Source organism: Conger conger, chromosome 8 (genome assembly GCF_963514075.1).
Source record: "Conger conger chromosome 8, fConCon1.1, whole genome shotgun sequence".
NCBI lineage: Eukaryota > Metazoa > Chordata > Actinopteri > Anguilliformes > Congridae > Conger > Conger conger.
In genome coordinates this window covers 47,375,805-47,445,751 of record NC_083767.1, presented here as the reverse complement: position 1 = coordinate 47,445,751, position 69,947 = coordinate 47,375,805, and the positions used below count along the sequence as shown (strand labels likewise).

The 69,947-nt window shown below is 41.6% G+C and overlaps 6 protein-coding genes across 9 annotated transcripts in view; 2 read left to right on the top strand and 4 right to left on the bottom strand.

The window, feature by feature from the left end:
* The window catches only part of gpr37b (G protein-coupled receptor 37b), a 10,402-nt gene extending 7,888 nt beyond the window's left edge, over window positions 1-2,514 (top strand). Inside the window, exon 3 of the mRNA XM_061252635.1 lies at window positions 908-2,514. Coding sequence (XP_061108619.1) covers window positions 908-1,729 — 822 coding nt within the window. The 3' untranslated portion in view covers window positions 1,730-2,514. The remainder of the gene's footprint in view (window positions 1-907) is intronic.
* A 31,678-nt stretch (window positions 2,515-34,192) lies between these two features.
* On the top strand, window positions 34,193-38,164 carry tmem229a (transmembrane protein 229A). Its single transcript, XM_061252376.1, has one exon. The coding sequence runs from the start codon at window positions 34,332-34,334 to the stop codon at window positions 35,391-35,393; it is 1,062 nt and encodes a 353-aa protein (XP_061108360.1). The 5' UTR covers window positions 34,193-34,331; the 3' UTR covers window positions 35,394-38,164.
* A 1,516-nt stretch (window positions 38,165-39,680) lies between these two features.
* LOC133134481 (hyaluronidase-5-like) lies at window positions 39,681-41,724 on the bottom strand. The gene is made up of 3 exons (XM_061250680.1): window positions 40,795-41,724; window positions 40,237-40,326; window positions 39,681-40,004 (listed from the first exon to the last, which is right to left on the bottom strand). Exons 1-3 carry the CDS (start codon window positions 41,722-41,724, stop codon window positions 39,681-39,683), a joined length of 1,344 nt encoding a protein of 447 aa, XP_061106664.1.
* Window positions 41,725-43,731: 2,007 nt separating this feature from the next.
* On the bottom strand, window positions 43,732-47,983 carry LOC133135221 (hyaluronidase-5-like). Of its 2 annotated transcripts, none has more exons than XM_061252067.1 (4): window positions 47,856-47,983; window positions 46,215-47,190; window positions 45,810-45,899; window positions 43,732-45,487 (listed from the first exon to the last, which is right to left on the bottom strand). In XM_061252067.1, the coding sequence occupies exons 2-4, from the start codon at window positions 47,148-47,150 to the stop codon at window positions 45,080-45,082; spliced, it is 1,434 nt and encodes a 477-aa protein (XP_061108051.1). In that variant the 5' UTR covers window positions 47,151-47,190; window positions 47,856-47,983; the 3' UTR covers window positions 43,732-45,079. The 2 variants fall into 2 exon arrangements, with proteins under 2 accessions (XP_061108051.1, XP_061108052.1); XM_061252068.1 differs by lacking the exon at window positions 47,856-47,983 and adding an exon at window positions 47,439-47,559.
* A 562-nt stretch (window positions 47,984-48,545) lies between these two features.
* On the bottom strand, window positions 48,546-51,909 carry spam1 (sperm adhesion molecule 1). Its single transcript, XM_061250679.1, has 3 exons — window positions 50,968-51,909; window positions 49,626-49,715; window positions 48,546-49,159 (listed from the first exon to the last, which is right to left on the bottom strand). The coding sequence occupies exons 1-3, from the start codon at window positions 51,907-51,909 to the stop codon at window positions 48,824-48,826; spliced, it is 1,368 nt and encodes a 455-aa protein (XP_061106663.1). The 3' UTR covers window positions 48,546-48,823.
* A 3,648-nt stretch (window positions 51,910-55,557) lies between these two features.
* Window positions 55,558-64,293, bottom strand: hyal4 (hyaluronidase 4). 3 transcript variants are annotated; one of them, XM_061250609.1, is made up of 4 exons: window positions 64,175-64,293; window positions 59,596-60,587; window positions 58,198-58,287; window positions 55,558-57,469 (listed from the first exon to the last, which is right to left on the bottom strand). In XM_061250609.1, the coding sequence occupies exons 2-4, from the start codon at window positions 60,547-60,549 to the stop codon at window positions 57,074-57,076; spliced, it is 1,440 nt and encodes a 479-aa protein (XP_061106593.1). In that variant the 5' UTR covers window positions 60,550-60,587; window positions 64,175-64,293; the 3' UTR covers window positions 55,558-57,073. The 3 variants fall into 3 exon arrangements, with proteins under 3 accessions (XP_061106593.1, XP_061106594.1, XP_061106595.1); XM_061250610.1 differs by having other exon boundaries at window positions 64,155-64,267; XM_061250611.1 differs by lacking the exon at window positions 64,175-64,293 and adding an exon at window positions 63,183-64,140.
* Between the last annotated feature and the right edge of the window lie 5,654 nt (window positions 64,294-69,947).

Below are 69,947 nucleotides of genomic sequence, written 5' to 3'. Positions count from 1 at the left end.
AAATCTTGTTTGAGCTGTTGAGATCTTCCATACTGTTCATAAGAGATGTGCTTTCACCTGTAGCTATGGGTCTTTCAGGTACATTGTATAGACATAATAGACACCACATCCTTAAACTTGTTCTTGAATTCAAAATATGATCTCAAACGTGACTCAGTGTCTGCTTTTAGAATGAGTGTCTTTCATCATGCAGACCTTATGGTATTTAAACAGTGCAAAAGATAGATTCCCTATTCCCTATCACAAGGACTGTGTATGTGATGCCAACAGTCCTTGTGATGACATATATTGCTCTATTTTACCACAAGAAATAGAAAAGTTGACCACACACTGCAAAAATATCAGTCTTTGTTGAACACCCGTGCTGACAAACAAGCATCAACATTTCAGTCAATCAGACCTTCATCTGTGCTGGAGGGTACAAGTCACATAAAACAGTGTTGATTCAGTGTGGATTGATATTTTCAGTTCATTCATGGCTCTGCACACCCGCAGCATGTTTTCAATAGCCTAGTTCTTTGACTGAGTGTAACAATGTTTTTCTAAAATCTGTTCTGTTTGGTGACATCCTGTTTTATTAAGTTTCATGTTGCTCAATTTTGTTTGTCTAAACTCTCAGAAATAAAGTGTCTAAAAAGGTACAAATGCTTGTCACTGGTGCGGTACCCTATAGATATAAAATTGTACCACTAGTCTGCAATATATTAATAATTTGTACCATTTTTGCATGGAAAACCTGCTCATTTGTACCCAGTGAGAACATCACTGTGTACGTTCAGGGTACATTTAGGAAATGTGATCCTTGAAGGACAAAAATGTACCTCCACTGCCACTTTATTTCTGAGAGTGTAGCTCTGTAGTTTGTAGTGGTTAGTGTCACATTAACTTCCCGGTTGTGCCCCCTCAGGTGGCCTCGCTGGGAGTAACCACGTTCACGCTGTGTGCGCTGTGCATCGACCGTTTCCGGGCGGCGACCAACGTGCAGATGTACTACGAGATGATCGAGAACTGCGCCTCCACCTCGGCCAAGCTGGCGGTGATCTGGATCGGCGCTCTGCTGCTGGCCCTGCCCGAGCTCATCATCCGGCAGCTGGCCACGGAGGAGGGCGAGCCGGCCGACTCGGGCCCCTGCGAGCGCTGCGTGGTGCGCATCTCCACCCAGCTCCCAGACACCGTCTACGTCCTGGGGCTCACCTACGACGGCGCCCGGCTCTGGTGGTACTTCGGCTGCTACTTCTGCCTGCCCACCCTCTTCACCATCGGCAGCTCCCTGGTGACGGCCCGCAAGATCCGCCAGGCCGAGAAGGCCGCCGTCCGTGGCAACAAGAAGCAGATCCAGCTGGAGAGCCAGATGAACTGCACGGTGGTGGCGCTGGCCATCCTGTACGGCTTCTGCGTCATCCCCGAGAACGTGTGCAACATCGTGTCGGCCTACATGGCGGCCGGCGTGCCCCGCCGCACCATGGACGTGCTGCAGCTGGTCAGCCAGATGCTGCTGTTCTGCAAGTCCGCCGGCACGCCCGTGCTGCTCTTCTGCCTGTGCCGGCCGTTCAGCCGCGCCTTCCTGGACTGCTGCTGCTGCTGCTGCGAGGAGTGCGGCACCGCCAAGTCCTCGGCCGCCACCAGCGACGACAACGACCACGAGTGCACCACCGAGCTGGAGCTGTCGCCCTTCAGCACCATCCGCCGCGAGATGTCCGCCTACACGTCTGTGGGGACCCACTGCTGAGCGTCCGGAACGAGGCCGCCCCCTGCCCCCTCAAACCCCCTGTCCCTCAAAACCCGTCCGTCCTCCCCAACACCACAATCCCCTGTCATGATGAAGCATGTATGTGGTGTCAATCATTGCCACGATGTGAACTGATCGATATGCTGTTAGCACCTTGATTGGCTCCGTCCGCCATGTGGTGGGAAGTGCATGGTATAGCTCTGCCTACTGCTGTGGTTCATGAAATCGCTGTGCCATCATGCACTGTACACTGTACAGTACCTGCACACTGTTTACTGTAGAGTAGATGTCTGTACAAGTCATACACTTAATCGCATATATTTGTTGCCATTATTTGTACACAGTATAGTGCATATGCATATAGAGCAGTAGTTTTTTTTTATTTCATAGTCATTAACATATCAGTGATTACATTTTTTTTTATGACACTTTTTTGCACTCTACTCCACCCCCCCCCCATTCTTTTTTTGGATATTACTTTGTTTTATCGCAAGTGTCTTATGTCTCTGCATTGTATTGAAAGTAATATATTGAAAATGGCTGGTTGTAGTATATTGTGGGATTTTGTTCTCTTTCTGATAACAGTGATTCTTGTGAATCAGTTGAAAAGTATGTTTAGCTCCCTTGCTATGTGAGTATATTCTACACTCTGAACAAATTGATGTCTGTATTTGATAGCAGAAAATTGTACCAGTATGCTTTGGGCAGTCTGTACACTCACTTGAGTGTTTTGTATTATTATTATAGTGAAGAAATGTCACTTTAATAAAAAAGGAAACAATGAATTTGGTTTAAAAATGTGGTCATTCATTTGACTCAACGTACAATGGAACATTAAATCTAAGGAGTTTATTTTTCCTGTACATTTACAAGACCATTTTCGCATTCTAGACCTCAGTGTGGAATTATTGCATATTCAATATTTTCCCATTTATAACCACTGACACCTGCCTCTAAGATATGGTGTATTGCCATCAGATGTGGTTCCAGTGATTAAAGATATGTCAGTCAGTCAAGACCTTAGAATTACGAGATTCAAACTGACATTTTTTTAGTTAGTGTCATAAATATGTTGTTCATCAGGCAATTTGATAGGATTTTGAAATTGTACAGATTCAGATTACGTTTAGGATATCTGTCATATTGATCTACAAAGAATTTCCCTGCATTTCAGTTTTTCTGTGTTAGGATGTGAAATCTTTGATGCTCAATATCTCAAAACTACTCAGAACACAGATAGAACCTTAAAATTCCAAGATCACGCAATGGTGAATGCAGAACGAAAACTAGAATAGAATAGAATCAAAAATAAATAGAAATAGAGATCTGTATTTGTTTACTTCCTAACTTGTCAACAAGTCAAATGCATTATACAGGTCTGATGACTCCATTACATTACATCCTCATGGAATATTGTGTTTTTTCCCTGTTCATGCAGCTGCAAGCCGCGGAGCGATATTAACTCTACTGTGTACCATGTTTCCATGGTTACACCATGACTCATCTAATGATTTTTCTCTGGTGAGCTCTTCTATCAGACTGTCAGACATGGATGTGATTTCACATTGATGTGCTTTTTGACCCTGGCACATTCTATTAAACAGCCATACCTGCCCTCATCTGCATACTGAGCTAATTAACCACCTCTGTTTTTGCCTTGCCACTCTGCTTCTGTAAAGAGATGTTAAAGTCAAAGATACTGCTCAACTCTCAATCCCACATCCTGGAACAATGGGAATGATATTACATGTTCACCTTATCAATTTATGCGTCAACTCTAAGGTGTATATTTATATGGCTTTAGATGAAGCGCAGCTGAAGCATCTGTGTGCATGTGTGTGTGTTTCTAAGTGAATATTTAGAGCCCTCAGTTCAGTTCTGCAGCATGGGGTTTTTAGACATTGGGGCTGAGGTGCACTAAGACAGCTTGTTATCTGCCCTGCATGACATCATCGTGACAGGACTCTCACAGCACACAGAGGCCATTGTCTTAGGCCAATTACCATGGCAACCCTGAAGAACCAGCCAAGGAGATGGTTGTACGATGTCATGTTCCGCTGTCATGTTCCACTGTGAAGAGGCAGAGTTAAGCATTAAGAGCCCAGGAGAACCACAGAGCTCCTCAGCAGGGATGAGCTAGCTCCACATCTCACCTTCCGTTTCTACACGCAAAACCTAGTCTGTTCTGGCTGACCTGGATTTCTCTGGCGGACCATGGTTTTATGGCTTTCTTATACACCCTAACCTGAATTCAGTGTTCAGGTAAACAGTGTTTGTCTAAAAGTGCCAACATTACTGCTTCTTGCAGTTTGTGTTCATCAGTGCAATAGCAGTGCAAGTTTTAAGGATGATGCAGCCATACTTACTGTGACAAATGTAGACTCGGTACAGTTATTAATAGCTCATGTCACTCTGTGGTGACAAACAAACAGCCATTTGATCAGACATGGTACAGAGGAAGTGAAAGATATCTGCAGATAAATTCTCGATAATAAATCCAGCCATTTCCTAGAACATCGGCTGTATCCTCCAACAGTTCCTTCCGCCTGACAGCCTTGCCTGAAGCAGCGGCATTACGTAGCTTCCCTGATTCCACCCCGAAATAGCTGAAGATTTCAGGGGGTTTTTACGCAGCTGAACAAGAGGGTGGACTTCTGGGCAGACAATTCTGCCTTTGGCACGAACGTGGTAAAGAGGGTGTTTGAGAGCTCTGCAGTATGTAATCTCCGTGGGTAATTTCCTCTCCATGTAACTGCTTTCTCTGGATACGTCCTGTTCGATCTGAAGACGCTGCCTTCCCTCCCCCTCAGGGCCTGTACTGCTTCTGGGGGCTGGTGAGGCATTGTGACCGTAATTTCACAAAGATGTCGCTCTGACATATGTGTGCTTTTATTTTCAGCTCACACAGTGCTCCACACGGAGAATTGGCAATCTGTGATGTGTATTTGATGCGATAAGCTGTACAGATGACTGTACAGACACACGGCAGAATTAGCCTTCAGATGCACAGGGACCACGCATTAAAGGATATTCCATCTTCTCCCATTGCTTGCATCTGGTCCTTCTCTTGGAAAGACATCTCTGGTTTTACATGATATGTCCCAGGATGGCGAATAGCTATTTTTGGCAGTTTGCAGGCACGATCCTTCATGAGGCAGGTTGCCCGGCTCAGCTCTTCCATATCACAGAAAATGCTGCCAGACATGTTTATTGTTTATTGGAGAACAAGATATTTCATGGGGTGGCATCCTCCAATTGTTCAATGTTTCATTCCAGAAAATTGAGAGGTGTAATTGAAACAAAAACAAAAGATTTTTTATTGCTTGTGTGCTGATGCTACACTGGACAGTGACCCTCTGTGTTTTTTATTCAGGAATTACCCTGGAACAGCAGGACTTCAGCATCTGGCCCAGTGTAATCAGTTTAAATAAAAACCACAAACACTCCCACCCAGAAGCCCAGGGCCAGACCTCCCATCCATTAACTTATACCTATACACGACTCAGTTCTCAAATTTTCTTGGAAAGTATTATTATTACTATTATTATTATTATTATTATTATTATTATTATTATTATTATTATTATTAATTTTATTCGTAGTAGTAGTAGTAGTAGTAGTAGTAGTAGTCGTAGTGGTAGTGGTAGTAGGAGCATTATTCTTGTACTTTTTTTAGTTATTTTGTTTATATCCATCCTGAGTCTTGGTCCCTGTTTCTCTACACTTCTACAAGCCAGCCATTCATCCTTTTATCAGTGTGAACTTACTGCCTCTGTTTTGTGCTTTCTCATTAAGGACCATTAGACTGAAGAGTCCATTCTGTGATGCCCACGGGTCACTCACTTCATTCATGTAACGGTTACAAGCACAAAGGCAAATTTCCCTTTTGTTTTAAAACTGCAGCACAAGCAAGTTCTAGGGTCGCTCTCCACTGAATGTGTATCCAAGCCTTATACTGAATTCTTTTTACAAAAGGCAATATGTGGGGCTTTTTTCTTCTGCAGTCCATGGGCTTTCCACAGCCAAGCCCTGTGTATAAATGTTTTAACAGCCGTACATGTCCTTTGGGCCATATGTTTCAGCTGTTCAGTTGAAGACATTGAATTCAGACTAAACCATTCAGGTATAGTTTATTACTATTAAAGGTCTGCTTGATAAAAATGAGTAAGGGAAATCCTTTATCAAAGCTCTGTCCTTTTCCCGGAAATGCTACCTACAAATTTAGTTGAGTTTGATTTTGGAATCTGAGAGACTTTTGTGTGAAGTAAGAACATTATCATCATGTTATACAATCAGAGCTTATGGGTTATGCCAAATGGGTTGTCTATAATCAATTGGAAGAGAAAATGCTTTGAATTTGAAGATAAATCACACCAAACTGATGTATTGCATGTGTATGTACAATCCAGCATGAATACAGTTGGAGTCAGAGACCATGCTGATGCATTTTTTCAAATTGAATGGGTTTTATCCAGAGCAAATTATGCTGTTTATATTTTACATAACAGGTTATTTACTGAAAGAAGGTCACTTTATGAGGTACACCTATTTAGCTTGAATTGTTTGTGGCATGGATTCAACAATGAGCTAGAAATATTCCTTAAGGATTTTGCCCATGCTGACCTCGTTATAAGACAAATCCCTAAATCATAGTTTGACACTGCTATGATTTACTATCCTTCTATAACAGGTGCATGTGGTATCTCCTGTGGCCGTGCACTCCTGTAGTTGTACAGGAGTTCCTTCAAGCATCCATTTTGTATGCATTGATCTGATCATCCTCAAAAATTGCCAGACAGTACTATTACCATTCCCAAAGAGATTGATGTCCAAAGGACCTGTATGTAATACTGCTGGCTGAAAGTCAGGTCATGCTGCTATGGCAACCCTCCACTCTAGAATGTGTCTGTAGTAAAGGAACAGGACACAGTAATAGTTGAACAGCGGGGATTTGCCTGAGCATTTGTTTTGTTTGTTTTTGTTTTGGGTGGGAACATTTGATTAATTTGATTTAACAGTTCAATATAACTGGCGGTCTGAAGATTATTGTCACTGCAGAGAAAGGATGGCTTTCCCAGGTAAATATTAGCAGACGCTCTTATCCAGAGCGACGTACAACAAAGTGCAAATCAAACACAAGAACAAGTGCAAAAGTGGACCTGAGAGGACAGTACTGTTCCGAGTCCTAGTGTAAACATAGAGAAATTCAGAACCCTTGAAGAGTACAATCAACTTTCAAACTAGCATACCACCGTTGGCAGCAAGAATACAACAATACAACAGCCAATAAAAACAACAATACCTATACAAGTAACGATATCTATACATAAGTGCCATTACGGTCTAAGGCTAATCACGGTGATTGTGAATTGGAGAGGGAAAGGTGTAGCCTGAAAAGATGGGTCTTCAGTCTGCGCTTGAAGGAGGATTAATATTATTATTAATATCTCTACCGTCAAGATAGCTTGCCTTCATTTTTTATTAATGAGACAAAAGCTTCAAATGTTTGTAATCCTCTGCCATTAGATCCATCACCACTGTGTATAGAGATGGATATACTGCAGAAATGTATTCATGAGACCAGACCTAGCAGAAACTAAATGCCAGCAATTAAATGGACACTTGCCATGTTATCAAGGGAATAAGAGGCTGTGGATGTGGTCATTCTGACACCTGCTCACATTCAATCTATTTCTTAACCAACACCTGATTACATTTAATTTAGTATTTGACAAACAACACCTGATCCCATTTAATCTCATGTTTTGCAAATGTATAACATTTATTCTGATCTCTTTAAAATGCCCCACTCCTTTTTAAATGCTTTCAAAGTAAGCAGTGTAAGCAGACTTTCAGAAAATTGAGCCAGAACTGCTTTGAATGAAAATGTATGCGGATCCTTGCATGACAGAAGTCATTTGTATGGTTACTTTTTTATTGGAAACACCAGATCTGCCAAGATAAACACAAATCCTGGTTTATGCTTGCCAAATTGTATGCGACTAGCTCAGACAAGGTGTTAAATGTGCCTCACATGAGATACTGTACATGAGAGTGTTATCCTCATCAGCTTTTCCAAATATATCACTCTTGTTCTCTGTACTGGATATAATGCAGATGTTTAACATTCGTCAATATTCTTTTCAAAAAAGACCTTGCAGGTTCTGATTTTCACCGTCCCTGGCAATTTTACTGTGACTGACTGCCCTGCCGGTTCCCCACTGTCTCATTAAAGATGGCAGGAGAGGCACAGTTAATGTGTGATTGGACTACACGCTGCTACTATTTACAATCACACCCACTGTAAATGGGAATACTGTATGAATGACTGAAAATGTAATATGTTGTATTGTATGTCCCAGGGATTTACCTAAATGATGTACAGATCATAGCCCGTTGGTGCCAAAAGAGTGCTTGGCATTTAATTTGTTCTGTTTCTTCGACCCATAACCATAAACATACTGCTTGGGTTCGCCTTGAAAGGACAACATTGACGCTGGCCGAACAAAAATGCTTGCATGAAGAATTTTGCCTTGCTTTGAGAGTATACAGTTGTACAAAAAACCTCACACATTATTAGGCTTAAGTCACATTCTGCATCGCTCTGTAAACTGAAGACTCGTTTTTGAAAGACATTGTTTGCTCTGCTTGAGGAATCTCTCATACATTTTAATGAGCGAGTTTGGTTCTCACTGACTCGAAAAAAAAATAAAAACATTCAAATGTGGCCAGTCCCACAGTCTGAACGATAAATAATTCAACGGTGCAAATGAAGGAGCGTTCTGTTGTACGGCACGTGCGGTATGAATATTTCATTGGTGAAGTCGGGGCATGGTTTTGATGTGCGCCACATCTGTGCAGAGGAAAGATGCTCTGGCACATCTGCAGCGGGGCAGGAGATGTATATGTATCAGGTCTGAAATAAGATCTGATTCAATGAGCTGAGACTTCTGTGTCGTTAGGGAATGGGCTCCACTCCTTCTGTCGGCTTGGCGGGAGTGTTAACGCACAGGAGTCAACTGGCTATTAACGGCACGAGATTGATGGGCCTGCTATCCCAGGAGCACCAGATACATGCGGGAGGTGACCCTGCCATCAGAAACATGGCAACTGGCAAACGAGCATTTCCTATCCCTTATAGCAGTGGTGCTGACCAATGAGGTGGAACTGTCCATATGAAATTGAAATGTTAATGAATCATTACAGGCATGGCTGTTCTGTTATTCTGATCCCTGTGTGTCTGTAATAAGTGGGTTTTCCACTGCTGGTTTTCCACCCTCCCTTTACCCAGTGAAGACTGCCCAATCAGAAGCACTAATTGTTCAGTTCATTCCCTAGGTGAAAAGAAAACCAAGGCTGGATTTGGATTTGCAGGCCAGATAAGTAAATACAGTCATAGCATAGTGCTGCTGTAATGGTCTGGTCATTGGGATATTGTAACAGTTGAGCCCTGTACAACTCCTTGCAAAAGCAGCCTTACTGCCATGTCAGGTTTATAAATGCTGAAGTGAGGTGGGCTACTGTAATGGTGATCTCGGTGGTTAGGGTCTGTCAACTGGCCTTCTGCGATGTTGTATAATCTGATACATCGCATTGCGCTGAATACCGCCCTGGGAGGAGAAGGGCTTTATTGTTTTGCCCCGGCCTTTTGTTTGGTTGTTATTCATTTCTAGGTCACCGCCTGTGATGAATGCTCGAATGCATAAATGAGTTTTGCACGCTGAGAATTTCCCCCATTCTCTCTTTCGCCACCATTAGAGACACAAAGAGCGGACGCTTTCTCCTTGCCCCTGAAACGAAGTGCCCCGCTAACTGCATCTTTCAGCTGCCAAATGACGGTTATCGTTATTTTATTTCTTTTGTTTGAGCCTTGTGATAAAACACATTGTTGTTTTTGGATTAAACTTTCATCATTAAAGGCCATTTTCAAAGCCATAATTGACTAGACCCACCCCAGTGATTTGGCAGCCCTCCATAATATGATTATGCGTGACCTTTCGCAGTGCTGGGTCTGGCACTAGCACAATATGGCACCGGCGCTTATCTCAAAGGCCAAACGGCTGCTTCTGTCCAGGCATGGGAGAAGTGGGAGAAAATGGCTGAAGCTGTATGTATTTGAATGCTGAACTAGATTGACTATCTTATGTGTATGTATGATATTTACATGTATGTTCGTCTGGGTTACTCCTTTCATTTGTCTATGCAGAGAGGAAGAGCATTACTGTTACCCGAGTGAGTGCCTGGAGGTGTCTGCAAGAATTAGTCGATTTCTCACCCAGATCTTTATCATGAATATGTACCATGTGGAAGCCTTTTGACCTGAAAGTGGTAGGCTCATTTAAAACTATTCTGAAACTTTCACAACAGACAAAAAAAAGTGCTAACCGCTAAACACAAATCACTGTTAGTCAACCTTACTGTAGCAAATAGCTGAGAATGATTGTTTGTTGGTATAAGGGAGCATGTGAAAAATGTGTCTGACCATTAAGTTTAAGTACAAGGGGTAGTATTTTATCATGATTATATTTAATCACTTGCTCAATTGGACCCACATGGCTTGTGTTTCAACTTTAATCACATACTAGTTTACACTTTAATAGTACATTACATTAATAGTACATACTGTAGTACATTAAGGCACTTAGCAGATGTCCCGAGCTACTTAAACAGATTGTTTTTATTCACAGTTGAGGTTTACATCTGGATAGTTTTACTGAAGCAATTCAGTTAAACTATCTTACTTAAGGATACAACTGTGGCCTCAATAGACATCCTCTGCTATTACAGTACACCACCACCAAACTACACATGGAATTGTGACGACAAGGTTTTTGTAGAATAATATTGCATTGGCTTCCCATTCGATGATGGGATCCAGGTTATACTAGCAGAAACAAACCAGTAAGTATACATTTCTCCCAGGGAAAACAATGGTCTGTTTGATTAATGAGGAGACATTATTTCATTATGAACCACAGTCACTGTGCTCACATGCAACATGGAGGTGCCACTGATGCCATTAATATAATCAGAGAGGACTATCTTCCCTTCCCAGTCACCAAAATTATAATTTTTCAGCATTTTTTAATCAGATTGAGAACCATGCTGAGTTTGAAACAACTGAGCCCACAGAAAAGCACCCCACCCCTAAAAACGCAGGTTGTCATTTATGTCGTCTTTGGGCCCTGCTTCCAGCCCCTGCCGCGAGTCTGTGGAATGAAGTCTCCTGTGATGCTACCTCCCGCAGGTCGGACGTCGCTCTTCCTCCTTGGTTTCCCCCCACGCACCCCCTTCCCCGATCCTTTGTAGTGTCTGGTAATGGGAAGCCCAAAATCATTTTCAGGAAAGGAAAACACCTGCCACTCGCTTTTAATTGAGTGTCCCTAACGAGACGGTGACGGCCATGCGGTAATGAAGAGAGGGACAGCTCTGCAGGAGCACTGAGGATCTCCCTGCTGCTCCTAGTTTTCTTGTGCTTGGATTGGGATTCTCTATTTTTGCCATATTAGACTAGATTTACCATGTAGCTGTTCTGCATTTTGTTTTTAAGAACATTTCTTTGGTCATTAAATGTGAAATGCTGTCACAATGCTTTTCTAATTCCAAGTCTAATTACACCCATCTCTGAAGTAGCTGGGAACAGCAATTACACACCAGGAACTGTAGCAATCGTGGCTATGTCACTTAAGGTTTTTTTAAATTTAATTTTAAATAGCAGTTACCATAGCAATCGCACAGAACCATCTCAGGATTGGCTTGTGTATTCACACACACGCAAGCCGCCCCCCCCCCCCCCCCCATCCCCATCCTCTCCTCCCACAGAAGGCTGTAATTCCTGTTTTCTAACCACACAACCTGTTCCATATAAGCTGCTGCCTATCCTGCTCTGCAAGGCCTCATTGACATACAAATGCACATAATTAGACCGTATCATGCCTTTCAAACCGTACCTGACAAAGCTGTAATTAGCAGCTGTAATCCCAACATTCCTCTGCAGATTGCAAGGCTGCTGTATCTTGGTTCCCAGATCTAGGACATTTCCTGCTCCTGCCTGTAGGTACAGTACTACCTTTCATACTGCTTTTCAGACACCACTGGGTAAGGGGGTGGCAAATTAATGCATGCATGCTAATACATACAAGTTATGATGCAGGTGGTATTTTTGATAATAAACATAATATTATATTGTCATATAATATTTGATAATCTTATATGACAATATCACAAAGCATGCAATGTCTTAAGTCTTTACAGTACCCATCTCAGCTTCATTTAAGATATTTTGTGATGTTTGTGATGAAACAGTCAACATGTTTGATCATGTGTTGCGAATAGCTGGAGCCCCCTCTCCCCCCACCCTCACTTTCCTCAAACCTGGTAAAATACAGAATGCATTTTATCTTTGGAGCACCTTTGGAGTACCGTGTCCAGTTCTGATCACTGCACGCCACAGAGGTTAATGAAACTTGGTACCAAGGTCTTTCAAAATTTTGAAATGATACAGTTCAAATGGCATTAGATGTTAGTATAGTAGTAATTTCATGCAAGTTTGTGTGTTTGTGGGGGAGTCAGTTCCTGGTTTAGTAACCCTGACAACGTCCTGAGGCTTGGCTACTGACCTTGTGTGTGTCAGTGGGGTAGTTATTGTCATGGCGGTCGCTTGTTTGTCATATGAGGAGGATGCAATGTGAAAAGGTTGAGAAAAGAGAACTTTCCCCTGGGAACAAATAGCAGTCGGGTACCTTCACAGATGTCAGGTCACCTAAGTGACGTGATGATGACTGCAGTCTATTAAAAACTCTGGCCCCAGGGAGAGTTGGGCAAAAGCTTTCTGGTGAGTCACACCATGTCCAGAAAATGCAACCCACAAGTCAACAAAAATTTTCATTATGCAATGCTGCTACTATCTGCGAGTAACTCAGACAGAAGATAATAATGTCTCATTCTCATAAATGTTATATTATCTGAGAATGGATTTTCCAATCCATGAAGCTACTGTACATTTATTAGTCATTTTCCTTTTGGATTACTCCCACAAAGGAACACTCCCTAATGATTTTTTTTTCTGCAAGTCTCCATTTTGTAAATAGCTTGTGCATAGCACACCCATTTCTGAGAGCTGCAATAATCTCTTGGGACAAGATTCCTATGAATTTCTTCACAGACACATTTTAGGAGAGCTGCGTGAACATAAAAAAAATCTCTGAGGCATTTCCTGGAACAGAAATGTCACTGAATATGTTTCAGGCTTTCAAAATGTCAGTGTCCTGAATGGAACGGGCCATTGGCTGGGGAAACTAAAAAAAAGTCTAAAATAAAAAAAGGCAAAAAGTATTGCTGAATAACTAACGTATTTAACCAATTTGCTTAATTATGCTGGTGTTTTAGAGAAGGTGTGAGAAAATGGAATAGGTGACTTACAGCCTCCTTCACAATCATTTTTTGAGAATGTCTGTATAAATGGGTAAGAAAAAAAAAAAGAAAAAAAAATCTGGCAAAGTTTTATCATTGCTTTCCAAGCACAATGATTGACGATGTCAGTGTCCACCGTGTATGCCCTGGCTTTGGACCAGTCCACTGAAATAACCTGTGACCTCACCAGAAATTGGCCGTAAGAGACCTTTTCTTTTTTTTGTTTTTAGAGACCTTTTCCAGGTGCTTTTTCAAAATTTGTTTTTTGAAGGGTTTACTCTGGACTAAAGTATGCTTATATAATTTGGCAAACACTTACTGATGATGTGAATAAGTATTATGCTAACATACCACTATTCTGTTCTTGACCAGTGAGTACAGAAGAAAAGGTTTGTGAAGTATCATCGAAAGGAATAGTGTGCAGTGTATAATTTTTCATATGCGAGTCTTGAGAAAGTCTCTCATGTGTTCAGAAATATCAGTGCTCACATTTCTATTTTTAAAGAGCTACGATACCCTTTATATGTGCCAAGACTAAACCAGACTGTTTTTGATCATGCTGTATATTTTTTTATTTATTTAATTAAACAATGGCTTCATATTTCACAAATCAAAGAGTAAAGTCCAAAGAAAAGCATCTCTAATTTTAGCAAACTGTGAGATGCATATTTCTCTGATGACCCTGACAGCACTCCCCCCCCCCCCCCTTCCCTCCCCGGCCTTAACACACTACGAGCAGGATCCAGCCTTTTTTTCTTTACAGGTAATCTTCTCTTTAGCCTACTTTCTGTAAACACTGTTATATGAATGTGTCTGCCTTTTTCAGAGCATTGGGCTTTTATGGACCTTTATCATTTCCCATTTGTTTACATCTTCACTCATCATGACTACTTAAAGCAGATGCCCGCTGAACGAAATTTCTATCCGTTTTTAAAGGTGGATGTAATGCCTCACCGTGCTGTAATTACAGGAAACGAGTCTTGGAACTGTTCCTGAGTGTGTTTCTGTCGGTTTCTGGGGACATGCTGTAAGGGCTGTTTTATGTTCAGACTGCTTCTATTTTATTAGTTTTGACAGAGAGCTGTTCATTACTCGGGCTGTGACATCACTTATCTGTTTCCCAGTCTTTGATGATGGAGGGAGAGAAATATGTTAGTGCTATGTTTTCTTGACCTACAGTAAACTGTATTTTAACATCCAATTTCCCCATGTCCACTCAGCCATCTAAATTAAGCTTTATTAGCTCTTTAGCTGTTTCAACACCTTGAAACACTTACAGGTAATGGAAAATCTAAACTAAAATAAATAAACATTACATTTTATTTAACAGGAAAATTACCCTGTACATTGAATTTTAATTTATAAAATGAATTGTATCTCTTGTGAAAACACAAATGACAGCACATTCCTCTCCCAGAGGACACACACCTGCATTGGTATCCATTTTGATGAACAGACCACTCATGCACTACATAATTAAGAACACAGATTGTGTGTACAGGGTACCTCTGATTCTCCGCATGGGAGCTACAGCACCTCCCACCCATCACACATGGGCAGCTGTGTCCTTCAGGAAACCTGTTGGAGGTGACCCCTCTCTGCGGCACTCCACACGCCTCAGTAAACACTGTTTACTGCACACTGTTTGGAGCTGTGGCAGTCCAACGGCCCTGCGTTCACCATGGTAAGTGTGGAAGAATGGTCCGGCAGCAGTGCCACACATACTGATTGCCTTTAGCACCACCCAGGCATGATAATACATGGGCATATGCAGGAATCTGGAATTTTCCATGTGGGTACAATTCCTTTACTCTTTGGATTTGTTCATGTTCATGCTGCCTTCTCTATTTTTGTTCTATGAATCATTGGCTTGATATTTAGATTTTTTTATAGAATAAGAGGGAAAAAAACCCTGCATTTTTGCCACTGTACAGAGCTCCAACTCAGCACAGTAAATTAACATGTTGCAACTGGAGTGGATCACTTGTCATTGAATAGTGGCTGGACTGACAGGATGACGTGATGCTGTCACAGATGTATCATTGTGGAAATGAATGACCGGTAAGATGCAATCGATAAATAAAATGCTGAGATTGGAGGGGGGTGCTGCTGCTTTGTCTTCCAATTTGGACATGAACCAGACAAGAGCTGAACGTGAAGAAAACCCATCTCCGTCACATAGCAGGGCCTGAATGACTGATCAAGGGCAGCACACCAGCACAATGCAAGCCCCAACCATAAACAAACTGTGCATTGTGTCCGTCTGTGTAAGCGTTTGTGCTGGTCAAACAAAACCAGAGACAGAAGACATGTCACTCTGCAAAGGCGGATATAAATTCTGCCCCAGCTGTCTAAGGAACATGTCTCTGGGTGTGCTGAGCTGCTCTCAAAAAGGTTACTTTCTTATTCATATTATTAATACTGCAAACATTTTCACTGCCACATACTAGTGATATATTCCATATAAAAATCACCACAAGAAAATCTGACATTAGATCAATCACAATATTGTAACTGCTGGAGCAATGAATATATGTGGACAAAGTTTATATTTGTGCATATTTAGAAATGTGTAAGCCCATGTGTTTGACCAGAATAGAGATTGATTTCAGTCAATGTGAATTCCAAGTGAAATTTATTTAATGTTTTGTGTAATGTTTAATGCATATGCACATATTCCAATGAATACCATGCAATAAAGTAAAGCAACTTTCTGGGCACTAATTAAGCAATAGATTTTCTCACGGCTGATTAAAAAAAAATTGTAATGGCTAAAAGGGAAATGACGGTTTATGGGAGGTTTATGCTTTGAAATGCTGAGGACTCAGCAGAAAAGATGGGGTGCATTTTGCGTCACTATGAGGTCGAAGATCACTGTAGAACAATGGGCACCCTGTGAGGTTTTCACAGCGCGTGGGTGACGGCCAAACGGGCAATGCTGGCCTGTAGCTCAACGGTAACAAAGCAAGGCAGCACCGGAGGGAGAACCGGACACAGTCCCTGGACTTTGTGGAAGGTTCTGACGTTAGCAACAATAAAGAACAAAACAAGCTGCTGGACCATATCAATGGAATTGTGCTTTGCTTTCATTCTCTCAGAAAATAGTCTGAGGGCCATCGCACAAGGTTTACCTTATTTCAAAATAGTCCTCACTCTACTCGCTCACTGAAGAACTTGAATATCTTGTTGAAATAAATAAATAAATAGATAAATGGATTTTTCTCCCCAACTAGATATCCTACAATGCCGCAGTGTCCTTTAAAGGAACACTTAAGGTATTGGAGTTGTTCCCCCTCTGCTAATTGCTGGTTTATACAGCACACGCTTGATCTGCAAAGGCCACATGAAGGCCATCCATGTTCTGCTTCACTCTCTCTACTCAGGCTAATCCAATTTCTACTCCACATATAAAATATTTCATTTTTATGTTCTGTATCTGTGTGTGTGTGTGTGTGTGTGTGTGTGTGTGTTTGCATGTGTGTGTGTGTGTACATCTGCCTCCTTTGAGATATAATTTTACATAATCTAAATGCATTTGCAAAGGGTATGTTTAAAGCATCAGAACCAGCCACTGTCAGCTGAAAGATGTTTGAAGGTCATGGCCATCCCAGTTGGAGCATTCTGTGATGATAAAAAGTCTTTCAGCTGGAGTGACAGGCAGGTCACTGCAAGTCCCTGAGTCCCATCACAGGAATGTGTGTGTATGTGTGTGTGTGTGTGTGTGTGTGTGTGTGTGTGTGTGTATACATGTGTGCGCATTGAAAATGTTAGGCCACTGAAAAGTGTCCATAGGTCATAAAATATAATGAAATGTAAAGGTGAGGGTGAGGATGATGATGATGATGATGATGATGATGATGATGATGATGATAATGAGAAAGATGAGGTAGGAACATTCTAGCTGTGCTTTCCAGCTTGAGGTTGAGATGACTGGAAAATATTTAATGTATAAAATTGGTTGCCTGGTGGCATGATCATTGAAAAGGCACTAAACTGTTAAACCCAACTGATTATCAGAATTTTGAAAGAATTTTCTGATATTTCAAGGCTATGTGTTGAATCTGCAGCATCCCTATTTCCCCGTGGGAAAGAGCTGTCTTCCAGCCGGAGTGTGAACCTCCAGCAGTCCCTCTGAAGTGAGCCAATCCCTGACATTTAATATCGCCGTGTCTGCCCACACCGAGCTCTGTGGCACGCCAGTCCTTTCATCACGCACAAAATGCTCGATGTACCGTCTCAAACCGGCCGTCCCCGAACACCCCCAACCCCTCCGCGCAAATCAGGGAGGACGGAGCGAGCTTGCCGGGGCCACAATGGCCCGGTGAAATGGTGCAGAGGGAGAGAGGACACCCTGGCCGCCGCTCAGCTTCCAGAAGACACCAGGATTACTTCTGCTCCCCTGGCTGGCCCGCGCGGTGGATAATTAAAAGGCTGATCAGTTGTATCCCAGGGAAACAAGATGTCCTCCGTCAGGGCCACAGCCAGCTCCTTCCTCATGCCTCACGACCTCTAATTATTCGAATGTTTAGCCCCGTCGTTCTCGCGCTGAATGGAAGCCAAGAAAGAGAAAAGAAGCATTGTTACCATGACTATCACGCCCGCCCAAACACATTTATCAATTCACATAGTGCTCATTGGATTGTCTGTGATGTTAACCCTTTAACTGGCAGCTCGGTTTGAGTGACAGAGCTCCTTGTCACATCAAAATATAATTTATTTGTCCAAAAGCAAATATCTACAAAAGGGAATTCAAATAAGCTAAGAAGAAAATTGTATGCACCAAATTATTTTAAAAAACCCACATTTGGATGCAAAAGGAAGGTCAACGGTCTTGTTTGAGCTGTCAGTTAAGCGTCTGTATTATGTTAATATTGTTTGTCTATAATTTTTACATATGATTATAAAAAATATATGCTAAAAAAAAATTGTGTTTTGTTTTACAAGAAATGCCTTGATTATAAAGGTTGTTTTTCAGGGTGTGGGTTTAAAATTAGGCTAATTTAAATGTGACTGAATTGGGTGGGTGTCTGTTGGAGGGTCCATTTGAACAAACACTTGCTAGAGAGGGTGCAGAAGTTATCTACTAATCTTCTATTCCTTCTTCCCCTTAAACACACACAGTGTTCCCTCTCTTTCCTACCTGTGAGAAGATCTTTGTGATCTATGTTTGCTCTGCTGCCTACTGTTGAAGTTCTGCCGATCGGCTATGGAAGGAGAAAACCCTTCTTAACATCTTAATAATGCTCCTAGTTTTTTATTCCACTGGCAGTGTGTAGGTAACCTACCACAGCATGCTGAGACACCACAACTCTGCCATTGTTCTCAGCTTTAATTGTAATTACAGGCACACCTTTGCCAATGACAACCGCAGAAAAAGTTGCCACAGAGCAATTTCAGAGATTAGCTGCCAGCTCAAGGTAATCCAGCATCTGCTGACCTTTACATTGCAGTATTTCTCACTATTTGTAAAGTATTTTATTTTTATTTGTGGCTTTCACAGCTTAGAGATACATTTATCTGGACTCTACAATGGATGTATACACAAATACTCCCAAGATTACATCTGCAGTGTCCCATTCCAGGATGCAGACCATCTGGCTACAAATATGTTTTTTTGTTTACTGTGTCACATTTCTGTCCTTGCACAGGCTCAGCACTGCGGCATAATCATGTGTCACATTGCAGACTTGATAAACATTCATCTCCTACTATGGAGAGAAGCTTCACTTTGTCTTCAGGAGTGTTCCACATGACAAGAGATGACAACAATGTCTACGGTATGACAGGACAAGAGTTTCAAGGTGACCATGCTGTTAGTGAAAAACAAGATTTTAAAGAAACACAAAAGTGAGCCCTATTTCTAACTCAGCAGGGGGTCTCTGGGATTTTGTTTGGTTTTGTGAGGTTTCTGAACAATGTCTCCAACTGTTGGAAAGGAAGGTTTTGTTTGCGTGTGTGCATGTGTGTGTGTGTATGTGTGTGTGTGTGTTTGTGTGTGTGTGCGTGCATGCTACTAGTCTGTACTGGTGAGAGGGAAGTTAGTCTACTGTATCACAAATTCAAAGGATCAGTTTTTTGGTGGAGGTTGATTTGCCTGTCAGGCTGTGTTAGTTGGTTTCAATCTTTAAACTTCAGATGTTCCGCTGGCAGGAAACACAAGGTTTATAGCTGCACATACTGCCATGAATTACTTTTCACAAACTGGCAGAACGAGAGCGTGACGAAAAGTAAAACTCACTATCCCACATCTGTTAACTATCAGAGAGATGTGTACAGCACTGTGGTGTAGCCTGCAAACTCACAGTTTTGTGAGATTTATTCAGTAGGAATCCAAGCATGAGGGCATCTAACCACATCAGAAATGTCCTCAGCCTTTCTGCGCACTAAGTCTAAAATGGATTTCCTGGAAACACAGAGCGTGCTCTATTCCTATTCATGCCATTGCCATAGTAACCAATATGTTCTTTCTGAATTTCAATCAACGGAACTCACACTCCGCAATAAAATAAAGAATCCATCCTCATGTCCTGAAATATAGACTATTCATGGTCTTTGTCAGTTATTGCTCTCTGCACTTGGAAAATCTGCAGCAGTTTAATTTTAGCTTGATTGTATCCCAAATATGTCTATATCTGAATACACATTACAACAACCATAACAACAATTGTGTGATTATTCATCGGATTGCAGTTGCATATTGGCCTTATTATACAACAATAACCAGCTATACAAGATACCTTGCATGCGTAACAATGTATTTATGATGAGAGTTTTGAATATTGACATTCTGTACTGCCACAAATAATGGGAAAAAGATGTCTTTGAACACTGACAGGACTTTATGGCTGTTTGGCTGAAGTCTATTAGTTCTCTTTTAGAAGTTAATATGAAACATTCTAGGACTTTTCAAAGACTCTAAATGACCTTTTGTGAACTTCCAGCCAAACCTCACAGTAAATACCCCAAACAGAACAAATGGGTAGGTTAATTCAATGTACAGGCACAGAGCTTTGGCCACAGTTGTTATTTTTTGGTTTTTAATGGACCCCTTTTGGGCAGAAAAGGCAAAGTGTGTGTTTCTTTCTCCTAGGAGATTTTTGGAGAAGAGAGCTGCCATCTCGTCTATCTCTGAGGATACCTGACCCTTTTCACACCCGTGGGTAGAGGGTGTTGAAGGAGGAGGCTATCGGAGACCTGTACACTGAAAGGGCAGGGACTCCAGAAGTGCAGGACGTATTTCCAGCACACCCTCGGGAGCCCGAGGGCACTCAGCACCACGGTCTTGTGGCCCGTAGGATGTCATTGGTGGAGAATGACAATCCAATCCTGGGGACCAAGGACAAGCAGGGTAGGACCCTGCTGGTGCTCTTGCCTTTCCTTTAATCTCTTGGGAATGTGGAGTGGAAGAGACGCCATTTGGCTGAAAAACACTCCTGTGAAATGAATGGTTCAGAAAGGAATGAGAACTTGTCACTTCGCAACAGTCTACCATTCATCCCAAGCTCATTCTGAGAGTACAAAGACTCCGGGGGTGGGTTAGAAAGCACAAGGAGCTCCATCGAGTGCAATCCTTTTACTTAAACAGGAGGAATACTACAAACTGTAAAGATGAAGGAAATTGGAAGCCCACTAAAATCGTTATTTTTCTCTTCACATTGCAGAGTGGATGAACAAAAGTGTATTGTTTTCTGGTTTCTTCATTTACGGAGATGGCAGGGTCCTGTCCCCAGGCAGCATCTGATTAGAGTGGCAGAAGACGTAACTGAGATAACTGACAACAGTTAGAATGACACATTAGTTTCCCTTTGGTTTCCCATCACTCCCTCTGATGTGTAGTCCTCACTGGAGCGCTGTTGTCTGTTGCTGTTGAGTTTTGCTGTTTATAAAGCCTGGCAGTGAGTAATCCGGCCATGGGAAGGGCTGAGACAGTGGACAGTAGACGCTGGCGGTAAGTACAGCAGAGATCATCACACTGCACAGGCCTACAGCTCTAAAGCAGGCCAGGGTCTGCAGCAGAGATCATCACACTGCACAGCCATGCGGCTCTAAAGCAGGCCAGGGTCTGCAGCAGAGATCATCACACTGCACAGGCCTACAGCGTCAGTGTCTGCAGCTGCCTGGCGGATCGGTGACGCATCAGGGCAAATACAGCCAAATAAGGTGATGAAATATGAATGCAAATACATAAACCACAAGTATACCATAAATATAAACAAACCAAAAATAAAAGTTCAACAATAATGCATTTGCTTGTGATACATATACAAATAAACACAAATATTATGCATAACATAGTATATGAATCATATGGTACAATAAATATTCTGCAGGTAAAGCAAGATCATTATCATTACAGGGCAGAAGTGGAGAACATCAGGTTTCTCATTTACCACGTAATCACCCCCGGCCCCCAATCCGGTCCCACCCACATTCAGCCGAGGATGCCCACCCCGGAAGAACCCCCTCTCGTAGAAGAGAAAGGAAAACCATGACAAGCTTGTAGGGCATGGTGCCCACCCCTATGCCAGCACACTGGTGTCATCAGTCACGCTGCCAGGGAACATAAGTGAAGATGTGATCATTGTGGGAAGCAGAGGAGAAGCATGGACTGAGGCCGAGACAGCCTGTTGAGTGGTACAATCAGTACAAACAACTGTGGGTTGGAGGACTGTGGGCTGCATATGGCTGTTTCTATTTTGGGTTTATGCTTTTGAGAAATATTTTCCATTCAGCCATTCAACTGTGCGTTAATTGGACAGTTTTGTATTTGATTTTTTACTTTCCATAAACGCAACAAGCCCTTTGGCTTCCTGTAAATGGCACAGAGCTATAATTAATTAAAACAAAATCACCTTAACTTCACATTATCAGAGATTTACATATACTATGCCTTTTTTCTTTCTCTGCATCAAACACGGATTCTCTCTGAGCCACACAGAAAGAACAATGCCACTGTCCTTGGGGTAGCTCAGTCTCCAGCCATAATCCCCTGTGCATTGTGGGGTTTATTGCCTTGCAATGGGACTTTATACGGCATGATCTCTCCTCTGTCTTTTGCCCACTCTGTTTACCTCCTGTCTGAATAAAGCGGAGACGAATCTGAAAGGAATACGCCACAGGACCTTGAGAAAATGAGATTACGCGTTTCTGTGCGCTGCAGTGATTCATATGAAATTACCTCAGCAGGGAGCATATGGTCTGGTTACAGCAGTTAAATACATTCACGTGTTCCATCATTTGATTAGCCTTGTTTCAGCACAGTCTCTGGGTGGGGGCAGAGAGCAGAAGGGGGTTATGGATTAGCATTGAGGCGGGGGGGGGGGGGGGGGGTCTTGTTGTAGTAGGAGCACAAGCATGCTCATTGTTTTCCCCTCAGCGCGTCACTTTAAAGCCTAATTGTTGGCTGAGTTTGTTCATGCTAATGTGAATCTGTATGTTCCTTTTCCACTTTAAGGGTTAAATAAATTTGTCATGAATCACATTTGAAACCACCGAGCTTACACAGTGGAGGAGAGACCCTGAAGCCTCCCTATCATAACAAATTTTCCGTTTGGAAGGGAATTCTCTTAAAGCCATTTCAGTGGAAAGCTTAGAAACCTTGCAAAGTCCTTTTAGCAGTTACCTCCGACTCTAAATCATGGCTCCATCTATGTAGACAGCACAGTGCCATATATACAAGCGCCCATCAATTATTTAGACTAAGTGCTTGTGTTGTGGTGCTCCTCGTGTTATTGTGAAAGGTTTATTCCAGTCGACCAAGTATCTGTTGTGTTTGGAGTTAAATTAAACTACATGGTCCACCCTAGGTCTAAAGAGAGGTGCACAAAACTTCCCAGAAGACTCCGTGGCAAACTGACACATCACATGGAAGCCAGAGAGCAAACAGAAATGTGAAAAATGATGTCATCATCAGAAGAGAAATGAGAGGTGTAGAAGTGGGTCAGTGGCTAATTAGGCCACGCAGACCGTCTCTGTTCGCTCCCGTCTGGCCGGCGGAAGCAGGGTTACTCGTGCGGCGGAGGGGAATGCTGGAGCCAGGGATAACAGCGTTACGGATTAGCACAGATTAATTCATTATCACTAATTAATGAGCACTAAACAGACAAATACTTAGGGCTTGCAAATACTAGACGTTGTCTTGGGGATATGACTGGGTCACGAAGGGAGAGTACATATAGATATGAGAAGGAGATTTGGCAGAATCATTGCTGAGTGTTTGACAGGGCCAGAACGATGGTATAGGACACTATGGAGTCCTAGTATCAGTTAGGGGTGTGAATAATGTATCATTTCATCGTAACTGTTAAACATAGATTTAATCATAAACCTTTAATATCTAATCAGTAAGGATTTGAAAAATGTAGTATCATTTGATTGTATTTTCTGTGAAAGGGTAAACACTCTTTCAGTCATTTTAATCATAGGTATAACAACAACCCCAGTTTAAGTGGCTTTCCTGTCTGCAGTGTCCTTTTTTTAAGTGCTGTTCACTCTATAACAGGCACTTGCACGCCTCCTAAATTTGTACCCTCCAGACTCCCAGAATATTCCGTCAGTCCCTGCACTTTCTATCATGCTCTGTGTTTCAAATACATCAAGGCCGTATGGTGAACAGCTTCTGTAATAAGCCTGTAATAAGATAAGTATCGGTTATGCTTTGCACTGCATCACCATGAAGTCTTTATTTTAAGTGCAATCTTCTTTTACTGCATGGGGTGAAGCAGGGACCTTCTCAGCATGTGTATTTTAGATAATGTTTGTCACTGAAACTGACTCGATGATTGCAAAAAGCAAAACAATTACTTCTGAATGCATACCCAGTATAATGTATTATACTAAAGTTCTTGGAGCTGACTATCTCACGGCAAAATTTTTTAAAGTGATACTTTTTTAAAGCAGGAATATATGAGCCATTTCAAATTATATGTGCTCAATTTAGATTGGCTAGTGTCTCTATGAGCGCTCAACAGGCAATGGGTAATAAACTGAGAGAATTGTCAGATATCAGGGGAAAATCAATTGCATTATTTTATCTTAAATGATCTTGAAACGCCATAAAATGGTCACTAAGAGAGTCTGGAAATGTGTTAAATACACAGAGGCAGCAAAGTTATAAAAATGATGGCAGCGAGTTTGCTACCGGTCGGTTTTTAAACTCCTGCTTTGGTGCTAATGGACCCAGTAATGTTGGACCATATTTTAGACACAGTAAATATGCTGTATTCTACACTATTACACTCAATTATATACTTTCATTTACTCTCAGTTAAAACTCATCTATGATGTATCCAAAGAGTACCATATAGTCCACAATTCTGTTACAGTGGTGCTTTTTCTCATGCATATGTAAATTGATAGAAGTGAGAAGATGAGATGGGGCAATATTAGCTCTCTCTTAGCTGCTCATGGCTAATGTGAAGTACCAACTGGGGCTGTGCTGCCTGCTCATTGATGGATTGTTTGAGAACCTCCATATAATACAGGGGCAGGTTACAGCAAGAGGAAACACAGTTGATTCAGTCTTAGGTTCAGTTACACTCTCATACTGTACGTGCACATGTGGCTCATAATGCCATTCTGCGAACCGTTCTGCCCTAGATTTGATGGTTTCCACACCCCTAATCTACATCTCCCAGACCAACTCACTGACAGATGGAGGGAAGAAGATGTGGGGGTAGAAGTGTGTCACTGGGTCACTTCTTTCCTGTCTGCTTGAGGGGAAGCAGTGGACACTGAGGCTGGGTCTGTAAGGAGATGTGTTCACTGCACGGGCCCGATTTTCACAGGCCCAATTTCAACTGCGCTCAGCTGCAGTGCCAAAAGGCACAGAGGAGAACTGCGAGTTGTCAAACCTTGCAGCTGTGCCAAATACGAGAGTAAAACCCTCACAACTGTGCCAAATACTACAGTAAAACTAACAAGCTGTGGCTCACACGGGACCACTGTTGTCAATTCCACTTCAGTTACGGGTTACGGGCCACACATACATACATTTTCTCCACGTGCTGTGCAGTATCTTCTGCAATGTTTTGCACAAGGAGATCACCGTAGACTCGGAGAACAGAAGAACCGCAAGAATTTTCAGAAATGGTTGATTCTTCACCTTTATGTGCTTGAGGAGGTGCCAAAGGCATCAGGAGGTGATGGAAGACTCCAGAACATTTGGCTCAGAGCCTTGGGTTTCTACTCTGTAGGCTTGGGGCACACTGGTTTCTCCCGTTTTGAAAGAACCCGAAGATTTATGAGAGCAAGAGATGGGGTCATTGGCCTGGAACAGCGCACTGAGACAGAAACACAGAATTTATGATTTATGCTAGCATTGACTCGAGGAGGAGAATGGTAGAGGTCCTTGATCCTGGATTTTAGATCTTAATCTCCATTAAATAAACAGGAAAATGCTCAATATTTATACAGGAGCCTTTTTAATCCACAAACTTGCGACAATCAGTCATCAATAATCAAATAGTAACAGTTAAACAGTAGTGAGAAGAAATTGTTCAGATGAAGGCCATACAACAAGATAAATAAAGATAAAGAATGTTATCTTATCTATAGCATGTGACCATTTATTGCTGCTGTATGTTCTTAGTTTCTGTTATCTGTGTTTTACAGAAAAATAATGTCAGGCTGAAACATGTAACTTAATTTAACTTAAATTTTATACATTGGTAGGAGGTTCATTTAAGCTGTCTATTTTTATAAATTTCCCATTTCTATGTCCGGAATATTTTATTTCCATCTGAAGGACTGACCTTTCACCTGGCTGGGTGGCCTGAGCATGTGGCTGTTAAATCTGGATTATGCAAATCCTGTGTGGTTTGTATATCAGTCCCCTGTAAACACATATTACCCATCAGCCCACTCTCCTCACAGCAACCGGCACTCTTTTTACATTGACTGTGTGTGAGCTGCATAGCAATACTGTCATTAAAACCAGGATGTTCAATCTAGATATGAGTAGATAGGAGATTGCTAAACATCTAGCCTTGTTAGAGTTGTGCAGATGCATTATTTACATATACATGGAATCCGATAATGTAGAAATTCTGGATCTCATTTGTTGACTAATATTTCATGTAAATGCAGAGAGCATCAGCTGTAATATTGAAAAAATGCTCATAAACTATTTTCCTAGCACTTACTGTATATAATATCCTGTCAGGGGAAAATGCCCTTTTTAACATTTCACAGGTGAGCATCGTCTGATAAAACAGATCCAGTAAAAAACAACGATAGCTATTCTTCAGTTTCACTTCCGCATTTATTTGCAAAGAAATGACAGAAAGTGAGAAAGCTTACCAGCTTTCTGATTTGAATCAGACACAGTAAGACTCTTATACACACTTTTCCTGAAGGGGGGGCTTTACCAAAACAAAAAGACATGAAGCTGGCCACGAACATTTATCAGTATTCTGTCTTCTGAATACCCCTTGTTGACCTTGCTGTAAGACCAGAATGTGCTAGCTGAGAAGCAGAGACATTAAGGTCAAAGGCTGTCTGTCTGCTGGAGAGAGACAGAGAAAGACTCATAGTAAGTAATAAGGATTATCACTGAAAGGTTATTTGTAATCTTGTGATTGTCTTTATGTTAACACACATTGTCAATTAAGAATCAATTAAGAAAATTACCCTTACAATCCCTATTCACAACTTTTTGCAACCTTCTAGTCCCTCCATTGCTGATTCCCAATTGGGGATTCATGTTAATCCTCACTTCCATTTGCACAGGGCTTCTCCTAGTGTCTATTATTAAATATCCCATTTAACATAGTATCTTATGTCATAGACATTATTCTGTTTCTGCCTTCTTTTATCCATATCTCTCCCTCAGTCTCTCTCTCTCTTATACACGCACATGCACTGATGAACACACAGGCAAGCAAGCACAGATGCACACACACATACGCACACACTGTGCGTTATGACAGCAGACTCCCTCCAGCCAGAAAAGAGTAAATGATTTCTTCTCATTAGAGCTGTCCTCCTGGGCAGAGAAACTCACACAGTGATCTCTCTAATGAGGGATTTCTTCAAGGTTTTTACTCCTGAAAAGGTTGAATTTATAAAACTCTAATAGGAAGAGTGGAGCCAAGTGTCACATTTAACCCTGGGAGATTTACCCCAGATTGAATTCAACTGAATGCCGCCTCAGAAATCTCCAGCCAAAATGATTGCTTGATTGATTAATCACTGGAATTATTTAGCTTTTAATATTTACTGAATTTAGCTATTCAATATGTCCACTTTGTACTGTAGCAGTGCCTTTAGACATGCCTTGATCTGGCAAGACTCATGGTTCATATATTTGCATTTTTATATTCTGTTCACTGCCCTCATCTGTATACACTTTTATTGCTTTGATAGGCATAAGGTGGTTGAATGCGTTAATGCACTTAGTGCAGTGTGTCTATTCTAATCTCTGACATTCCACTCACATTTAACAAGAAGCCTCAGCAATAAATACAAAAATATGCAAATTATAACGAATGCTATTCCATTCATAATGAACAAAAAAATAGACATAGCTAGATGAGGTTAATTTATGAAGAAAATGAAAGTTCCAATCATAATGTTGTGACCAGCAAACCAAGACAGGTGAATGACAAATTCAGGTCATATTTTATTTCTTTGGTAGTTTTAAAAATCTGGCTAAAATCCCCACCCTTGCCCACCTAACATACACAAAGGGTTATGATTTGGGTTAGGTTTACGGTTAGGGATAGGGAGAGGGATAGGGTTAGGATTAGGGTTAGGGTTAGCATTAGGGTTAGGATTATGGTTAGGGTTCAGGTTAGGGTCTCTCTCTCTCTCTCTCTCTCTCTCTCTTTCTCTCTCTCTCTCTCTCTCTCTCTCTCTCATAGTCCTGCTGCTGGTTTCTTTACACTTTGTTTAAAGGTCAGATGTTTTGTGGACTGTTGTGTTGTTCAGCCTTTAAAAACCCTACACTGTGCCTGGAATCCCACCAATGCATTAATTCAAACAGTAAGCAGAAGCATGTCTATCAGATCAAATAATTGATTTACATTTTTTTATCTGTGACCATGCCAATCACAAAATGTGTTCTTACATATTATTGGCTCGTTACATCCTAAACCCTTTGAGAGGTGACCTTCAAGAGAAGATCCAACACATTCCCATTTCATGTAAGGATGTTGACCTTCCAAACTAGTCTTGGAATGATCCTATACTGTACAGTAACTAAGCAATATTTCAACCTGTTTTGTTTGGCTTTACCATCAAGTTGTCCTGGGAACTCATTAAAAAAGGATTACTTTTAATCTGTATTCAGAAATAAGTATCCCACATATATCACTTTTTAATCATCTATGCATATTATAGAGCACATGTTTAGTGTGTTCAGAGACAGTATTTTTTATTTGATTGAGGCTTGAGGACATACTAAGGACATGCAGCGTGCATCTGGAAAGCCTACTGAAAACACAGGAAGGAAGCCACAAGATAAAGCATAAAGTCAAATAAGAGTTCCTCCTCCAAAAGTCATTTCATTATACATCATTATAATGCGGAAAGCTTCCGTTATCCCCAAAGTGCATTTCCTGATACAAAATAGAAAGTAAAATATGATACTGATTTGCTTTTCAGCAAGCTACAGTATGAAAATATGTATGGCGAAGGTATCAAGCTAGCCAAAACATTTCTTTGTGAAATGATATGTCCAGATTTATATTTGGTGTGCTATTGGTGTTTCTATCTATATGATTGGAAATGGGCAGGTCTTCTTGCCTTTACCAAGAATTTATTATTATTATAGTGAATTATTATTATTCACTGTTCAAATTTAGTAGCACTGTGATATTAAAGATGCCACAGTACTAATAAAAGGAGGGCTTGGTGGCTTGTCAAATTGTTACAAAACTAACTGTTTATACCTGGCTACCTGTTACACCATCCCCCTGCATCTAATTAGGAAAATCAACCCTTACATTCTCTACCCTTTGCATCCCAGGTTGTCACAGAAACAAGTCCTCTGGTGACATGGCTAAGATAAAATGACTGGTAGTGGCCCCTTCTGCCTAACATGCTGGGTTTTTTTTGGCAAGCAGCACATAAGATCACAGGAGGATAAAAAACCAAAGAAGCAGAATAGGCTACCAGAGTAAATACCAGTGTGCCTATCACAGGTGATTACCTCCATAACAATGATAATAGACTTAATAAAGCACTCAAAGAAAACTTAAATAGCAACGCTTCCTTTGATCATCATTGAGATGAATGTGTGTAGAGGGAGGTGGGCACGGCCTGGCAGTAAGAGGCAGCTGAAGGGTCATTTCCACACTGATTAAACATGCGGGGCAGAGGAGGGAGGGTTAGTCTGAGCCTGGCCACGGAGCTGAATGGAATTCTTAATGAGAGCACGACTGTAAACAACACCTGAATCCCCACACGGGAATCCCCGCCCACTCACCAAGGACTCAGCCCCACCCTAATTAGGCCTGCAAAATGGAGGACGAAAGGTCTGCGGCTCCATTTGGAAGCATTAACGGCTCCTGGGAGAAATTTCTTTTATTGCAGTATCAAGTATGACATCATAAATAATATGTGAGCATGCCACATACGTCCTGAGGATGATTACTGAGGATGATTATTTCCGTTTATTAGATTACCTGGCAAGAGTGGCTGGGGAAATGCTTCAATCGCACAATGAAAAATGATATTGCATTAAGGATATAGTGCATGTAGCCTAAAACACCTGAATTCTCCCTGCCACACCACACTGAACAATTTGAACAATTTTTATTTCGAAAGTTATACATTTCATGATAACACATGAGACATAGGTCAGAATGATGATCATAATTAAAAATTATTTTTCTTGTAAATATTATATTATATTATATTATATATACAATATATGGGTGATTTGCTTCATTGGGCAACTTAAAATTTGAATCAATATGAAGAAAGATATGAACACTGAAACAGTAAAAAAGTAATGGAGCTGTAATGCCCCCTACTGTTTAAACTGAACACACACACACACACACACCCTAAATCACAACACACAGTTTAGGTAGGGCATAATATACATACCGACAAAAAAGTCTAATAAAATGCATGAATATTATTATTAATTTACAAAATGTATATTCTTGTTAAAAGCTAACCTAATCAGAATATTAATATGAAACTAAGGTCACCATCTTTTACTGCATTATATATATATATATATATATATATATATATATATATATATATATATATATATAAAACATCCAGCACAATTTGAGCCCACACACTCACAGGGTGTTCTCCAAGAAATGTTACTGCGTCGATGGAATTAACAAAGGATAGTAATGCACAAAACCAGTAGGGGGCAGAAAAGCGGTTTTTCAGAAGTGATACTGGTATAAATACTGTGTAGTGCCGTGTAGAAGAAGAACATTAATATACAGCTTCAAAAAATGATGCATTATATATTATAGGCTTCCTATTTAAGTGTCTAGGGGAGTTACATTCATGGAATATCATTTTTATTGCTTTCTTTAAAGGTGTCTGTTCAGAGCAAGCACTCTGAAGATCCAGAAAATATAAAAGCCCAAACCTGCTACAGCAGGATATGCACACATCCCATTAAGAAATTACTGACTTATATTTTCCCAATAATATAAAATAAATCAAACAGGCTGCTTTTCTGAGGCCAAAACAATTGACATGATCTTCACTTCATTATTAACATTCATCAGACCATTTTATCTGTGAGGACCGTATTCTACATCAAAGTACTATAAGGCTGACATTATCAAAAACCTTCGTGAACGCTCTGATGAGATGGGGTTAACTGACATTTCTGTGCTTTGCAAACTAAGCTTATTCTGTTCTTCTGACAAAGCAACCAATCTCAAAGACATAAGAAGATCAGTGAGACAGGCTAGCAGCTGAGAAGCAATATAGCTTTATTGCTTTTTCCACATGCATATGTCTTAGAGTCTTAGAATTTGAAACTGTTCTCACAAAGATCGCATAATGCTCTTTTTTTCTATGAGAGATTCCCTCACAACATTGCGCCTTCAAACGAAGCAGAAGTGAGTAAACAGCACAACCCAGTGGTGAACTAAGCACACTTCAGGATGAAAAAAATACTGCATTAGCGACATTCTTAAATATTAGTGATTTTTGTATCACATGCAAGAAGATGTCTCAAACTGCAGCGATATCTGCAATGAATTTAAAGGTTAATTGCACATAGTTTGTATTATTATTTTCTGAGGTATGGGCTACCATTATCACTTCCATGTTTTGAACATTTTAATTGATTTAAAATTATCCTTGAATTGTAAAATTTAAACATGAAAAAATTATACATTTTCTGCAACCATTTTTGGCTTTCTGCAACCATTCTTCATAACAAACATTTTTCATTCTCATTCTCGCACCTGTCAGCTTCTGTTTTACTGGAGGCATGCCCACCCATTCTTTCATTTGAACTACGTCAGGATCACTCTGTGTGCACATATACTTCACAAACACACACACACACACACACACACACACACACACACACCGTCAAAGGTCCCAGCAGAGTGACTTTGTATGGTGCTTTGCTATTGCTATTTTCTGAACTCCTACCAGAAAAGAACTTAAGTTACTGTATGTTTGATGATTTGTCTTGTTCTTCTTTATAATCTTTACTCTTGTGAAGGAATATAGAAAAAATAATACAATAAGTATAACTAAAGTAAATATGTGATGCTAAAGTAGTCTAATACAAATTAAGTAGCACTATTGGTGTAAGAGGATTGTGTAGGCTATCCATCCGCTTTAAGTGGACAGTGCTATAGGGTTACCACGGTACAGTAACAGAGCGCAGGCTAGTCATGTTCACTTAGGATTAGTTTCACAGGTAAAGTGCCGACTCAATTTCACTGACTGGCACATAACATAACGTTGGATGGTTGATCGAATATTGCCTGGTTACTCTGGTAAGGTTTGGCATTTTGAATCACATTTCAGGCTATCCTGAATGTGTGAGGGAGGCTACCTGCATATCACCACAATCACAATGGCCACAGGCCAGCATTTCCCCTGGACTGTCCACTGGTGTATGTTTTCTTCTAATAACAGGCCATATTCAATGACTTTAGAGCAAAGCAGGAACAGTTATGGCACAGAAAGTGTTGATAAAAGATATGGGTCTCACCCAACAATCTTCTGTCACATTCTGTCTATGTTTTGCTCTGCCTTAAAGACACAAAGTAGCTGCATATGGCATGCTTTTTAAATTTTTTGTGTATTGTATTGTATTTTTTTGTTTTTCTGGCTCTGTACTCCAGCACTGTGCATTTGAACCAAAACAATGAATATGAGATAAAGTCCAGACTGTAACCTTTATTTGGTAAATGGTTGGCATTTATATATCTTCAGGAGCATTTGGGGGTTAGGTGTCTTGTTCAGGGACACCTCGACACCGCCCGGGCGGGGGATCAAACCGGAAACCCTCCAACTGCCAGACACCTGCTCTTGCTGCCTGAGCCATGAAGGTATTTACATCCATGTAAGAATTACATCCCTTTTTATACAACCCCCATTTTAGGGGACCAAAAGTGATTGGTTGTGCCAATGAAAGTCAAGGAAGTCATTATCAGGCTGAGATTGAAGAAGAAAACAGTCAGAGACATAGACCAAACAAGAGGATTACTGAAACAAACTGTTTGGAACATCATTAAGAAAGAGGGCACTGGTGTATGATAGGGATCATTGCCTTGCTGTGGGAGGAAGCACCCACGATTGAAGAGATAAGATGCTTCTGTATACTTGCTGCTGAAGTTACATTATCAATTAAGGCACGTGAGTCAGCACCTGTAACATACATGCCCAAACACCATGTTTCGCACATGGGTAGGGGGTGCATTGGATCTTGGGCTGTTCCTTTTGCCCTCCACACTTTGCTCTTGACTCGCCACAAGTCAATCTTTGTCTAATCTGTCAACAAGTCCTTTTTTCCAGAACTCTGCAGGCTCTTTTGGGTACTTTTTGGCAAACTATGATCTGGCTGTTAAATAGTGGTGTGCATCCTGCAGTGTAGTTATGTTTGTGAAGTCTTCTGTCATATCTGTGCTTTCTGATCTGTCAGACAAGTGGTAGGGTTTTTTTCTTCATTGTCGCTCATCAACTGTAGAGGTCGTCCTTGGCCTACCAGTCCCTTTGTGATTATTGAGCTCACCAGTGCTCTCTTTCTTCTGAATTATGTTCCAAACGATTGATTTTGGTTAGCCTATTGTTTGGCCTATGTCTTATTTCTCAGCCCCCTTGACTGTCATTGGCACAACTCTGGTCCTCATGTTGACAAATGCGAATAACTGACTCCAGAGGCAATTAAAAGCGCAGAATCAAGTCTAGATACTGGAAGCTTTCATATGCCTGCAGTAGGAAGTGATTGAATTCATTTGACAAATCAGAAGCAGCTGAGAAGTGAACTGTCAAATGACTTTAGGTCCCCTAAAATGGGAGGACTATGTATAAAAAGAGATGTATAACTGCTGCTCACTGGATGTGTTTTGTTTTTCACACCATTCTCTGCAAACTCTAGAGACTGCTGAGCATGAAAATCCCAGGAGATCAGCAGTTTCTGAGATACTCAAACCACCCTGTCTGGCACCAACAATCATTCCAAGTCACTTAAATCACATTTCTTTCCCATTGTGATATTTGGTCTGAAAAACAACTGAATCTCTTGATCACATATGCATGCTTTTATGCATTTAGTTGCTGCATAAATTAAACCAAAATATGTACATTAACAAGCTGGTGCACAGATCTACCTAATACAGTGTGCCGAGCCTGCAGTAGCCTACATGTACAGGGATATGTTGGTAAATGCTTTAATATATTTTCAATTACACATTTTTTGCCTGTTACAAAAGCCCATGTCACCAATATAGTTAAGTTCAATTACAGTTTCAAGCTACTAGTTATCGTATTCAGAGTTAAAGAAGGCCAGTATCGAGGACGTCCTGTTAACCACGCGTCACGCAACCCCCGCCCCCCCTTCCAAAAAGAAAAAAAAAAACACATCACAACCACCACCAACTTCAATTCAATGGTCACGGATCCGACGCGATATCAAGCAGGCTACCTGGGTTTAAATATCCGAATCTGATACTCGCAGTCTTTATTTAGCAGCAAATTACAACATGCAGCAGAATTAACCTGATTCGGAATTAGTTTGACCATGTCCTGTACGCGCAGAGACGCCGAGTCTATGCGCTCAGTAGACGGCGCAAGTCCGACATCGCCGAAGAAGCGTCGGCAACGGGATCTGTCCAGCAGCAGAGAAAACGCGAGCGAATCAAAGCCAAGCCTGCCACCATGGATGCGTCTCTATTTCTACGGCATGCACGGAGTCACGTTGGATATCATTCTGTCATCGATGCACACTTTCCTGCAAAGCAATGATCTGAAATTGCTGGGGTTCTCCTCCCCCTACAGCTGCATTGTCCATTCGATGACTCACTTCGCGCTGGAGAAAATATATTCACAAAAAAATATCTTCCAAGGACGCCCTGTCCTTTTCCATTGCATAATCTACCCTTCTGTGTACATCGGTCTGCAGATATTGATCGGGAATACAGTTGTCTTATCCAGTCAAATCAAAAGCGCGTCAGTAGCGCATATTGCTATTCACTACATCATATCCCTCTACTATTCGCAAGTATTTCTCAAAAGATTCTTGCACCTTCAGTACCACTGCCCCGGGCAACGTACCCTGGCGGAACTGATTCAAGGGCTGAGGTCTGCACACGGACTGCCTGGTTTGGTGCGTTTCGTCTTCTTTGGAATGCATGGTTTTTTGGACGAGGTCGTTTTCACTTCGATATTCAATCTGTTTGAAAAATCTGACAGAACTCTGAGCGGTCATACGTCTCTCTGGTCCTTCCTTATGTATGGAAGCTGCAGCTATGTTGTGGAAAAGCTGTACCTGCATTTGCATTTCAAACGAGGATGGAGTACATGGAAAAGGCTGCCGGTCTACATCTGTTTCATCTATACCTGGGAGTTTTCTTGGGGACTGGCGCTGCGGCACTACGGCGCCTGTTCGTGGGACTACTCCCACTATCCTTTGAATTTCATGGGTCTCATCACCCTTCTCTATCTACCTGGTTGGGTCTGTCTCAGTTTGTACCAGGATATATTGTCCAATGTCTTGCTATGTGTCGCGTGTGCACAAGACAGTAAGCCACAGGGATGCGGAATAAATGAACGTCGTAGCTTTAAACATATACCACACCATTAGAGTGCAGAGCGCAGAAAATTGCACCGGTGTATTTAAAACCCAAACACCATCGCCGCACACCGGCTTAACAATAGTCTATTTCTTCAGAGAAATTTTTGTAGCTGTTAAAACAGCTTTACTGTGACGAAAGGGCCAATCCCTTTCAAGCCTGACAGAACCAATGATGTTATGGTTCTCAGGTCGTAAAGACAACTGCCGTTTTTAAGTATACCTATTGTAATATAACAATATTGTCACTATCCAGACTTTTGTAAACCAGAAATATAAAAGACCGTAAATGCTAACACAATTCTGCTGTCTATATACGGTCAATAGCTAAAGACATGACCACATTGACGGGAAATCTAATCCCGTGATTCCCCCGGCTTTAGTGGCCCTGTTTTAAGATCTTGCATGTCTGGCTATAATTTAGTGGCTCTAAGGCACGTCCTACATTTTTTACTTCACTGCAAACAAAGTCAAATCACTGTATGTGTAGTTATTAAGATGAACTCAAAAGCTATAGCGTAAATATGACGAAACATTATGAGTGAATTAATTAATTAATTAATTAGTGAATGGAAATGTGATCTCTTTAATGAAAATGCAGTGTGTCCCTATAGACTTACTACTCGGAACTGAGAGTTTGTAAAAAAAAAAAGTATACATTTTGTTACAATGCCCATTTTATGGAGTGCCTTCGACAACAACCTGACTGTGGAGTAAAGTGACGCAGTGCCATGCCAAATCATAGTTTTGTAGAGAGTGGCATGATTGATAACGAGAATATTTGTGCTTCTGAAAATAGAAGGAGGATCTGGCTGTCATGTCAATGTCACGGATTTCAAGCTAAGTAAACATTAGCTGTAAGATTGATGTGGCCTCTCTGGTAAAACTATGTCACCAGGTGAATAAGTATCTGCATATGCAGCCCCACAGATGAAGTATACAGTACGTATGAGGAATTTTTAGAAGCTGTGATCACACCACCAAGGGGTGTCAACTTTAACGATGAAGGCCAGATTTGGAAAGGGTCGTTTTTGTAATGCATTTAATTTATTATATGACATATCATGGGAAAGCATTCAGTAATTACTGCCTGAGAAATTTAATCGGCCATTGCATTGCATTGATTAATGTTTTACAGTTGTAATACAGGACCAAAAGAGAAACGGTTTTGGAAAACCTTGCACTGTGACTAAAGTAGCGATTTGAGACTGGTGGCTATAACCACCCAGAGTTAACAAGCAGGAGTAGCAGAAGAACAAGCATTTTTACCATTTCTACTATTCTAATCCTTTGTTGCAGATATTTCTCACTGTGTTTATAACGGTTGGACATGTTTTAGATTTTTCTATTGCCTATACTGGTAGCTGTGTGTCTCTAATTCAACAAAGTAGTCTTGGAGATGCAAAAGAGGCAGCAAAAGAGACTTGGAATCACAAGAATTTTCTCCATTGTATTTGTTTTGTAAATATTTTTGTGAAGTAAGAAGGCATGGCAGAAACACTGAATTGTACAAATAATTGCATTCAATATTCACAGAATAAAACTTAATTTAAAATGCTTTGTATATAAAAATAAAAGCAGATTTTTTTGTAACTTTTTGGTTGATCTAATAGCAGCTGCATGTGTTAACCATATGGATTGTACACCTAAAACTTTCATATGCTGTTGAGTGTGAATTTCCAATTCTATGCAGTCAGAGTGATGGACGATGCTTGGTTTACTGTCCCTCCCTCCAGATATATATATATATATCTTGACCTTTGACCATTGATTCCCCTTTTTTATAACTACTATAAAATGAGACATACAATACTTGTCACCCAAACAAATCAAACATGTAGAATTTAAAAGACAGCAAAAAAAAACCCAGGCACAACCCCCCTTATAAAATAACCCCAAACAAAGAAAAGATAAAAGCCACCCAGGGTGAGGGAGAGAAAGAAACAAAGAGAAAGATGAGCAGGGTGTAATGAGGATGGTGTTTCATCAGCTGCTCAGCCTAAGGTGTGTAATTCCAGAGCGTGTGTGAGCAAGGATGTTCTAGAGTGTGTCCTGGCAAGGGGTCGTGTGAAGAAGGTGACTGGCACAGGGCCAGGGGAGTAAGGATTTCATCAAGATGGATTCAGGACATCACCTCTGCATCTTGAAATACATTTGATGAAGTATCTATATGTAATGTACTTTGAACTTTTCAGGCAAGGCAGCTAAGAATGCTATTCCTGGTCATTTAAAACATACTGCAGCGGACAAGCGGACAACTTTGGAGTGGATTTTATAAGAGCACTAAAGCTAATGTTCATTCGTTCTGCCACTTCATGGTTTGTTTGTATATATTGTATTTAATTTAATTATATGTGTGTGTGTGTGTGTGTGTGTGTGTGTGTGTGTGTGTGTGTGTGTGTGCATGCGTGTCTGCATGTGTGTGTTTGTGTGTGTGTGTGTGTGTGTGTTTGTGTGTGTGCTATGCATTCTTAGGCATACCAAAGGATGGAAATAAGGATATATTAGTTTTAAATTGAATTAATTTTTTTGTAACCAAGGGCATTCTGAAATTTGTTGTCTTTTGAGAGTATTGTCTCCAAACCAATGAAACACTTTTAGGTTTTGTTTATTTAAAAATACATATTTATTTATGTGTTTATTTTTTTGCACTATTACTGCAGTGTCAGTTTGATTATATTCCATAAGAACATGCATCATTTTACAAAGATAATAGTATAAAAACGCCCCTTCAAAAGTCCATCTTGTTATGGGTGAATAAACTGATAAGGATATATATCTAACTGCTGTATGAGTTATCTGTTCTAAGGCTACCACTTACAGAACAAAACATGGAATGCTGTTATCTGTTTAGTGCTTCCTGTACAGTGTGTCCTGGTGGAATGTTGCCATGGAGACAGTGTAATATGATGATCCCCAGCAGGGACACACTTCACTCAACTTGCAGAAGTTGTTGTGTGTCTTTATTGGTTGCATATACACTCACTTTATTAGGTATTAATTAGACTTTTTTATTTATTTACTTATTGGTCTTCTGCTGCTGTAGCCTATCCACTTAGAGGTTTAGCTCATTGTGTGTTCAGAGATGCTCGTCTGCATACCACTGTTGTAATGTGTGCTTATTTGCGTTACTGTCACCTTCCTGTCAGCTTTGACCGGTCCGGGCCTTCTCCTCTGACCTCTCTCATTAACGATGCCTTTTTGCCCACAGAACTGCTGCTCACTGGATGCTTTTTGTTTTTCAAACCATTCTCTGCAAACTCTAGAGACTGCTGTGCATGAAAATCCCAGGAGATCAGCAGTTTCTGAGATACTAAAACCACCCTGTCTGGCATGAACAATCATTCCACGGTCAAAGTCACTTAGGTCACATTTCTTCCCCATGAAGTCTTCCAGAGTCATTAAAAGATAACATATCAAATCTCGCCTCTAATAACTTGAGTTCGGGTGACTCCCTAAAAAGCAAATAAAACTAGAACTTTAACCTTGTTATCACACAGTAAAAACCCACACCAAGCTAAGAGCGTTTTATATTTCTGGTACAAACTGAGTCAATGTGTTGTGTGTGTTTTCTTGAAGCAAGATTTAAGAAATTCTCAGAAGATACAGTGGGCTAACATGGGTGACAACCTTACAAAATTAGATGTTCGTATTTTTCATCAGAATGTATTAAACTCCTCCATTCAGCTAAAAGCAATAATATCACTTTGTTATGTTAAATTGGATTGAAGTTGCAAATTCTGCATTGTTTGATTCTGTTTGCCTTCCTTGGAAATATGTGAAAAAGAGTCATAATCTTCAATTTTGGTCTACCATTCTGTATGGCAATGGAAATTCAATTTATACTGTTCGGTATATGGGGTATAACAATGCTGTTGTCAATTTTCCAAAATGTAAGAACTCCTCATAGTCTGTTAATCAAATAGCCCCTGAGCCTCTTCCGGTTGTGTGGCGACTATCGCAGACTCAGCAATGTCATAACTCCAGGTATTACCCAGTCCTGCACATTCAGGACTTTTCAGCCTGCCTAGCTGACAACAACATTTTTTTCCAAGGTGGACCTGATTCAAGGTAACCAGCAGGTAGTAGTTCAGCCCAAGGACATCAGTTTGTTTGAGCATGCCCCCTATATGTCATTCTTTTTGAAACATACTTGTGAGTTTGACTTTCAAAGTGTCTAATCTTATGCCTCTATCAGTGAATACAAATGTACTATTAGGTCACTGTTCATTGACTGTGTTACTGGGAAATTAAAAGAGACCTTGCAATCTACACTTGCTGAAAAGAACAGCATTTATCTTAGACAAAGTTGGACACTTTGTTGAAAGTGATAGGTGAGTAACAAGGATCATCAGTGTAGCACAAGCAGTTGAACCTCTTCTCAAACCAGTCGACATCTGGCTGAGACAGATGGCCCTTCACAGTATAACCCTTTCTTGACCACTTGATCCGGTACCTGGACGGGTCGAGGTGCAGGTAATCTTCACTGTCCCAGTTCTTCCTTGCACATCGGCCAGTACTACTACAAAGGGCTTTGCTACACAGCCTCGCTGCCGTCGTGACGTTCAAGATGTAAGGGTTCAACGTTTTCTCCAAATAGCGCCGAGCAGCAAAGCAGTTGTCCTTCAGATTATGAGATAAAGTATGAGATCAGTAATTCAAGGATGTGCAAAGCCCAAACAACAAAACAGAAGACCACTTGAAATAGATGCAATCGACTTGCTTGTATCTAGTTAACTAACGTTATGTAAATTAACTAAGCTTCCTAGCTTTGATAAAGACACCGCATTTTGTTTAAACAAATTGGAATACTGGTGTAGTGTAGTAGTTATTAAAATGAGTCATTTGAAAATACCTCGCTCTCCGTGACCTTCATATCTCCCCAGGACACGACGCCAGCAGCTCCTAAAGCAGCAGCCTCCCCAATAGTACTGACCAGGTCCGGCTGAAACATCACCACACATGCACAGTGAAGAAACAGATAATATCACTGATCAGCCTCATGTATTAGTCTATAGCCACAGCTGGTTTTGGAAAGAAATGTACTGGCGAGCGCTTAGTGTTTTCTATAATCGTTTATACATCATAACAATTATTTTAAAAATAAATTACTGATCGGGCAGCAAACACGTTTTTTGCGTCGTTTGTGGTTTTAAATATTTAAAATGTACATTTCTGCAAGTTAAATTGGTTTACTAGTGAAACAGCTGGAATTACTATGCATAGTTATTTAAAGTATTCATTCAGGAAGCCCATAATGGCAAAGAACTCCCCGCCCCCTCTCTGAAGACTCTGGGAGTATGTGCTCATCCAGATTCGTACTTTAGTGGTCTGCCTCTTTGTTTGGTTTGAATATCCAATGTTTCTCCATGTAAATCAATTCATACAATCAGAATTGTCGATGTCCTCTTACCTTAGTCAAGTAGTCTTCATCGCCATCTTTGTACACAATGCGAATGTAGGCATAGGTGGGTATTGCGTAGTTCTTATCTGGCAGTATAGAGACTCTCATTGACTCCTGGATACGATGGCGGACAAACAGAGCTGCCTGACGTGTGCCTTTTAGTATAAGCTCCAGGTATATGGATGGGTACAGAGCTGTGGACTCCTTCCAAAGCCAGAGCAACTCATCATTTCTGTCCTTTTCAATCTCAGGGCATTTACCTGTATAGCCAATCATGTCATGGTGGTAGTCATAGTTATAGCAGTCTGGATATAGGTAGTAACCCCACAACCGTTTTGGCCGCAGTTTTTTCCCAAGATTTATGGATTTCACGAAATATTTTTTGGCTGCTGCTTCAAACACCCTTTCGGCAATATCTTCTGCCTCATCGTGGGACACAGAGAGATCCTTCTGCATGATCATATCGATTGAGATCTCCCTGTAGATGTCCTTGCTGCCCCAGTTTCGTGCCCACTGTGGTCTCCATTCTTCAAAGTCCAGGATAGCGAGCCCGGGTTGGTCAACCGGGATATAGAATTCTATGTCATCTTCAGCCAGTTCACCATGTTCTTTAAAATCTATGAGCTGAGGGAGTCCCTCGCTGTGTGCTTCTCCAGTGTCTTCATCCAGATAGGGGAATATGCCAAATCTGTCTGTGTAGAAAATGGTGATGCTTTGGTTGGTTGCGTCCTTCAAGGTGCTGCTTACCAGCTGAGCGTATCTCAGGTCCAGACTGATTCCATATCTGCTCTCACAGAGCTCACTTGGAGCGTTCCACATGAAAGCAAAGGGAAAATTGGGCTTCAGGGGTGGTGCGCTCTTAGGTTGCGATCCACAGAGGTTGAGTAGAACCAGGAAAATTAAGCATTCCCTTAAACTCAGTCTATTAATGCATAACATTTTCATATGCAGTTTGTAGTGAGCCTTGACCTTGACAAGAGCAAAATAAAAATTCTGTCATAAAATGAAACAGAATTAAATAAATACATATGACATTATGCCAAACAAAAGCTAGCCAGAAAACCTGCTGTATAGTTATAATAAATAGTCATTCAGAATGATCAATATAAATGAGAAAAATGTCCACAAGTATATAATAGCTCTTTGACAAGCTAAATTAGATTAAGACTGCAACTTCTGCAGTCTGTTTGTTTATGTTTGTCTTCAAAGTATTTATATACAAATGCGCATGGATCTTTTAAAAAATGCATAGTGAGTTCTGCTTGAACATTCTATGCCTGTAAAACTCCAGTGAATACAAATCTTTAAATCAATACATGAAGCTTATTGGATATTTCAGTACCAGTATTTAAGTGACTTTTTTTAAAAACAGTGCACACAGTTATCTATGCCCGACTATGCATTATTGCCAAAGCCGGTACTTCCATTTCTTTGGTAGGCATATAGCAGTGACATTTCTGATTCAATTTATTTTAATTTTAATTTAATTTTAATTAATATGATTCAGTCCACTTATGTGGGAGAATAAATATTTATTTTGAAAAGTACAGCCAACACCTTAGAGAAGGTTACATTTACCTTATCTGCTTGCTGGTCGTGGTTTGTGGTTGTGAAGGAGGAGTACGCCCTAAAATAGCCCCTCAACCTGAGATGCCTGTACAAGTTTCATTGTACATTTACATCATTGCAAATGTTTCAGACTTACTGCAATTTGGTTCAGATGGCTATTCAAAAGAGTTATGATTCTAGGTGGAACAGAACACCATTGACTTTGCAAAGTCTCAGATGCAAAAGTGATAACTTCATCAACGCATAACATGGGAGCGCACATGTACATTGCATTACATTACATTACATTACATAACTGGCATTTGGCAGATGTTCTTATCCAGAGCAATGTACAGTTGATTAGACTAAGCAGGAGACAATCCTCCCCTGAAGCAATGCATGGTTAGGGGCCTTGCTGAAGGGTCCAATGGCTGTGAATCTTATTGTGGCTACACCAGGATTCGAACCACCGACCTTGCGGGTCGCAGTCATGCACCTTAACCACTAATTGTTATATTTGACCCATATATTGTAAGTATTGTGTACAATGTTATAGAACTATGTTACCAACAACTCACACACATGTTCTTTGTTGACCAGGCATGTCCAAAGTATGTCTTATCTGGGTGTAGGTGTTTGTTTTAGCCCAGCACCTGATTCCACTTATCAAGGTCTTGATTTAACATCATGATTAGTTAATTACATGAAACAGGTGCTACAGTGCTGGGTAAAAATAGTTGTACCTACATCAGTCCTTTTGGGATAAGACACCCCTGGTTTAGACTAGCTTCCAAACCCACAAGCTGAAAAGTCGTATGGTTAGAAATAATGGATTTAATTGCCAGTTGGACCAAGGACATTTTCAAGAGCTCACTAATGCTGTTTTCAGGAGGTAATCTACCGTAATACTTTAAATGACATTACGTCATAAATGACATGACACTACAAAACACCCTCACCCCATCCCCCATTCAGGTGTAGCAACTCCAAGTAAGCATTTTCTCATCCCCCTTCTGTAAACTGTACTTTATCCAAGGCATGCAAACAAATGAAAAGATTCAAATTCCTAAAGTCATTTTTACTGCATGATGACATAACGAATATTTACAGTCAATGTGATACAGTACAGACTACCATCTACTGCATTTTCAAGGTCTGTCCCATTGACATAGCTCTTGTTATTGTATTTAATATTTCACAGGGTTCAAGGCCAGATATTGACTAACCAGATGGTCCACCTCCTATTCTTAACATTTAAATCTCCTTCTCTATTCTATAGACATAGAAACATTCATATTTGATGCTTTGACTGAGAAATTCATTAAAAGGATATTATGTAATGCAGCTTTAATAGATGTTCAGAAGCACCAAAACTGTTACTACCCAGGACACCATGAATCAACAAAACAATTATTTAATGAACAGCTTTGGCATGTCATATTTTACAATACAAATATATTTCATATACATATGCAAACATGTCTGAATATACAAATTATCATGAACCGTATAAATTGTTGACTGAGTGCATAATATTTTTTAAAAGGGGAAACAATTCAATAGTACCTATATAAAGACATGTTTTGGCAGCAAATGCACATACTACATAACATTGATATATGAAATTAATGTATATTCTGAAGTTAAGTATGTTTCAAGAGACACTGAGGCAGGGCATTCCCATAAACAACCTGAAGACAGAAATATGAGTAAAGGTACTTGCACATGGGGCATAGGCCAAAGCTTTACTTTACCAGAGACAGAATAGCATCAACATCTCTATGACTAATTATGTCTATTATTATTCCTATTGTTAATTACTAATTAACACATATGACAACACTCTATACCTACATTCCCATCTCTGTCACTAAGACTGATACATGAGAATGAAGTTGTTATTTTGACTTATTTTCATAGTGCACTTAGTACATAACAGTGAAAGTTGCAGCTTTTTTAAAATGACAGATAAGAAAATGGTGTATATGGTAAGCGTCTACATTGCGTAGCTTTCAAGCAAGGCCACCAATCCCAAAATAAAAGGAACCTATGTTCATTTATAGTAAAAGAAATGCAAAATTATGGAAACACCTTCTTGTTTGTTCTACGTGCCATATACACTCAGTGAGCACTTTATTAGGTATTTATTAGACATATTTTTTTGACTTTTTAAGACTTCTGCTGCAGTAGCCTATCCACTAAGAGGTTTGACGCATTGTGTGTTCAGAGATGCTCTTCTGCATACCACGGTTGTAATGTGTGGTTATTTGCACTACTATCACTGGCATGATTTTATGCATTCCATTGCTGTAGGTGTACAGGTGTTCCTAAAAGGTGTTCAGTGAGTGTAGCTGACATTTGTACTGTATAATGTAGAATAACTGTGCCTATAATTAGATCAAATATGTGCTAATAATTTTACTGGAAAGGTTAGAAAAGAGTTATTGTGGATATCCAAGAGAAAAATAGGTTGTCTCGTGTTTTTGGATATTACAGCGTATTGAAAATTGACCATGCACAAAACAATAGCATTATATTAAAATCAGAACATGCGGACAATGGTGGTATTGTTTTTAGAATACTTGTTTCTAATACTTGTTAGTTAGTTTGACTTGTCAAGCGTCATAAACCTTTCATAACAGTGAAGAAAATAAAATTAGGTCACTTTTGCACTGGGGAAATCTTTAAAAAAATTTACTGTTACTGTTAACAGTTAGCTGTTAAAGAGGCATGGGATCTCTGCTTGCTATGACAAGACAAACAGACACGCTAAAGTCAGCAGAAAGTGCAATCTCTCCAGGTAGAGGTGAACACCATTATCACGGACAAAGTTGTAATTGGGTATGGTGTTCAAAGTGATAGGTGAGTAACAAATATCATCAATGTAGCATAGGCAGTTGAACCTCTGGTCAAACCAGTCAATGTCTTCCTGAGAAAGATCGCCCTTCACAGACAGTTCACCAGTTCTTGATGACTTGATCCGGTACCTGGACGGGTCGAGGTGCAGGTAATCTTCACTGTCCCAGTTCTTCCTTACACATCGCCCTTTATCACGACACAGAGCTTTGCTACATAGACTCGCTGCCGTCGTAATGTTTAGGATGTAAGGGTTCAGAGTTTTCTCCAAATAGCGTCGAGCCGCAAAGCAGGTGTCCTAAAAAGTGGGTAAAGTATAAAAACAGTAGTTCAGTTACTCTCAAAACCCAACACATGATCTATTGTTTTATTATTGCTATTCTTATTCTTATTCTTATTCTTATTCTTATTCTTATTCTTATTCTTCTTCTTATTATTATTATTATTATAAAAAAGAAGAGCTATTTGAAATAGATGCAAAAGGCCTGTTTGAATCTAAAAGCATATGTTAAGTAATTTAGCTTATGGGGGAAATGTAGGCAAGCTAGCTCGCTAGCTTTAATAAAGTTGTTGAAGAAAATGGGAACACTGGAGAATATGTAGTGACAGTTTTTAAATACCTCGCTCTCTGTGACATCCATACCTCCCCAGGACACGACGCCAGCAGCCCCTAAAGCAGCAGCCTCCCCAATAGTACTGACCAGGTCCGGCTGAAACATCACCACACATGCACAGTGAGAGACAACATGCCATGAAAACAGTTGGCTTCTGATAGACATGCACTGATCAAGCAGAAAACACTGCTTGTTGTTTGCTCTAAAGCCCATCTGAAAGGAAAGCACAAAGTGATGTCTTTCTCTCTCTGAAGGGGAGTCACATACTATATTATAAAGTATGTGACAAACACCAATAACAGAATCATCAGATTTGGACGTTAGTGGTCTGCCTCTTTGTTTGGTTTGAATATCCAATGTCTTTCTTATGTAAATCAGTTTATACAAACAATAATGTAGATGTCCACTTACCATAGATAAGTAGTCATGTTCATTGTCTTTGTACACAATGCGAATGTAGGCATAGATGGGTATTGAGTAGCTAGCATTTGGCAGCATAGAGACTCTCATTGACTCCTGGATACGATGGCGGACAAACAGAGCTGCCTGACGGGTGCCTTTCAGTATAAGCTCCAGGTATATGGATGGGTACAGAGCTGTGGACGCTTCCCAAAGCCAGAGCAACTCATCATTTCTGTCCTTTTCAATCTCAGGGCATTTACCTGTATAGTCAATCATGTCCTGGTTGTAATCATAATTATAGCAGTCTGGATATAGGTAGTAACCCCACAACCGTTTTGGCCGCAGTTTTTTTCCAAGATTTATGGATTTCATGAAATATTTTTTGGCTGCTGCTTCAAACTCTATTATGGCCTTATCTTCTGCTTTTTCGTAGGATATAGATAGATTATTCTGCATAATTTTGTCAATTGATTTGTCCCTGTAGATGTCCTTGCTGCCCCAGTTTCGTGCCCACTGTGGTCTCCACTCCTCAAAATCCAGGATAGCAAGCCCGGGTTGTCCAACAGGGATATAGTATTCTATGTCATCTTCAGCTAGTTCACGATGTTCTTTGAAATCTACGTGCTGAGGGAGTCCCTCGCTGTATGCTTTTCCAGTGTCTTCATCCAGATAGGGGAATATGCCAAATCTGTCTGTGTAGAAAATGGTGATGCTTTGGTTGGCTGCGTCCTTCAAGGTGCTGCTTACCAGCTGAGCGTATCTCAGGTCCAGACTGATTCCAAATCTGCTCTCACAGAGCTCACTTGGAGCGTTCCACATGAAAGCAAAGGGAAAATTGGGCTTCAGAGGTGGTGCGCTCTTAGGCAGCGATCCACAGAGGTTGAGTAGAACCAGGAAAATTAAGCATTCCCTTAAACTCAGTCTATTAATGCATAACATTTTCATATGCAGTTTGTAGTGAGCCTTGACCTTGAAGAATTAAGACCTGTTTTTGAATGAATGAAACAAAAAATAAAATGCATAATTTAATACATTATGCCAAATACATAATTAAGCCATGTCAAATAAAAGCTAAGCATAAAACCTGCTGGATAGTTATGACTGTAAATATTTAGCTAGAACTCTCCTTATAGATTTGAAAAATGCGCACAAGTAAATGGTTAAACCAATGAAACTCCTCCATTCAGCTTATCAGGGACAATAATACCCCTTTATAAGGTTAAATTGGCTTACAGTTGCAACTGCTGTATTCTGGCTGTTTGTCTTCCTTGTAAGTATTTGCATACCAATATGCAGGGACCATTTAATTCCTTCAAAAGTTCTTCCATTCCATTCTTTAAAATTCCAGCAAAATACACTTCAAATCCTTCAATTCATAACCTTATTAATGCATATTATAGTATCAGCTCTCATTTTCAGCATTTCTATGGAAGAGTAAAAGATTTTTACCTGATGAAATATTATTCTGCCCATTTTTCAGATTTTTCAAACAAAGTCAAATTTATAAGGTGTGTAAAGATAGAGAAAGAAAATGAAAGATACAATTCAGGAAGAGGAACACTAAACAGGAAAGACTGACGATAGAGTGAACCCAAACAAAGCTGTAGAAAAAAGATAACAGCACCTGCTATGGGTTTGCCATGAACTAACCTGATTTGGATATATCTCTCTGCAAGAAAAGCTTTTTTCTCTGATGGTTTGATTGATCTTTCTGTGTGCAATTGTCAAGACATTTGAGCGGACCTCGTCCCTGATCACCTGTAAGTGCTTAAATAACTAGCCCTAAAATAACTTTTCATGTGCGTGTAGTTTGAGTTTCAACATCAGCACGTGTGGAAACTTGTCAGGGTTCAGGCTTCTTGTTGCTGAGAGAACCTGATGCATCCTGCTGCCCACAATGGCCTCAGGCTTTCTTTGTTACTGCAGAATTCACTGATGTACTGAACTGTTCAGGCCGAGGTTTCCACAGCCCAATATAAATGCCAGAAGTATTTGCCAGGGCAGGATCTGGCGGGGTAGTGTTCCTCAGTAATTACGCTGACAGTAGACCAGAAAAGATTGCCTCCATGGGTGTCATTTTCTTTAATTTATGAGATTTGAGCAAAAGTGGAAATTTACCCGACAAGCCTTTGCATTTGTCTGTGTGTGCTCTTCAGTTCCTACATGCCTATTGCAGACATGCTGTTTTGTAATTCCATGCTCCACTATTTACCACACTGCAAGTCTCTAACATCTGATTATTCACTGAATAGAAGAGTGCTATAATAGCCTGGCTGTAGGCTTATACTAACTGTAGGGCAAGATCTTTTATGTCCGTAAGAAAATGAGAAGGAAATTGAGCCACTGCAAATTTACTTTATTAATTTATTCACATTTGATTTGTGAAGTTTCACACAACTGTATTCATAGCTCTGACGTAGATTTGTATTGTCATTTCCAGACACAGAATATGTACACGGATAAAGGAATCGTTAAATAATTCAAATGTGTTAAATACATTCTACACAGAAAAGTAACACGTCAGTAAGATTAAATACCCAGTCCTGTTATTTTAACAGTTTTGAGTGTACCCACTATAAATTAAAGTCAATTTGTTGTGAATTGAAAGATGTGGTGTGCTACACGTGAATGACCAGCGGGATCCTGGAAAGCCGAGTGGACAGTTTGGGAGCGCATTCCTGAGCAGCGTAGCACTGGCAGGTGAACCGTCTGGCGAAGAGACCCAGGTCAGCGATGGTGAGCCTCCCGATGGCCACGTATCTCCCGTTGTATCTGACGATCCTGAAGGTTCGGGGGTTCAGATGCAGGTAGTCGTCGGAGTCGTAGTTCTTCCGGACGCAGCGACCGTTTCCCTGGCAGAGCGACCGGCTGCACAGTTTGGTTGCCGCCGTCACGTTGGCAATGTAAGGGTTGAGGGTGGACGTCAGGTAATTGGACAGAGCTTCACATGAAGTCTAGAGAGGGAGAGAGAGGGCTCACGATGAGATCACAACAAAGGTATGAAACGTATACCATAATACACACATGCCTATAGATCTATTTGTTACATCCACAGTACAGATTTATTTCTTCTTCTTTTTTTCAATAATCTTTGCTAATTATGGCAACATCTACTTGTAACTGCCAATTTTCTGTTGACCGTTGTGAAGAACTGAACCAGAAGTTGCACCACATTGCCAATTTTCTGTAATTTCCTGTGTTATGTTGCATTCAGTACATACTGTACCATCTGGTTGTCACAATGGTGCAGAACTGTTTTTTAAAACCTTAAGGATATTGAAAGCTTTCAGGTGATTTCATGGAGTAAGAATCATGTAAGATGGCAGAGGCTGGCAGTGGAAGGGTGTATGTACTCTATGAATGCCGTGGCATGTGCACTGTGTTATCGAGTTGCATCACATGCGTGTAAGCTTTCTTTACCTTGCCATCGTAGTCTGCACTGGCCCCCCATAGCACTGAGCCAGCGGCCCCCACAGCTGCAGACTCCCCAATGGTGTTGAGCAGGTCCCCCTGGAAACAGCAGAGTGTGGAGCGAATGTAAGGAAAAACTACAGTGCAGCGTACAGAAACCAGACACCACCTGCATTGGCTTAGTCATTCATTGACAATGGCACTGTAATTTCAGATCTTAAATGATGCCACCTAGCCACCCTTCTGCCCAAACATTCAAATCCTCCCATGCCCATTGTTCTTCATTTGAACAAAGAACATGTGAACTTTTGTTAAAAAGAAAAACCTTTATTCTCGGCACATAAAGCCATGACTACCTGCAAGTCACTATACCTGAATGGCAAAATTATTAAATTCCATTTGTTATATACAGGCATTATTCTGTTTTATTGTATTTGTGAAAAAACACAGCAAAATCTTTGCAGTTCTTGATTTATTTTTAAAGAGCAGGCATGTCTGTTCAACAGCAACAACTACCCCCATAGTTCCATATTACACTTTAAACCACTCCCTTTATTTGGCTTAAGTTTCCCAACAGGATATGACAATATCAACATCCCTGATAAGGCAATGTTTCATTTTGGTGCCACTTCAAATGTTCATACAGATGTCTTTGGTCTCATGTTTGGTATCACTTTTCCAGAAATTCATAAGCTTATAAAATGAAGTTACGCAACATACACTCAGTGACCACTTTATTAGGTAGACCTTTACACCAGCTTGTTAATACAAATATTTAATCAGCCAATTATGTGGCAGCAACTAAATGCATAAAAGCATGCAGACATGGAGAGATTCAGCTGTTTTTCAGACCAAATTTCAGAATGGGAATTTCAGAACTGTGATCTAAGTGACTTTGATCATGGAATGTTTGTTGGTGCCAGACAGAGTGCTTTGAGTATCTCAAAAACTGCTGATCATCTGGGATTTTCCCACACAACAGTTATGGTTTGCAGACAAAAAACGTCCAGTGAGCAGCAGTACTGCGGGCAAAAATGTGTTGTTAATGCGAGAAGTCAGTGGAGAAGGGCCAGACTGGTCAAAGTGGACAGAAAGGCGACAGTAACGCAAATAGCCACACATTGCAATAGTGGTACGCAGAGGAGCATCTCTGAATACAAACCTCTTAAGTGGATAGTCTACAGCAGCAGTAGACCAATAAGTCTAAAAAATAAATCTAATAAATACCTAATAAAGAGCTCACTGAGTGTATGTTTTACTCACATTTATTTCCACAGTACATAAGGTCATGACTGTTCTTAGTCATACTTGTATTCAAACATACTTATGGGAGTAAGGATCCTGAGCTCACCTTGTTCAGAAAGCTCCTGTTCTGGTCAGTGAAGACAGGTCGGGTATAGACATAGACAGGGGCAGTGAAGGGCCTCTTGGGTAAAGCAGCCACCCTCATGGCCTCCTGAACGCGGTTTCGGACATACAGAGCTGCCCAGCGGGTCCCTCCCAGTGCAGACAGCAGGTAGACAGAGGGGTAGAGGGCCGTGCTGGACTCCCACAGCCAAAGAAGCTCATTGTTTTTTCTCTGCACCTCCACAGGGCACCTCCCTGTGTAGCCAGGCTCTGCCCACCCATGGTTGTAGCAGTTTGGGAACAGGTAGAAGCCCCACAGATACCTGGGTCTCTGCCTAACCCCCAGCCCCAGGGTCTCCGCCATGTAGCTCCTAGCAGCATTCTGGAACTGCCGCTTTGCCATGGTGACGGTCTGGCCCGACGACATGGAGGGGTGTCTCTTGCGGGCATGGGCGACAGACAAGGAGCGGTAGATCTGCTTGGAGCCCCAGTTCCTGTCCCACAGAGGGCGCCAGTCTTCCCAGTCGATGACGGCCATGCCGGGGGAGGACTCGGAGGTGATGTAATAAGAGATGTCGGTCTGGGCCTTGGCCAGGCTGGCTGAGAGGTTGCCTCTCTGCGGGATGCCCCCATAGAGCTGCCTCTTGGTGCCCACGTCCACGTGCGGGTAAAGCCCCAGCCGGTCTGAGTAGAACAGCATCAGGGGCTGGCCGGGCACCTTGGCGGGCGTGGTGACTGCCCGGAACGGCGAGGTGTCCAGGGGAACGTCGTGCTTTCGGCAGGCGATTGTGGGAATGTTCCACACCACAATGAAGGGCAGGCCCTCAGACAGAGGGGCAGCGGTCGGGGGATGGGGCAGGGCGTGGCTCAGGGCCCCCAGCAGGTAGAGGGTGAGGGCGGATGATAGCAGAGGACTACCTCTACTCGTCTGGATGTCCTGCCCCATCGTTATGCCTATGAGAAAGAGTGGTCAGGTGTACATGCACATATACACATACAAGCAGACACACACCTCACAACACACACTGACACACTTTCATTCTTCTCCTCTGAACTCTCGCAGTAACCTCAGCCAACTGATAGGTATCATCATATTAGCCGCTGTAGCAAGGGTAAGAATGGCACTGCAGTCCAACACAGCACTCTGCCACACAGGGCCACCTGCACACCTGCCCAGGTGAAAGAGTTCAAGGGTTCAAGGGTTCTGAATTTCTGTATGTTTACACTAGGACTCGGAACTGTACTGTCCTCTCAGGTCCACTTTTGCACTTGTTCTTGTGTTTGATTTGCACTTTGTTGTACGTCGCTCTGGATAAGAGCGTCTGCTAAATGCCACGTAATGTAAAAAAAAAAAGAGACATTTTTCATTGTTCGGCCATAGAATACAGTCAAGGAACAAAGCTTTGAAAGGTGAGAAGTTTAGTTGACAACAATTTTAGCAGCACAAAAATAGTCATAGGTCTATAGCTATTCTACTGTAAATTGATGCATGATGATGAACCTTAAACTTAAGGATTTCAAATTACTTACTTCAACAAAGTGTCTGTGTTTACAAAAGTCATGTCTCTAACCCAGCCTTTGAATGTCAGACTTGTGCAGTCTGCTGTTGTACAATTACTGTTGAATTACAGATCCTGTAAAGGGTGGAATAATCCTTGAATAAATCTCCATTAAGCTGGCATTTTCCAAGGACCAGCACAAGCACCAGCTGCCTCGCCAAAGTCATTGGGTTATTTTTGGAGATGTGGCCACCGAGGTGCCCATCCTTCACCTTCACCTGGGCTGCCACAGCCGACCTGAAACTAGAGAGCTCACTTTCGCATTGATAAAGAAACAGGTACAGTACCTGAGCATCCCTTCGAGTCAGTGCCCAGCAGAAGTTACAGGACGCCGAGGTGAAGGCTTTCTGGAAGTGAGTGTAGCACGTTCTGAGGGAAGGGTTTCTTTCAGCTCTGGCAACCGAGGACGAATCCCATGAAAACAAGCTTGGGTTCCCCTCCACGACAGGCCCTGGAAAGCTTGTGTACAACACTTCCCCCCGGAGTGCGTTTGTCGATGGAGAATGCCTTGTTATAAGCGAGAGGGTCCGAGTTTGTCTTGGACGTGGGCAGGAGTGCCACATTGGTGCTATGTTGTGAAGCATGTGTACTGGTTTAACCTCAGCAAACGGAGCTGTCCTTAGGCCAGCACTAGACCAGGCCATGGGAGGGACATTACTAGCGGGCATGCCCTGGGATTTCACCCACAATTGTTATAAGTGTGCCATTCATCACACTGCCCCACAAAAGAGATTCAAATCTGAAATAAATATGTATTTCAGCAAGCTGGGGAAAAAGTCCTTGTTTTGTCTCTTTTTCACAGACTGATGGTTCACAAATATTTACGACTTAAAGTTATTATTCCATTAAGCTAGCTGACGCCGTGATCCAGACTGACTCACAGTTTGCACAAAAGTGCAACAAGCGCTTGTTGTGCAGTAAGGACACTGTTGGAGAAAGACAGTGTGAGAGAGCATTTTACTTTTAAAGGTTTCAGCTGCTGAAAACAGGATAACCGTGACTTGGCACTGAATATTATGGAAAATGGAAATAGACCCACAAAGACACACAGTGCTTACATTCAAAAACCGTCAGGTAACAACTGCTATGTTGGATTAAAATGTACAATTTGCATATTTTCATAATTTTCCAGTTAAGATCTAAAACCTTGTGAGACCACTGTTAGACAGCTATGCATTGTATTTGTGCATTTCATTATCGTCATATGTGCACTGATTAGACAAGATAATAACCTGCTGAAAGAGAAAATATGATATGATGTCAAAAGCTTTTCATTACTGGTCCAAGATATTCGAGTGTGATCCATTTACAAGTTATGTCTGAACTCCACTCCTACTTGCAAAGTGGGAAAATTAAAATGTCAAGAGTAGTGTATTTAAAAAAAGCATTTTATTCACATTTCACATTGTTTGCAAAACATAGTCTGACAAATATTCTCACAAGTGTTTTACCATGCTGTGGTAAAAAGGAAAATGCCTTCTGATCCATGCAGATGAAGTGGAGCTTTAATTTGGTTTTCCTGCTCTGCAGGATTTCACACTGAGTTGTGTCGCCCTCACAACCAGCAGAAAACACTTTCAGTCCCGAGATGCAAGAGGAAGTAGGATTTGGCCTACATTAGGCCTGGGGTGTGTGGCTTCTGTTGGGCTTGCGAGAGCCAGGACATGGGAGATATAAGCAGGGCCTGAATGTCTCCCCAGAGAGAGAGGCACATGATCAAATGCATCCAATCAGTCTAAACTATGTTCTTTCTTCTGTCTTGTGTTTCTATCTACAGTTCTGGCAAGTTGGCAAAGGGGTCTTTTTTCCTGAAATCCAGTTTAAAAAGCCCCATCTTGTCTTGTAATATCATCAATATCTACATTGTTTTATCCAATTTATACCAAAATCTCTGAGCTTTAGCAGCAATATCCAGATTAAGAGCGAAGAGATCACAAAGACAGCTGAGCGTAGCATGATAATGTACAGCATGTGCCAAAGGCTGTTGTGACAACTGTAAGAAATTATTATTCATGTATTCAAAAATCCATAAAATTTCATAACCTGGAGGAATTTAAATAAATACTGAGCTGTTTTAAATTCAAAACGCAGTTGTCTCTGTCCAATAGGAAATTATAAAAGTTTTTTAAAAAACAGAATATTTTAAATAATACAAAAGAGATTGAAAATAAGGCTTGAGGAAGAAATATGTGTCACCCCATGTAAAGCACACTGCAGTAAATAGACCATTACAGATCCTTCATCCATGCGCGTCACAGCAATCAGTCTGTTTCAAAGAATAGGTTTGATTTTCAGGTGGAGTAACCTACAGTTATCATAGTATAATGGCTTCTGTACATACTTTATGTATAAAAATGAATGATTTGCAAGTTGATCTTGACAAGGATGTTTGCTGAAAGAAGTGATTTGCATAATGATTCATTGACACGTGCCTTTGTGGTAAAATTACTGAAGACCAGGAACTCTTGGTCATCCAGGGTGGAGTGTATTAGTGGGCTTAAGAGCTTACTGCTGTGGCAGAGCAACACCTGAGCTGCAACTGTGGCTGGCTTTTCAAGTTCTTCAATCCAGTTTAAATGACAGTAACAATTTGCTACCTAACTGCAGGTGTTGCCGTCAGCCATATATGCACACCATCGATCTGTGTTGAAAGAAATGTGAATGGAATGTTCATTTAAATTGTACTCGCCACCTTTCAAAGGCCTCTCCACAGACGTTTGCATGAGCAGAATAAATTTGCCCTCAAATCAAATCCAGCAGGCGCCATGGAAAGCAGGGACAAAGGTTATAGAGACTGGTGAGGCACGGAGACAGGTGGGACTACGGAGAGCAACCAGTGTTCTGTGCTCTATACATTAAATATTGAATAGTTATTTCACATAAGGCCAAGACTAGAGCACAAAGGAGGGTGGATGTTGTGGCCAGATGGTTGCAAAACAATAATGTAGCAAAAGTATGTAAAGGGAGTATGTTGTTCACTAAGTACAGGTAAGACCAAATAATGGATTCCAACAAAGGACAAGGAGACAATGAACTTCAATTATACGGTTTAATAATTTGTAGCCATGCATTTTATAAGCAGTTGAAATGTTTCATTTAGATCACTTTACTGTAAGTGCACTCTTTTCAAATGCTAGGTTTGGTCACACTTTTATCTTGTTTAAACATATCCGAGAATTGAATTGCCCTTCATAATGTTGACTTTTCTGAAGGGTGGATGATGTCAGATATTGATAATTTGTGGTGCAGTGTGTGTTCAGTTCAGTATCCTAAGCTAGCAGTCTACTGGCCTGAAATATGAGATTACTTCCAGGCGTGTGTGTATTTGTGTGCGTGTGCACCTGTGTGTGTGTCTGTATGTGCACGCAGGTGTGTCTGTGTTTGTCATTTCTTATCATTCACGGTCTGGAAAACATAGAGGAGCAGCTTAAAGGCACTATTTGCCAGATTTTTTTTCAATGATAGTTCCTGTCTTTATTCCAATGAGCTCCAATGAGCTGAACACTGACATATACAGAGAGGGGAGAAATAATATAGCACATTTAATGGTGCATATGGTTACCCCCTTCTCATTACTGATATTTGGTTAGCTTTTCAAGCAAATGCTGCATGTCTGTGTGTTTTGTGTATTGACATTGGAACGATATTATCAGTGAAAAACAGTTTTGTATAGCCTAGAAAAAGCATACTTGCTTTGGTCTCCCATGATTCTATGTGCAACAGTTGGGTAAAACTAAACACAGTTTCAACCACCTCTAGCTCAACCATCACTCAACAGATTCACAGCATATTCAAGAATAACACCGCAGACTACATTTGAGTGCTTAAAAGGCAACAATTATGTGATTAGTAGAATGATTATGCCATTTTATCTAGTGGTATTACATTCAAGCAACACAGTGCCATCATACAGTATGCAGATTACATTCCTGTTCAAGAGAAGACGGTCTGTCAATGAAAATCTCCAAACCCTACCCACAGCGCTAAGTCACACATACTATCTTAAAGGTGGTGAAAAAAAACTGGGTAGAGGTGGTCACTTTTCAGTTTGCCTCTCTGTAGTCTCTGCCACTATTAATTAAGTAACCACCCTGCACCCTCCACAATTCATTAGGATAATCGTTTCATTTTTTATTCATGTCACCAAATCATTCCAACCATGCACCTGCAGAAGTTTATCCCATTACTCATTGAAATGCATTTATTATTTGGGACGAAAAAGAAAAGCTATGCCGGCATACTCCCTGATGCATTTCTATTCATGTATCCTAATACATATTTCTCGTTTCTTTTACACATAATGTTTACACGTATTACAACTGGTAATAAAACCATACATATGCAGCATTAATCCATAATGACTGGCTCAGAATGTAGGCTACAATACAAAAATAAACTTTGCAATATAAAAACCGAAGAACATATTCAATGTTCACGAGCTTATTGCTACGTCGAGCTTATTTGCGAGGAATACCCGGACTGTTTTGGTAATGCTTTGGTAATACGATTGAACTTAAATGTGCCTTCAGTCAGAGTCTGATAGTCAGTTCATCATATTATAAAGCTCAAAATAACGAGCAAAACGGTAAACACTACGGAGTTTCCAGTCCTGACAGCGGCGTTCTCGGTCTCCTCCGGGACATCGAGGCTGTCGCAGCGCTCACCGCCATAACCTTGGTAACAGTGGCAGCGGAATCTGCTCGCCAGCAGCTGCAGCTCATGCTGCGAGTGCCAGCCTGTGACGGTGAACTCCCCGTCCCCCGAGGGCTCGATGTGGTAGCTGTTGCCGCTGAGGTGAAGGTAATGTGGCGCACGCAACTCCCTCCGCACGCACCTTCCGTTGCTTTGGCACAGGAAGTCGCTGCACACCTCGGCCGCACGCGTCACGTTGGTGATGTACTGGCCCAGTCTGCTTCCCAAGAGCGACTTCACCCTGGAGCAATTGTGCTGAACAAGAAGGTGGTACAAAGAACTTTCAATTATTTATGGTTATGGTTATATGTGCCAGTAAGTCAAAGTCAACAGTACAAAATGATTGGGTACAATTACATAAAACGTGTTTATATAATGTTTGTGTGTGTGCGTATGTGTGCTTGTACGTGTGTTTGTACATACACTCAGTGAGAACTTTATTAGGTATTTATGAAACATATTTTTTATACTTATTGGCCTATCCACTTAGAAGTTTGACATGTTTTGCATGTTCAGCGATGCTCTTCTGAGCACCTTTCTTCCCCATTCTGACATTTGCTCTGAACAATACCTGCCACATGATTGGCTGATTAAATATTTGCATTAACAAGCTGGTGTGTGTGTGCGTGCATGTGTTTTTATGTGTGTGTGCGTGTGTATGCATGTGTTTTTCTGTGTTTGTACTGTACAGTGTGTGTGTGTGTGTGTGTGTGTGTGTGTGTGCATGCATGCATGTGTGTGTGTGTGTGTGTGTGTATGTATGTGTGTTTCTGTGTTTGTACTGTACAGTGTGTATGTGTGTGTGTATGCATGTGTTTTTCTGTGTTTGTACTGTACAGTGTGTGTGTGTGTGTGTGTGCATGTGTGTGTGTATGTATGTGTGTTTCTGTGTTTGTACTGTAAGTGTATGCGTGTGTGTGTGTGTGTGTGTGTGTGTGTGTGTTTGGGAGGCAGGGGGTCAGCGTGCACACTGATGAACTCACTGAGGAGGACGTGAGGTTGAGGTCGCCCCATATCACAAAGCCAGCAGCACCCAAGGCAGCACTCTCCCCAATAGTGTGGATCAGATCCTTCTGCAAAATGATGATATACCAATGTTTTCCCCAATCCTTACATCTGTTCACAACAGCAACAACCATCCACATTAATCATTCATTTTCAAATCTGCACTATTTTCTCAGCATATAAAGAATAATACGGTGATAAATAATGTCACAAATGCTTCAATATTATCCTTTAACACCAGTCTTGGCAACTGCAATGAGGACATATATTTAGCTGTGCAATATGAAATTATTTTATTTCACCAATAGATGGTGCTCTTAAAGCCAGTTTTAAGTGGCTTTCACAAAATAACACTGAATACATTAAATGTACATATTATATGTAATTTACACTTTTACACACTATGGAATTTATGGAAGTTATGGACGTAGGCCGAAAATTAGTTCACCATAAATTTCAGCAATAATGTCATTCCCATATTTTTCATATGACCATATTGTAGAAAAAATGAGCTTATTTGAAGTTTTTCATGACTTGCTTCAGGTGATAGACATCATATACAAAGCTAAGAAAAAGTATTTGCATTTTGCAGTTGTATTATTTTTACATAATATAACTGTCTTGGATGACGAAATTGCCATAGGCGGATATATTGCTTCAGTTCATTTATCTATGTCTTGTTGCAAATTACATTCACAATTATGTATAGTGTAACTAATGTATAGTGTTACTAATTAAACATTTGAGTCTCAGATGGTAAATTCAACCTAAGAGCAGGTAAACCCCCACAGAAAGCTAGACAGATTAATTTGAGACTGGGTTATGTCATTAGCAACTGCAAACAGGCGCAAACAGTATGGTACAGTTGGCTTTGACCTTCAGGGACAGGTTGAGTGGGAGTTGGTCTGTTTTTCTTATGCTACTGTGTCCCTCTAGCTATTCGCCAGACACCTACACATTATCTGCTGTCTTCAGTGACAGATTTATTTCCCCTTTGATCGATGACAGCCAATTACAGCCATCTATCCATTTTTTGGTGAACAAAATGTTCTTTCAGGTTGTTTGATGATCAATGAGATATCTTGTCGCAGTGTCCGCAGGGCTTCTTCATAAATTAGCAAGGTGTGTTGACAGTTTAGCCAATCAATGACTTCAATTTGTCACTCCTACTGAGATACACCGAAAAACATACCCTGCTGCTCTCCGGGGCTTTGAAACGATGGCGTCAGATCGTGGGAAAAAATGCTAAAGTAAATTATGATTTCCTGTGAAATGGGCACCCTGCTCAGTATGCAAACCTACAAGATTGAATACTAAGTTAAAACACTATAAATAAAATGTTAGTGCTTTGGATGGTGTGGGATCGGAGCTCTAACCGTGCTGAGGAAGGTCAGGGCCTCGTCCCTGTAGCCCAGCCGCAGGTAGACGAACGTGGGGAGGTCAAAGTCCGTGGAGGTGAGGGAGGCGATCCTCAGCGACTCCAGCACGCGGTACTGGGAGAAGTGGAGGTTGCTGACGCTGTTGGCGTGGGACCTCCTGATGGCGATGGAGGGGAAGAGCGCCGTGCTGCTGTTCCACAGCCAGAGCAGCTCGTCATTGCGCAAGCTCTCCAGCAGGGGGCAGGAGCCTGTGTAGTTGCGCTCGTGCAGGTTGTAGTTGTGGCAGTCGGGGTAGAGGTAGAAGCCCCACAGGCCGTGCGGGCGGGTGCTGATGCCCAGCTCTAGCGTGCTCTGCATGAAGGCCATGGCGCTCCTCTCGAACCTGCGCTGGGCCAGCTCCTCCACCTGCTCCGCCGTCACGTTAACGTACGCCCGTGACACCAGCTCGCGTGACTTCCTGCGGTAGATGTCCTTCTTGTGCCAGTTGCGGCCCCACTGCGGACGCCAGTACTCCCAGTCGATGACGGCCAGCCCGCGGAAGTCCTCGGAGGGGATGTAGTGGCAGATGTCCCGGCGGGCCTTGCGCAGGTGGGATTCCAGGCTGCAGTTCTGCGGCAGGCCTCCGTTGACGGCCCTGCCCTGCTCGGTGTAGTGGGGGTAGTGGCCCAGCCGGTTGGCATAGAAGATGGTGACGTTCTGGCCCGTCCGCAGGGCCCGGGGGCTGCCGTTGATGTGGAAGAGGTTGAGGTTGGCGCTGATGTTGTACTTGCTGGTGCACAGGTCCAGGGGGGCATTCCAGGCTGCGATGAAGGGCTTTCGGCCAATCAGAGGCAGCTTGGCGGGCTTCTGGGCAAGTGTGGCATGGGTGAGGAGGATGAGCCAGGAGCAAGTCAGGGCGCAGGTGACGGGTGTGGCCTGGTGGAGTCGGGCATTCACTGGCACCCTGGGCATCCTGCCGCTTGTCTCACTGGAGGCAGCTGTCGCTCACCCTGTGGGGGGGCGGGGCAGGAAACAGCAGAGGTCAGCGGAGGACTCAGAGGTACTGTATGTCCCTTTACTGTTGGAATGCAGGTGCTACCAGGTACCTTGTCCCAGGTGGGGGGCCATGGTCTGAGAACTTGTGCTAAATATTTTGTCCTATGCCTAGGAATAATATAATAGTAATTTCGCCCGACAGTCCTGGCATGAGAAACTCCATAACTTGTTATTTTGCATGATACATCCCTAATTTGAGGCTACATAATGAATCAAGGTAGGGGGAATTGTCTGTTAAAGTCTTTGGCTTTTCCATGTGTTCAATTCCAATGAGCATAAAACACAACCACAGCAAATCCCCACACAAATACCCAGGATAAATACTGGCGTGCTCTTAGCTTATCGAGGGCAGGTTTGTACACCATTTATCTTCACCACAGAATACATTTAGGGATTATAGCATGTCGTGTAAGAATTTCATTGCTTTCCCGCCATGTACTTAGACTGTACAAGAATGTGCTATGAAGTCTTCCACAATGAAGTCTATAAATATGCTGTCAGACAGTTTCTGGAGAAGCAGAGGTAATGTGGAGGCAATGTGGAGTTTCCTTCACACCCCGAGATGGGACTGAAGCTTGGGCCAGTGTTACAAACTGCATCCTGTCCACATCACAGTAAACACAGGCAAGTGCCCTGCCCACACAAGCCTAATGATAGCCATGCGAGCCAACGGAACAACACGGCCTCTTCGCCTAAGTGGGAGAGCTGGAAGAAGCATTCGCTCAGCATGCATACGGCGTTATCTCAAACCTGCTCTGAAAAGGCTGAGTTCTCACAATCAGATTAAAGAAACCAGGCCCTTCTTTATAGGAATATTAATAATGTGCGGTGGTTTGACCATCCTGTGTCCTGTGCCAGAGTGAGACGGAGTGAAAAGAATTTCCCAGAGTAAATTTGGAAACTTCAGGGGGATCACGTTTTCCCAAGGGGATCAAGTTTCTTTGTGTTTCTTTGGATGGGGGCAATGATTTACAGACACATGGTCTTGTGTAGATGGAACTGCACCTTCAGTTATGTAACTATGGTGATGATAATAACAATGTGCAGTCCGTTCAGTCCGTAAGTATTTGGACAGTGGTACAATTCCTGTTCTTTGGATTTGAAATGAAGCAATGAATCAGACTGTCGCCTTCAATTCGAAGGTATTTACATACATTTCTGGTGCCAATGTGCTGGAGTACAGAACCAAAAGTACAGAAATTGTACCACTGTCCAAATACATTAATTCCTGCCATCCACAAATAAAGGCAAAAAAAAGTAGAATTCCACTTGGAATTCCAGGAATAATGAAAGCAATTGGCATGGACTCTGTACTTAATGCGCGGTCAGGAAGAGCAGAGATAAGCCCCTTCCTATGAAAAGAGCCCCCAGTTCACCCACGGTGCTCACAAACAGCACCAGAGGCAGTGTAACTGATGAAGTGCTATTGCATACTCTGCCTTGTCATGAAGCCCTGGGGGTGGGTGTCCCCTCTCCCCTGACATCTCATATGAGCATAATTCCCCACACAAAGCTGTGTGTTTCTACACAGGGGGCGACACAAGGGGGTGGAGTGGCATCCTGATTCATGCTGTTGCCCCTGTCTGTTTTCCCACTCTCCAGCGCTGTCAACAGTCAGGGTTTCAGGAAAAAAACCTAATGTGAGTTTATATGAATGGGAGCAGATGGCTCCTTGTTTATGTAATTCTATGTGCTCATTATAAAGGTCTTAAATGCCGAGGAAGCCGATACAAATTAAAGACAAATTACTGTACTTCGCTGTAATTTCCCTTTTCATTTTGACTAATAAAACATGATGCTTGACTAAAGCTGCAAAACAAACAAACAAACAAGAATGAAGACTAGCCCAATTTAACGTAGCATTTCTCTTTGATTTTTCTTGCTTTTATTATACTTCAGGAAAGATCTTATGCAAGCCAAGTTGTGCTGAAATACAATGTGATCTTAAATTATATACAAATTTTAATTCATGTTTCTTTGCTTTCAGGATGCATGACATTACTGAGCAAAGTTGAGATGTTTCAGTTAGCATATTTATCTCATGAAGCCACAAGATGGCGCTATTTCAAACCAGTCAAGGATCACAACAGTGTTTGTGTATCATGTGCTCCACTATGAAAGTATGTAAAGCCTGGAACTATCAATGACTGATTTTCAGCATTCATCTGGTTTCCCAAACCCACAACTCCCATCAGAGGAAATTATGAGAGGAGCCATGGTTTTTTCTGGAAGAGGAATTGTAGCCAGCGCCAATCAGTGCCCACCCTCCCTATTCCCATCCCCCATATCCAGTAAAACACAAAACCCTGATTTCAGTCTGGTGGACAGCAATTTTGTATTTATCTCCCACACAATTCATATCCAGCCTCTTTATAATTCATCCATTTACTCCAAATTTGTTTGCTCCTAGACTGCCCTTCTACTGCCCTTGGTAGGAGTATTGTCTTTACCCAGTCATTTTGATGATTAAAATCACTCTCTGGCCCCAAGAAGAATCCAAGACTGTAAGTGGTACACTTTTGAGCTTTGTTTTTAGCTTTGATCACTACCTTTAGAGATTTCTTCTTCTTTTACTTGCACGGCATCACAGAGGTGGTAGTCACTGAAATGAATGTGTGCAAAAATGATTCTATAATAATTAGAATGAAGAATGAACATGGTTTTACTAAGGTATTATAATTATTATTATTAATAATTTTCTAGAGGTTGTAGTAGTAGTATGGAATTAATCATAGCTTGATGATGCAGTCGATGAAATATGATGAAATTGAGTGCACACACACACACGCAAATTTCGCTGATATGAACCTCAGCCATCAGACAGCAACCTACTATCTGACAACATCAGAAGAGCACAGTATGTGTGGGAGCCTACCTCCATTCAAACCTTCAAACCTTGAGTATGGAGTCTGACTCTGTCTCGCTGTAGTCTCCAGTCCGTGAGCAGAGTGGTTCAGTAATCATTCCTTACCACTTTGGTTTGAGGTTACAGTAAAGGGTTGAGTGTCTCCCAGCCCCATGCCTTTTTATCAGCACTTTAATGTATTTATAAAAGTGTTCTCTAAACAAAAGAGACACTTTATTGGATGTTTTCATTGGAGTTGGATTTAATTGGAAAAGTCTATTAAATGCCGCAAACCCAGACAAACTCTGACTGAACATAATGATTCCTAGAAGCAGCTGCAACAATAATGGTTTGCAAGTAAAATATAATACTTGTTTTTGTTGTTGTAATAGTTAGTAGTATTAGCTTGTGAGTAACCCAGCACAACCTTGTAGAAGACACACCCCTTTCCACTGCAGGACTGCAAAACATTCACAGAGACAAAGTGTCTAATTACTCCCTGCAAAGCAGTGTTTTAAAAATACCTGCATTATATAACCCTTTGCCTGGCATACTTCCTAGCATATCTTCAATGTTTCATCACTTTCTTTATCATGACTTATTTACAACCAGAGATTTTAGGACGGTCCTGCTGCTGCTGCTTCAGTGCCCTGTCCTGTGGAGGTCTGCAGCTCACCAGGGGTATGGCGCACTCACCCATGGGCCCCGCAGTGCCTGGTCGCTCCGCGAGACGCATTCCTGAGGATGGAAGGCGTGCAGTCAGCTCCCCAACATGTTTCTTCCAGCGGTGACTGGTGTGTGCAACCCAAACCACCCCAAACCCTTTTATACTGGAGGGAGGGAGAGAGAGAAGAATTGAGTGAAGGAGCGTTTCCTGAGGGGGAGGAGTAGCCACCACGAGGACTTCCACCACAACACGGCGACTAGAGCGGGAGGAGGAGGGAGATCCCGGCTGAATCCCACTGACTGCACGTCACTGCTTCGACGTCTGATCCGTCCGAGCGTCCCGATGCATTCCTGCCCGTGTCAATCAGCGTTAGCATGCGCGAGGGGCCCGGGCGGGCCTCCGTCTGTCTGGTACCGTGCGTTTGAGGGCCGGGCCGAGCGCGTCGTAACCCTGGGAGCCGCAGATTGTTGTCTGTGGTCGAGCTGTCGCATGGGTGGGACACTATCCATACACATGGGGAAAGCAAAAAATGCAAGCGTCTGTCACAGGCTGTTTTTTTTCGGCTGACTCTGGGTTCCTCTGCATTCCTCTGTGGTCGTGTCTCTTACAGCCGTCAGGTGGGTTAGGTTTTTTTATCGCTGGTATCTCACACCATCCGGCCTCACTCATAGACATGCTCATGGTAAGCCGCATCCCCTTACTGCATTAGCTGTCTAAGATCTTCAGAACTTTATTGTGTTACTATGTGAAACTTGCTTTCATTATAGTAAAATTGTCTGCAGATTTTTTTATTAACCCTGTGACACGACTGTATTGCTCTAAATAGGCACACTTAAAAAAGCTGCAAGATTAGTGGGTAATTTACTTTCTGAAATCCTATTATAAATTGTTCTGACAGTCAGTCAATATTGTAAAGCCTGTTTGGAATATTTCTCTGAAGGTACAAGCTCTATTAATTCTGTGACCTGCCACAGTGTAGCTGTACAGAGCTTCAGATTACACGTTCTTGTGAATCACGACTTAAGCAGCTTATGTTATTGAAAAGTCAGGTGTTCTTCTGTAGAGGGATGAACACTAATTCCTTCACTAACAATGATCTGTGAGTGTAGATATCTATCCCTCTTGTTAATATCCTTTTGTCTTTCCACTTGAGCGTGTGAGATGATTAAAATAACATTCATATACTATAACTGTAAGGTATTATGCTCTGGAGGGAGAAGTAGCCGAACTGGGGGAAAACATGATCCAGTGTGTGGACAGACTGACTGAAGGGAGACTCCTCAGAGGGCTGGTGCATTTTGTGTGAACTTAAACGATCACAATAATTAAGACTCTTCCTATAGAGAGCAATCAGATCTCTCTCCCCTCATCCTGTCCCTCCCCTGAAACCACCGCAGTCCTTCAAATTCTGGAGTAATCAGATTTAAAGAGTGCCAGTCACGCACTTGCCCACGGTTTAATATTCTAACCTTTCAGGCTGTTTTCCTGCAGGGTGTGGTGCTCATGTGCTTTCAGTTCACTGCTCTTGGCCTGCAGGAAGGCTTTGCAGAAGGCTTTGCATCTACTACATCATCGTTTCTTACCTGACACTACACTGCAAAATAACTGTCTTTTCTAGTGTTTTAGTCTTGACTTAAAATCAAATCTTTTCTCTCAAAATGATTAGCTTGTTTTAAGTTACTGTTTGTTTAACAGGTGAAATTGTCTTACCCCATTGACAAATCTTGAAATTTGTAAAACTGTCTCACCTCATTGCCAATATTTTTGTCAAAACAAGGTAAATGTGAGGTAAATATAAGACTGAAATATCGTGTACCTTGCATCCCTTTGTTCAAACTGTTGCTCCTGGCCTTCAGTATTGCTACTGTTAGCACTATTTCTCAGCTACACGACTACTCTTTTAAATGGATTGACTGCTCCTGAGCTGCACTCCAACTCCAACTGCTCTTCCATTAACACAACATACTGGCAAGAACATTCAGCCCAACAATGGGCTCCATGTTTTATAATTTTTTCCTAACACTAGAGTATACCTAACACTTAGTTTACCTAAAAACTAGGTAGTATCTACAATATGGTCTTGAAAATTCCCAGAGTTTCCGTCTCCGTAACATGACCTGGTAAGCTATTCCACACAGTGACCACTCTCTCTGTGAAAGAATACTTCCCAATATCTGCAGATATATCTTTTGTTAACTTCAATTTGTGCTGCCTTGTTCTGCTAGTGGAGCATACGCATTCAAATGCTGTTCAGAGTATAGCAACTTGCTTTTACTATAACTCAGCTATTCACATTAGTTTAACTGCTCCTGTTCTGCTTCTGCAGCCTTGTAGTTCAATCTAAAGCGGTGCTCCTCTTCTCAAAAACACTGTGCTGCATGTCCCCTGTCAGAGAAACAAAGAGACAGACAGGTAATTAACTGCAGATGTTGGAGCAGTCATGTTCTGACTGGCAAAACAGTCTTTAGGAGCTGGAAGAGTGTCAGGCACTGGCAAGGGCGAAGGAATCTGAGTGAAAGGGGAAAAACCACTCACGCAACTATTGGATGTAACTGGTTAGCTGTCACTATAAACATACTGTGCTAACAGTTACGGTAACAGGGTATAATGTTTACACTTGTCATCACCAATCATTTTACTCATTGGTTGAGACAACAGCATGGAAACAAGGAATTATGTACACAAAGAGAGGGAGTGGAGATTCTGTCTATTCATTTTCTACCCTGGCTTCTCCTTTCCTCTCCTCTGCCTCTTAGAAACATCTGGCAGCTTCCATCATCTGGAGGTGGGGAGCCTCTCAAGAAAAGTTGAAACAAGGATTGCGTTACAGTGGGGTTAGGTCGTCTACCGCCCCGGAGACCTACCCCAATGCTGGCCAAAACCTGAAGCAAACAGTGTGCTGAAGAAAAGGCCCTGCAGGCTGGGCCATGTGCCATTCCCCCTCCACCACAAAACCCCTCATTTGGCCAGGAATGTGCTGACCAGGAGTCTCCTTGGTCTGTGCACCGACACAAGAGACTATGAAAGCCATGCTATGCTATGCTATGTTATGCCATACAGTGGATATTATATCTGATCTGTGGGTTCGGGGGAGCCTCAAGTGCACCAAACCGCCCATGTCCTATTGGATACAGATGTACAGACGCCATAGAGTTGGCGACCGGTTTGACAGACAGCCCTCTCCCCAATAGGACCCGGTCATATGCAGCCATTATGGGAGACAAGCTCCTTCTCCTAGACGGTAAATGGAGGGGATTCGCACCAGCACAAGCGATTTCGGAAAACCGCATTCCCAAAGCCGGAGCGCATGGCTAGTCCCTCCTCAAAGATGAAACCCTCCGCTGATTATGCCGACCCCTGTGGTTCTGGAAGAATTCCTGCTTCCTGGATAAGGAACATTCCCATCGCTTGGCATAAACAGACACTGTTCTCTGACAAGACTTCACAGCACAGAGCAGTGTAGGTGGTAGGTCTTCCCACACCCACCCCACTAAAAAATAAAAAATAAAAGAGACTCACTTTTGTCTGGCCTCTTGTGGGACATTACATCATTGTTGTCAGAGGCTTCAGACAGAGGCTCATCAGAACGTTCCTGAGCACAATGCACCCTGTAATTATACCACAGACACAGGAAGTATGGGCGTTGGATGCTAAGGGACATCGTGTCACCCTTTCTCCAGGGACATCTGAAGGCAGAGTCCAGCGAGGGATGAAGTGACATTGCATGACATTATTTATTTTGTTTAGTACATGACCTAAATAAATCTAAATCTACATTAACAGGGTTACTGTTATGTGGCTGGATAATTACTGATGAAATTCAGGCTATGTACCATCTACACTATGCAAGTATAACTCCTCTGCTTCACTGTGAGTTTAACCTGCAACTTTCTGGTTGTTCGTTACTGCCAACAAAAAATACACTCTCTCTCAAAGCCTTTCCAGCCTGTGTAATTGTCATTCTATGTTTTCACTCGGCCAAGTGGACTACAGCAACCTGAGTCAGATTGAAGTTAGTTGAAGGTCAGAAGGTCAGAGTTCAAACTGAGACCACAAGGTCCCCAGTTCCAAGAATGATAGCACCTTTGCACAGGGCTCTCAAGTTCAGAGTGAGATTTTGGCGGCGGCGGGGGTGGGGGTTTGGTTGTGGTGGGGACGGGGGTCTGATCTGATAAATGACACACAAATTCGTACAAATAAAAATATTTATTTAATTCAACATTTCTTAGTGCAGGTGTGTGTGTGTGTGTGAGAGAGCGAGATAATGGTTAGTGTAGTTTATTGTAGGTGTTGGTGGCAGGTTTTGAGGCCTTCAGTACGGGGGTTGGTGGCTCCCATTTGAAACACAGTGGTTCCAGGCCAGCCATTTTAACTGTCATTATGGACGACAGAGTTCCGTCCAGTGCCAAGCTGTTTCTAGTTTTGGTCTTGTTTAATCCTACCATGGAGAAAACCCGCTCAGCGTCTGCATTCGAATGAGGGAGCTATCTTAGAAAGCCTCCCAAACTGGCTCAAACCGGTCACCTTTGAAAAAAGGAACCAAGGGCCTCTATTACTCAAATGCTTTGCTTTTATTATTTCAATAAATTATGTGTATGTCATGTGGTGCCAAACATTTCGTACCTTGCTCTTGGTTGAGGACATACTCCCCCAAAACTCCTCAACATTAACGGTGGCGGGATCTTGGGGCATGGGAAAAGGAAAAAACCTGACGAGCAGCTGATTCAACATGTGTAATCGGCGCAAAAACTACCGCCGACCACGTACGACGGCCGAAATCGCATGTGTGTCAGGGTCATAATAGCCAAAGCAGACCAAACATAGCCTAGACTGTATTTTCATGATCACAATTGAAAATACAGTATAGCCAACAGTAGGTCTATATCCCGAGAATGACATACAATGAAAGTGTCACTCATCAGCCTATCACAGAGCGAGGTGAATGCAAGCAAGCTCGTGCGTAAGCCATCAAGCAAAGCGGAGCTTTTATCTCATCTTAAGTTGGTAATGTCCTTCCTAGAAGTTGGTCTCAACTGCTTTGTCAATTACTTAAAAAAAAAAACTAAAAACGTTTAGTGCAATTTAGAAGTACTCTTAGTGGTAGCCTAAGAGAAAAGCTTTGTGAATAATGGGTCCTGAACTAAGACTAAAAATCAAGTGTCAGAATATCTCTGAAATTAGCAGGGATTCAACTGGCTAGCTAGGCTAACTGTTAGCTAACATTACTGATTAACAGCTGCCTGGACACAATATTCCCCAGCAATGGAAGTCAAATGATGAGATGACTAACTGTACTCATTGGATATGGTTTTCTCCCACGTTGATCAGTCTGTAGCTACTTCGGCGAGAAGTGAATCAATGTGACAGCTGTCCTCTCTTCTGTAGCTGCTTCAGCAAGCATCTGAATCAATGCGTCAATTGACGTCTTCTGTAGCTGCTTCAGCAAGCATCTGAATCAATGCGTCAATTGACGTCTTCTGTAGCTACTTCAGCGAGCGCGTGAATCAATGTGTCATTGTCGTCGTTGGAATCAGAATATAACGTTGACGTAGCGGGAATATCTAAATCTTACCCTGATACAGCAATGCTATTTTTTGATTGCCTGTTCGGTAGCTATATTCTTATTATTTGATTAGCTGGTGCGTGGCAGGCGCCTTCTGAACTCTACGGGGAACCCACTTGATTCCTACCTGTTCCTACCTGTTCCTACCTGGCGCAACTTGGTGGGCGTTATCCTGGTAATTTCTCTGTGTGAGAAATACAAGGTGTGGCGTGTGAGCGTGTGAATGGGTTGAAATGCGT

Excerpts from the sequence above, each read along its gene's own strand:
- tmem229a (XM_061252376.1), top strand. The coding sequence starts at position 34,332 with ATGTCCTGTACGCGCAGAGACGCCGAGTCTATGCGCTCAGTAGACGGC.
- LOC133134481 (XM_061250680.1), bottom strand. The coding sequence starts at position 41,724 with ATGTTATGCATTAATAGACTGAGTTTAAGGGAATGCTTAATTTTCCTG. Across the intron at positions 40,327-40,794 it reads ATGAAGACTACTTGACTAAG|CCGGACCTGGTCAGTACTAT; the intron begins GTAAGAGGACAT and ends GTGATGTTTCAG. Across the intron at positions 40,005-40,236 it reads TGAAGGTCACGGAGAGCGAG|GACAACTGCTTTGCTGCTCG; the intron begins GTATTTTCAAAT and ends CATAATCTGAAG.
- LOC133135221 (XM_061252067.1), bottom strand. The coding sequence starts at position 47,150 with ATGAAAATGTTATGCATTAATAGACTGAGTTTAAGGGAATGCTTAATT. Across the intron at positions 45,900-46,214 it reads AACATGACTACTTATCTATG|CCGGACCTGGTCAGTACTAT; the intron begins GTAAGTGGACAT and ends GTGATGTTTCAG. Across the intron at positions 45,488-45,809 it reads TGGATGTCACAGAGAGCGAG|GACACCTGCTTTGCGGCTCG; the intron begins GTATTTAAAAAC and ends CCCACTTTTTAG.
- spam1 (XM_061250679.1), bottom strand. The coding sequence starts at position 51,909 with ATGGGGCAGGACATCCAGACGAGTAGAGGTAGTCCTCTGCTATCATCC. Across the intron at positions 49,716-50,967 it reads ACAGGAGCTTTCTGAACAAG|GGGGACCTGCTCAACACCAT; the intron begins GTGAGCTCAGGA and ends TGCTGTTTCCAG. Across the intron at positions 49,160-49,625 it reads GTGCAGACTACGATGGCAAG|ACTTCATGTGAAGCTCTGTC; the intron begins GTAAAGAAAGCT and ends CTCCCTCTCTAG.
- hyal4 (XM_061250609.1), bottom strand. The coding sequence starts at position 60,549 with ATGCCCAGGGTGCCAGTGAATGCCCGACTCCACCAGGCCACACCCGTC. Across the intron at positions 58,288-59,595 it reads CCCTGACCTTCCTCAGCACG|AAGGATCTGATCCACACTAT; the intron begins GTTAGAGCTCCG and ends ATCATTTTGCAG. Across the intron at positions 57,470-58,197 it reads TCAACCTCACGTCCTCCTCA|CACAATTGCTCCAGGGTGAA; the intron begins GTGAGTTCATCA and ends CTTCTTGTTCAG.